The sequence below is a fragment of the Sinohyriopsis cumingii genome, chromosome 4 (genome assembly GCF_028554795.1).
Source record: "Sinohyriopsis cumingii isolate HCF-2022 chromosome 4, ASM2855479v2, whole genome shotgun sequence".
In the NCBI taxonomy this organism is placed as follows: Eukaryota; Metazoa; Mollusca; class Bivalvia; order Unionida; family Unionidae; genus Sinohyriopsis; species Sinohyriopsis cumingii.
Genome location: NC_142964.1, coordinates 51,349,607 through 51,413,625, shown reverse-complemented (window position 1 = coordinate 51,413,625; position 64,019 = coordinate 51,349,607). Strand labels below are relative to the sequence as shown.

The window sequence follows — 64,019 nt, the reverse complement described above, 5'->3', positions numbered from 1 at the left end:
AATGAAAACTCATCAAACAATGACGATAGGAACAAAGCCATACCGAATGCCAAATCCGACAGTCCCCTCACCTTCCATACCATAATGGGGCATTTTTCATCTAGCCCCACCTCCTGTGTTCTCCTCAAACGCTCTTTGGATTTGATCTCACACATCCTAGCGATAATCTTTCAGTTTGATTTTCAGGCCAAGTAAAACTTTTGGAATCAGAAGGGATTAACGAAACCCTCCAAATGCCCTCTCCCAAACAAATCACTCTAGGAATGAACCGGAGTGAATCAGCAATTATCACATCCAAAACAACCATGCCAACTTTAAGTGGCCTGGAAACATTAAACTTATCCCCGAATAGGAAAATTCTCATCCAAATTGCTTTCAACTACAATTCAATGACAGCCATGGAGGTGGTTGCCTCAGAACTTTCCACTCCTCCTACCACAGACGTTGAGATTTTAACCACTGCAGAAGAGAATAAAACACTCCCAGTACTACTTGAAAACCAAACCATACGATCTCCACTTTCCCATTTAACTGAACCACCCACCCCTTATCCGTCTCCCAACCCAATCTCTCCATCATATTCAATTCATAGCCCGATTGTATACCCACCCCAATGCTTATCCTCGTTACCGCCTTAACCTACAATCCCTCCTCTTCCACTTTTCCAAAATCAGCAAGTAAATAATGTGACAGACAGTCAAGGTCTGTCCGTTATCGGCACTGAGCGTGGCAGGAATAACGAGAAAAAGCAAATGTCTCCCATACCACCAAAGCTTCAAGCCAAAATCCACAAGAGCATGAATGATATAACTCGAGAACAAAGAGCAAGGCTAATGACTAGACATCATTCAAGGCAAATTCCACATCTAAGGTAATTCATTCTTTTCAAACACAAGGACCCTCAAAGGAAACAGAAGAACTATTAGGACTGCTAGGAACAGAAGAAGAACAAATCAGTTTTCTCATGCATGGCGTATCACCCCCAAGAAAGGAATACTCACCGGATCAGAAAACATATCAAGGAAAAGGGAAAACATCTCTGAATGGAATACCGAAAGACAAAATGACGAAGACAGAAGAAACCTAGAAGACAAACCAAAAGATGCATGCACACACCTAAAAATGCCCAACACTCAAACTTCAGATACTAATCCTACGAAAGAGGGAAAAAGCCAAAAGATGGAAAAGAACACCCCGACTACTCAAAAAACAATCCCAGAGCAAGAGAACACACCACAGCAAAGAACACACCACAGCAAAGAACACACCCTCTTCATCACCTGTGGTAAGTCTAAAACCATCAACCTCAGCATAAAATGCATTGCATCTACCCTGACGAAAACCCACTCAGCCGCCTTTCAAATCATCAGACCAAAAACCAATTATTTTTTAGTAAGATATAGCACCCTCAGGCAGGTGGCAAAAAATACATAGAAATCCAGAACATCGGTCCTATCAGAATATACGTAAACAGGCATAGCGCACTAAAATCAAGTTCCCCGAACAAGCCCTAACAAGACGCTGAAAAGAAGAAGGACGAGGAAACAAGTACTAAGACAAACCAAGATTATGCCAAACCAAACAAAACAATCCAAACATAATGTAGCCTACAAAAAAGTTTTAAAGCTCAATGTGAAGCACAACACTTTAAGCAAAGATGAGATCCCCCGAGAGTTGATAACTCAAGGAGCTGATATCTCCAAGGCATTTAGACTATGGACTAAACGTGGTCTTGTGTCCCCAGCAATATTATTGAAGTTTAACTACTCAATACCCCCATTGCTTGTCTTTTTTGGTGATTATTCCTACCCCGTTCATGAGTACATAAACATGCCACGTTTTTCGAAAATGCCCACACACCAAGAAAGAAAATGAAATTGTTCGAATCATGACGGAACAGCATTTAACATATCCAAAAGTTAAAGCCCTAACACGACTGCAAAACACTCAGCAGGAAGGGGAAACAGTATCTGTTCGTCCAATTAACCCTAACCCAAACCTCACTCCTCCAAATCAGCTAACAGAGGGACCTTTTCCCCCGCCCTCGAATGGGAACGGTAAACAGGTGTTAAAAAAATCAATGTAAATGCTCGCAAAATAACACACTCAGGCGTACCGATCTCCCATCAGGATGTATGCACTCAATTAAAATACGAACCTACATACCAAAAAAAAATAAAAAAAATACAGAAAATAATAAGCAATGCAAGTGACACCGGTACAGGCAATGCAAGTAAACCAACGATACCAAGCCCGGAAGTCTTCTCACATACCGCCATTATATCTTACCTAAAAGACTTTTTGGCAGGTATCACTCAAAGTAACCACATACCATGTATTCCCTTTTAAATCTGCTACTAGACGTGCTGGAGAAACACCTTGTTTCTATTCACTAAATATAACGAATAGAATATATATATATATATATATATATATATATATATATATATATATATATATATATATATATATATATATATATTGTTGTTGTTCTTGTTGTTGTTATAGGGTTTAACGCCATTTTTCAGCACAAGATAGACTATACATGGCGGCCAAGTATTAATGGTGGAGGAAGAACCGGGAAAACCCCGGAAAGAACCACCGACCCACGAGAAGCTACCGGCAAGCTTTCTCACATATCCACATTTGCCGAGCCTTGGACTCGAACCCACGCAGACAGAGGTGAGATGACAGTGATCCGTGATATATATATATATATATATATATATATATATATATATATATATATATATATATATATATATATATATATAATACGCAAATGTAATGGTGACTTAAATCTCCTCCAAAACATCAAAGGCTTAAAGTGGGGAGCCGACCAAAATACGCTCGTAACGATTTATAGAGCCCTAATTAGGTCCAGACTGGACTATGGATGACAGATCTACACCTCAGCCAAACCCTCCCTTCTCAAACGGCTTGATATAGTCCAAGCCAAAGCGTTGCGTATATGTACAGGTTAGCTTAACAACACTTCTAAAGAAGGATTACAGATTCTCACAGGCGAAAAATCACTAACACTGAGAGGAGAAGAACTGACCCTAAGATACGAGGCCAGAAGCTCATTACATGACCCTAGTCACCCCACAAGAGACATCATCAGTAGATGCAATATCCCATTTAGCCAGAGACTCGCTCCCTTCCCACCATAGGGGAAAAGATTCACTCATTAAGGAAAGAACTCAAAATTGACAGCCTTCAAGCGGAGCCCATCCAACACCCCGATCTTATACCATGGGCAAGCAAAAAGCCAAATATAAACTTTCTAACAACAACAACCAAACAAGACCAACCGCTAGAGATACGATCCAAAATCTTAAGAATAATTGATAACTCCTATAAAGAATTTGTCAAAATCTACACAGATGGATCAAACTCAAAAGACCCAGACAGAACTGCTTTAGCCTTAAATATCCCGAAATTAGACAAAGTATTAGGAAATAGGCTCCCGGATAATTGTTCTATATACACAGCAGTAGTTAAGTGGGACGATTCAGGGACAATGGGACTTATCATTAAAAACACCCCTGGGACGATATAGGGACTATGTAAATTTAACATGGAGAAAAATCGTGGGACTGTATAGGGACAATGGGAATTAACATGGGGGAATAGTTCGTGGGACTGTCTGGGGACAAGGGGAATTTAACATGGGGAATAAATCGTGGGACTGTCTAGGGACAATGGGAAATTTAACATTACGGAAACCCCTGGGTGGATATAGCCTCAAGGGAATTTAACATGGGAAAAAGTCTTGGGCAACTCTAGCCTCAAGGGGACTTTAACATATGGAAATTGAACATGGTGGGTCTGTATAGCGTCAAGGGGAATTGAACATGGTGGGACTGTTTAGGGACAATGATGGTAGAGGGTCAAACACAACAGAGACAGAGACATACATACACTAGTACAAGCGTGAGATTTATATATAAAGCATTACCAAGACCTGAAATCTTGCTGGGGTGTTCAAAAATTTGCATAATTGTAATGATGCTATAAATAGCTATAATCAAGGAAATGCTCAATGACAAAATGGATGTGACTAAAAGTAACGCTAAAATGACGAAATTGTCCCAGAATTTAAAGGAAAATAAACATATCCCCGAAAGTAAGTTACAATGGTTTCGACTAAAATCGATAAAATTAGTAACTACTTACAATATCAACTTGTGTGACGATCGTGGATAAACACCCATGTATCTATTTATAGCTATAATCAGCTGAAATTCCTATGAAATCTCACTATCTATTTTATAGCTACAACTTGTGGGTTATTCCTTTGGAAAATCCCACTATCTTTTTATAGCCTCAGCTTGAGTGACGTTCCTGTTTATGAACTCTAATACACATGTATAGCTACAACCTGTGGAAATCCCCAAGTCCATATTTATAGTCTCAAAATTTCCAGCGTCAGTGACGTCACTGTACTGAACACTAGGGGATAAATGGCAACAGTGTTGCAAGTGGCTGACCTGAATGCGCGCTACTGTAGGTAGCTAGAGTGTATTTGACAGGGATAAAGTGAGTTTTATAGGAACAAACAGAGACCAATACACACACACACATACAACGTACGCGCGCAGACATACGTGCACACACACACACACACTCACACACTATAAAATGGATAAAATTAGTAACTACTTACAATATCAATTTGTGTGACGATCGTGAGATAAATACCTATGTATCTATAATCAACTGAAATTCCTATGAAATCTCACTATCTATTTTATAGCTACAACTTGTGGGTTATTCCTTTGGAAAACCCCACTATCTTTTTATAGCCTCAGCTTCAGTGACGTTCCTGTTTATGAACTCTAGTATATATGTATAGCTACAACCTGTGGAAAACCCTAAGTCCATATTTATAGTCTCAAAACTTCCAGCGTCAGTGACGTCACTGTACTGGAAACTAGGGGATAAATGGCAACAGTGTTGCAAGTGGCTGACCTGAATACGCGCTACTGTAGGTAGGCAGGTAGAATGTATTTGATAGGGATAAAGGGAGTTTTATAGGGACAGAGACCAACACACACACACACACACACACACACCACAGAGGGAAGAAGAAAAAACAAACCCAAAATATACTATTCACACAGGGAAGAGGAAAAAACCAACAAATATACTATCCAGACGTTCTTACACTAACACACACACACACACACACACACACACACACACACACACACACACAGAGGGAAGAGGAAAAAACAAACCCCAAATATACTATCAACACAGAAGGGAGATAATACAAACCCCAAATAAACTATCCATACGAACGTACGCGAACGCATACAAACCCCAAATATACTATCCACACAAACGTACGCAAACGCATACAAACCCCAAAATATACTATCCATACAAACGTACGCGAACGCATACAAACCCCAAATATACTTTCCATACAAACGTAACCGAACGCATACAATTCCCAAATATACTATCCACACAACGTCGCTAACGCGGAAAAACCCCAAATATACGATCTACACTCGGGAGGAAGAAGAAAAAAACAACCAAATATACGATCTACACAACGTACGCGAATACACACACACACACACACACACACACATACACACACACACAGGGAAGAGAACAAATCAAACCCCAAATATACTATCCACACAGAAGGGAGATAATACAAACCCCAGATATACTATCTACACATGGAAGAGGAAGAATACAAATCCCATACCTACTATCCACACGGAGGTGAGATGTAAATAAAATAAACCCCATATCTACAATCTACGCAGAGAAAAGAAATAAATAACCCAATATGCACTATCCTCAAAGAGGGAAGAGGAAAAAGCCATAATATACTAACCACACAGAGGGAAGAAGAAAACCATTATACACTATCCACACGGAGTGAAGAAATAACCCTTTATATATACTATCAACATGGAATGAAGAAAACAACCCATTATATTCCATCAACACTGTGAAGAAGAAAACGTTTTTTGAAAGCACCTATGCCCTCACCTGCAATGACCAACTCTGCCAAGCACCTACACCCCACCCCACCCCAACACTACAAAACCCATTTAAACCGTTATTTTATGGCATCAGTGTGTGATTTAGGAAACATTAAGACACAAAATGATGGATGAATAGACTGACTATTGTTTACCGACTTGCATGCCTAAAGAGGGTGCGTGAAGGAAAACATCCTTTCATTTCAATTCTAACTAAAACATGTTCCAGAGGGATAGAGATAGGTGAAAGAGCACAATTTCATAAAGTGTGAGTAAAAAACAAATCACGCCATCCTTATTATAGAATGTCAAGACTAAGAGACACTTACGTTTTCTTTCTGGTCTATTCTCTTTTAGAAGGTAGTATGAAATTTCACATCAGGGCAAACGCATCGGCTCACATTGTCAATGTTTCCATTTCCATGTCTTTACTGGCACAAGTTCTTCATCATCTTCAATTTCTTCTTCTTCTGAATCCCTCTTCTCTGTTTCGTTTTGTTTCTGTTTCTTCTCTTTTCTCGTAGGGCACTCTGAATCCCAGTGTCCTTTCTCCCGACAACGATATTAGGTATCTTGACTTCTGTCTCTCTTTCTTAGACGAAGCAGGTATTCTGGAGACAAATACCCATTTACCTTTGCAGATATAGCAAACTTCATTAACACTTACACACTTTCGTATGACTCTCATCAAATCAACGACCAAAAGAGTAAGTTTTGTTGCCACTTTCGCATGTGAATTATGCTTTCGTATGACTTTTAGCCAATATTTGACCGGCAGGTCGATCTGTGCTGACTCTTCCATCTTCTTGATCGTTTGAGAGTGGAATGAATACTCTGACGCTAAGACACTCTCCTTATATACAGGGACCTGCTGCGTATGAAACCTGGTCAAATGTAATTTTGCAATAAGATGAAACGATTTCATTGAGAAAGTAAAAGGCAATGATGTACCGTATCGCCTCACACAATACCTGAAGTGTTAGTTCAAATCTGTGTCAGCGATTTCGAAGACGACATAACTGAGCTTTAATCAATGCTCTCCAATTATGCCACAAAACCACGAGTCCTGATTCACGCCAAAAGAAATTTCGTTCGGTCCATAAAAAATAGTATCACATCTGAAAAACGCAAAAACGAACTTCCAGAAAACTGAGAACGACGGCTTACACCTACAACGTAAATTTATGAGTTCAAGTAGTGCGTAAAACTTAGTCAAATTAAATTTTTATAGTCAAGACGAAACGATCTCTTTTCGAACAAGAAAGCAGACACCAAGCGACAATGGCGATCCGTGTCACACAACACTTTTCAAAATGTATATTATCAGAGGTTTGTTCTAGCGATCTGCACGGTTAAATTAAATGTTGATGTATTTTGCAATAAGACGGACACAATTTCCATGGGATCGCCCATGGTACGATTGTTCGTGCATTAGTTTAATTTTTTAAAATATTTTTTTATATAAATCGCCCATAGGATAGACCCAGTAAAGCATGGCCATTCTCGTCACTGTCTGAATAGCTACTCAAGTCAATTCGAAGTGAACGCGGTAAGAAAATAAGTATAGCCAATGAAATGGCTTACAATGGGTGATGCATTGTTTTGTTCTAGGACTGTGTGGCATAATAATCCCTATGTTCTTGCGTTGTTACCATTACAGTGCAGACAGACTGAAATGTGAACTTACAAGCCCTCTTTGTGTGTGTGTGTTGTACCATTTCTTCTTACCACATCAAAATACTGAGCGTCACAGTATTGGTTCGCGTTTTCAAGCTGACCATTTTTTTATATCTCACTTAAACATTTTAACATAAACACTCACTCACATAGGTAGAGTCAGAACAGACGTGTTACAGTATTGAGGGGCATGTTATCTTTTTTTTCCTTCAAACTAATAAATTTGGGGTTTGCATGAAGTAAAGAACCGAAAGTACAGTGAATCTCTAGGATGATGACCCAATCTGTCTGTCTATTGATGCGTGTATTTACTTAAGAAGAAATATGACCTCTAAAACACAAAGAGATACGGCAAGCATGATTAGAATGAACACAACGATGTTTTCCTTCACGCCCGTGTAATTTAGAGTTTCAATCGTCTTTGAAGACAAACTTGGTCTCCTTTTGTAGGGCTTGAAATAATAAAAAAACTGAAAAATCTTAAGCACTTTGGTATAGATAATTTCATCAACAGACTAAACAACATAAATACCGTTACGACAATAGAAAACCTTAAATCTTCTATCAAAAAGAAATGCATGAAAAAAATTAAAGATTAACGATAACTAACCAATGAAACCGAATTTAACAAAGGCAATGACATGTGAAGAAATGCCTCTCACTTTGGAAAGGTAGGCGAATGTACTCTGTCATGCACCATCAACTTGAAAAAAATTATAAACAGAGAGAAACCTGAATTCAAAATTCAGTTGTTTTTTTCTTTAAAATTATTTCGTTTCTTTTTTCTTTTTTTGGAACAAATCTAAGCACTAATATAGAGTGGAAAAGGGAAAATGCACATACAAGCTTTGATATTTCTGAAAAAATGAGGGGATATTCCTAACGTTCATAACCACCTATATATGCTTGGACTTGTCTGTGAGTTATCCACAAAACAAGATGTACATATTTCTGGTCAAGCTGCAAGTGTGTGCGTGTTTTTGAAAATGGTAAAAATTGGATATACAGTTTTCTCGTGACACTTATAAAGTGAAGAGTCTGTGCAAGTGTCAAAAGCCAAAGTCATATAAGTTTTGTATTTTGTACGGCTTGTAAAGATTTCCACTTTAGAAAATGTGAAGTATCACAAGTTATTATCAAAAACAGAAGTGGAACATAGTGGCTTGCAAGAAAGAAAATAACCCAGACAGTTGGTGTCATCAAGAGTGCTAGAGACGGTACCCGAACTTGCTTGCTTGCTTACTTGAATTAAAGTGATTTTCGCTCTAATGGAGCATGTATCACTGGTTTAATAACGCACCGCGTGATTTTTAATTACTCCTGGGGAAGGAAAGAGAGCCTCATCCCCCAGGCTTTTATGTACTCACAGACTATTTTTAAATTTAGCCACTCAGGTGTAGGACTAACTAGTCCTTAACAACCTGACTGAAAGGCTTTAAACATGAGTGGGAATTGTCTCACCACACACTCATTTTTCTGTCCGAGCGTGGTAAAGGAGGAAAAAGGTGCTCAGCAAGACAGCCATGGATGTTAAGTACTCACCAAAACGCTAGCCCGTACTTATTTCAAATCAAGTCCCGTTTTTTCTAATGGACAATAAAAAGTACCAATAATGTGTTAACCACCTGTGCAATTAGTTCAAATCTAACGAGTCTGTTAAATTTCCTACTTCCTAACATATCTGTCTAATATTAGTACTTAGTGTACATAAAAATAGCCATACTGATCTTATTGAAATTATTATGTCTAAGCGACATATACCAGTTTGGTCACTGTTAGGTTTAAAAAGTTAAGTTTGTTGTGGTGTTCCAATGGGTCAAGTTTGTTTCGAGAATAGTTTAGTCAAGGAGGGATACCAAACCAAATATGGTTCCCTATTTAATAAAAAGCAATCTTTTGGAGCCCTAAAAAAGGCTATTTTTTCTGTTAGAAGGTAACACGTCTCTCTTTTGCTTTCACGTTCTTTCCCGCACTCCTAGTCTCATGATTCTTGATATCAGGAAATGCGTAGCCATGATGGGCGGCAATGTAAGCAGCGGCTTCTACCAGTTGACTGAGGGGGTATCCAGTGTAGGCTTGTCTGTAGAATTGGGGAAGAACTCTGACCCCTAATCCACATTGAGAAGGTCTTGGTTTAAAGGTGTCTAGAGATTTGTAGGCAACGTATTGTATGGCTCTAATAAACTGCCCTGCTTTGTTGACGTCATACAATGCTTGATCTAGCTCCATTTCGGTGTACTTCTCAACGAGGGTCAGCGTCCCCCTCCTCCTCCTCAACCGCCTCAGTTTCCTCTTCTGGTTCTGATACCAATTCTTCAGTTGAGGTAGATAGTTTCAAATCCGCTGCTATGGTGTCTGTCGCTATTATTGTTGTTGTGGTTGTTCTTTCAGCTGAGATTGCTTGTAGTATCGGAGTGAGAAAAGAACGTAGTGCCTCCGATAATTACATTTGAGTTTGCCATACCGTTTGTCTAACATAATTTGCCCTTTGTTTTGCCACCACTGTTTCCGGGGCGAGTTGTTTGTTAGGTATAGTCGGCTGTTGACTAGATGTTATTTGTGTTCTCGAGGTGAGTGGAGTGCTAACTGGCTAGGTCTGTATTTCTTGCTCCCGCTGCTGTTGCGTACATTTCTTCCCTCCACACCGAGTTCTGGGCCTAATTCTTTTAATTTCGTTGTACCCGAACTTACATTATCCATATTATCACCAACAAAAAAAAAAACGCACAGACCTAAAAGAAACACTCACTCACTTTTTACAGAACATTACTAATTTTAAAATTTTGATAAGCGACGGAAACGAAGGACTTAGAGTCACACATTCTAACCAAGATAAAGAAATCATGTACTTATAGACTCACTTCTGTATTTTTTCTTCTAACTGACTAACATATCATAGGCAATGGAATGTTATTTCTTTTCGAGAGTATGGGGTAGCCCTGAAATTTTTTTTGGAACTTGAAGCTATGGCGATCGCTTAGTTTATAAGATGGCGGCCTCCTCTGACGACAGGCTTTCTCACAGGATAAGGTCTGCTTCTTCGGAAAGAGAAAAAGAACTCTTTCGTGTCGATACAGCTGTTGACAAAGCCTCTGTCAGGTTCATGCTGCTGCTGCTGTTGCTGCTCTCTCTGCTGTTTCTGAAGTCTGTACTTCTCCGTCCATTCTTCTTTCTCCTTCTTGAATTCCTCCTTGAAGAGCTCTTCCTTCAGGTCTTCAGTGACTTTCAACATTATGATATTGTCTATCTCTTGAGGTCTCGGTATCAGACTTGTCATGACCCTATGCAAATTCACATAGGCTTCGTTCAACTTGGCTAATATTGAGCACATCTTCGTAGGAAGATGAGTCGACAATGGATGGGCAGACTGGAGACTGCCCCGTTTTTATGGTCAAAGCGCGGACGTGAAGGAAAACATTACTACACGGTTTTCGAGTCGAACCGTTCAAATAGTGTTATGGGAGGGATAGAGAGAAGTCAAAGAGCATGAATCAGGATACCTATAGTTAAACAAACCACAAAGGCATTTTTTCTTCAAAACACAACATTTTTTATTCAAAATCACTTAACACTAACAAACAACTCTAAGATTTTTTAACAATAATCCAACAATATAACATCAAACATTTTTTTCTAATCACAAACATTTTTTTCAAATAACAAACATTTTTTTCAACCAACATATTATTTTGGACAGGGTTGACAACGTTGTGAATGAAATTGTGATTTCCACTGTTGGAAGTCATTAGGCCATTGCTGGACACTACGTTTCCTTGCTTGAGACAAAAGATAAGCATAATGGTCACAAAACCATCGATCTACTTTCACATCGTTTCTAGAAGAATGACGATCAAAATAAGTCACTAAATGTTCTAAAGAATAGCCCAGACTACGATGATGCAGAAAATGCACACAATATTGTCCACACACCAAGGAATATGTGCCTTGTTATTTCACATTATTGAATTGGGTGGTCTGAGCATTTCTTCTCATAAAGTCGATGATATCGTCTTCCAAAGGGGGCAATCCATACGAATCGAAATATTCCACACATCCTTCTTGAGGAAAGTAGACGGCTGCCCAGTGGGTTCCTGGGAGATGAGTGTCGTCCGTGTTGATTACATAAACTTGATGGTTTTGAGGTGTGTGATGAGGGAGTTCATCTTTAGCACAGACGACAGGATTCCATGAAGCAGTGTACGAACTGTGGTTCAAAAGGTAATAAAGTTCCCAGGAATCCCTGTTTTGTGTGGGTTTTTTCTTCACAGGTAATGATAAGTGATCAATTCGATCCTGACCTTTTGCTTGAAAATGTCTGACAAGTAACCGTTTCTTCGCCTTGTCTCCCAACTCTGATCCAAGAGAGCTTCGATGGGATGGATCTCTTGAGTGGTTAATGGAAGACAATAATGTTCACACAAGCCTTTATACCACTGTTGTAACACGTCTTCTTCCGAGATGAGACTCCAAGCTTCGTCCAGATATTCGTCCAATTTTTCTTCTTGACTCAGCATCAGGCATTTATCGTGTTGAATTTGACTGGGACGATCGTTATGACATCCATAGCAATCTCTCTTGATCAATTCCTTAATTTTTTTCTGTCAAGACTATAGCATAACAGGAAACTAAATGTGATTCTTGTTCTGGCCAACTAGACTTCATCATGACTTCTTCGTCTTTGTCTTGGGGTTCTCCTTCCTCAGGATCTTCACATTCCATGTCCAAAGAATCCCTACTATATAAACATTGATAAAAGTCTTCCATGACTTCTAATAGTCTAGAATGACTTCTCTCAAACTGTTGGTTTATATCGTATTGTCAAATTCAGCATACAGGATGACGTTCACCGTATTATCTGCGCGTAGATTTTCTGCGAACTGAAATTCCACACGCATCTGGCCGGATTTTATAGGGTGAAAATGTCCCTCTTCGCTGTCTTGACTATTAATTCATTAGAGAACCGTTTTCGAAAATGGAGTTTCACTGTAACTTTCCCTTTGGAGAATGGAATATTTTGTCCCAGATCTCCTTTTATAGCAATGTTGACAGTGTCTAAATACGACTTACCGACGGACAAATAGTGAGGATGTACAAATTCACGGTGTACGTGATAGGTGTTTGCACCTTCCTGGTCATTGTTTGTGGTACTATCCACTTTGAAAGGAATGACACGCAGTAACGGCACAGAGGTGTGTCCCACCACGTTGTACTCCACCACATCGGAATACACAAAGATCAAATTAAGTCCTTGGTTCAGTTCTACCGGGTTTCCAAAAGCTCTGTAAAAGTCCATATTACTGTTGATCTTGGGGCTCAAATTGTTTGCGACCATTTCTGCATGTCCACCCAAAATTTCAAACAAACTACCATTGAACCTGAGAGACAATGTGTCCGTATCTTGAAATTTGATCATGAGACGATGAGCCACTTTATGGTACTCAATCTTCACACTTCTTTTGGCTCTGTTCAGTGCTTTGCCAAAGGCTAAGTTGAACCTGTCCGCAATAGCGTCCACCAAATGTTCACCACTAAAATAATAACCTGAAGGAATTTTTAAGGTGTAGATAATGAAGGCTGGATTGTTGGCTGGTCTTGTGTCCCCTAAAAACCCGATTTTATTGATTTCTTCCTCCAATTGGGCATTCAGGATTTCCAGCTCGAAAGTGTTTTGCTTTTAGGTGACGTTTCTGATTTGTGTTGGGTGAATGATTTCCACTAAAGCCACTTCCCAATGGGCTTCGTGATCTAACTGGATGGTCTGAGGTAATTTGACCGTGTAACAGCACAACGTGTTCTTGGGAAACACCTCCATGGAACTGTCACTGGGTAAGGTTAAGTAAAATTGGTTGTTATTACTCATAATTCAAGAGTTTTGTGGCTCTCCGAGGTGTTACTGGAAGTCAGAGGAGTGTCTCCGCCCAAAATGGGGTTGTTGTTGGAGTGGTGACTGGCACTGACACTGGACACAAGGTTCCCGTTGTTCCCGTTCGAGGAGAATTTCAGGGAGGGATTAGAAAGCAGGTAACTGATGCAACTGCTCAATACAATGGTCCACAATTGTTTGTCTCCTTGTTGCAAACTCAGATTGGCGATGGCTGCCCCGATGACACAGTACACCACGAAGATTTGGCAGAAAAAGACGATTTGCGTTTTAGGCACACGTTCTCCGTACCACACCCACAAGGGTTGTTTCTGTAAATCTTGCAGAGAAGAACTCGGTGAAGGAGTGGTCGACGTAGCTGCGTCTGTTTGAAAGGGCTTGATGGTCACTTCTTTTTATAGTCGATGACTTGCGAAGCGTCGATCCAAGAATCAAAACTGGGTGGATATCCTTTCCAACGTACTTTGACTTCTTTGACACGTCGTTTGCCCACTTTACGGTTTCTGCGTTTGACAATACTTTCGATGTCGTACACGTCGTCTTTCTTGGTGACACGACTTGATTTGAAATAAGTACGGGCTAGCGTTTTGGTGAGTACTTAACATCCATGGCTGTCTTGCTGAGCACCTTTTTTCTCCTTTACCACGCTCGGACAAAAAAATGAGTGTGTGTGGAGACAATTTCCACTCATGTTTAAAGTCTTTCAGTCAGGTTGTTAAGGACTAGTTAGTCCTACACCTGAGTGGCTAAATTTAAAAATAGTCTGTGAGTACATAAAAGCCTGGGGGATGAGGCTCTCTTTCCTTCCCCAGGAGTAATTAAAAATCACGCGGTGCGTTATTAAACCAGTGATACATGCTCCATTAGAGCGAAAATCACTTTAATTCAAGTAAGCAAGCAAGCAAGTTCGGGTACCGTCTCTAGCACTCTTGATGACACCAACTGTCTGGGTTATTTTCTTTCTTGCAAGCCACTATGTTCCACTTCTGTTTTTGATAATAACTTGTGATACTTCACATTTTCTAAAGTGGAAATCTTTACAAGCCGTACAAAATACAAAACTTATATGACTTTGGCTTTTGACACTTGCACAGACTCTTCACTTTATAAGTGTCACGACAAAATTGTATATCCAATTTTTACCATTTTCAAAAACACGCACACACTTGCAGCTTGACCAGAAATATGTACATCTTGTTTTGTGGATAACTCACAGACAAGTCCAAGCATATATAGGTGGTTATGAACGTTAGGAATATCCCCTCATTTTTTCAGAAATATCAAAGCTTGTATGTGCATTTTCCCTTTTCCACTCTATATTAGTGCTTAGATTTGTTCCAAAAAAAGAAAAAAGAAACGAAATAATTTTAAAGAAAAAAACAACTGAATTTTGAATTCAGGTTTCTCTCTGTTTATAATTTTTTTCAAGTTGATGGTGCATGACAGAGTACATTCGCCTACCTTTCCAAAGTGAGAGGCATTTCTTCACATGTCATTGCCTTTGTTAAATTCGGTTTCATTGGTTAGTTATCGTTAATCTTTAATTTTTTTCATGCATTTCTTTTTGATAGAAGATTTAAAGTTTTCTATTGTCGTAACGGTATTTATGTTGTTTAGTCTGTTGATGAAATTATCTATACCAAAGTGCTTAAGATTTTTCAGTTTTTTTATTATTTCAAGCCCTACAAAAGGAGACCAAGTTTGTCTTCAAAGACGATTGAAACTCTAAATTACACGGGCGTGAAGGAAAACATCGTTGTGTTCATTCTAATCATGCTTGCCGTATCTCTTTGTGTTTTATAGGTCATATTTCTTCTTAAGTAAATACACGCATCAATAGACAGACAGATTGAGTCATCATCCTAGAGATTCACTGTACTTTCGGTTCTTTACTTCATGCAAACCCCAAATTTATTAGTTTGAAGGAAAAAAAAGATAACATGCCCCTCAATACTGTAACACGTCTGTTCTGACTCTACCGATGTGAGTGAGTGTTTATGTTAAAATGTTTAAGTGAGATATAAAAAAATGGTCAACTTGAAAACGCGAACCAATACTGTGACGCTCAGTATTTTGATGTGGTAAGAAGAAATGGTACAACACACACATACAAAGAGAGCTTGTAAGTTCACATTTCAGTCTGTCTGCACTGTAATGGTAACAACGCAAGAACATAGGGATTATTATGCCACACAGTCCCAGAACAAAACAATGCATCACCCATTGTAAGCCATTTCATTGGCTATACTTATTTTCTTACCGCGTTCACTTCGAATTGACTTGAGTAGCTATTCAGACAGTGACGAGAATGGCCATGCTTTACTGGGTCTATCCTATGGGCGATTTATATAAAAAAATATTTTAAAAAATTAAACTAATGCACGAACAATCGTACCATGGGCGATCCCATGGAAATTGTGTCCGTCTTATTGCAAAATACATCAACATTTAATTTAACCGTGCAGATCGCTAGAACAAACCTCTGATAATATACATTTTGAAAAGTGTTGTGTGACACGGATCGCCATTGTCGCTTGGTGTCTGCTTTCTTGTTCGAAAAGAGATCGTTTCGTCTTGACTATAAAAATTTAATTTGACTAAGTTTTACGCACTACTTGAACTCATAAATTTACGTTGTAGGTGTAAGCCGTCGTTCTCAGTTTTCTGGAAGTTCGTTTTTGCGTTTCTCAGATGTGATACTATTTTTTATGGACCGAACGAAATTTCTTTTGGCGTGAATCAGGACTCGTGGTTTTGTGGCATAATTGGAGAGCATTGATTAAAGCTCAGTTGTGTCGTCTTCGAAATCGCTGACACGGATTTGAACTAACACTTCAGGTTTTGTGTGAGGCGATACGGTACATCATTGCCTTTTACTTTCTCAATGAAATCGTTTCATCTTATTGCAAAATTACATTTGACCAGGTTTCATACGCAGCAGGTCCCTGTATATAAGGAGAGTGTCTTAGCGTCAGAGTATTCATTCCACTCTCAAACGATCAAGAAGATGGAAGAGTCAGCACAGATCGACCTGCCGGTCAAATATTGGCTAAAAGTCATACGAAAGCATAATTCACATGCGAAAGTGGCAACAAAACTTACTCTTTTGGTCGTTGATTTGATGAGAGTCATACGAAAGTGTGTAAGTGTTAATGAAGTTTGCTATATCTGCAAAGGTAAATGGGTATTTGTCTCCAGAATACCTGCTTCGTCTAAGAAAGAGAGACAGAAGTCAAGATACCTAATATCGTTGTCGGGAGAAAGGACACTGGGATTCAGAGTGCCCTACGAGAAAAGAGAAGAAACAGAAACAAAACGAAACAGAGAAGAGGGATTCAGAAGAAGAAGAAATTGAAGATGATGAAGAACTTGTGCCAGTAAAGACATGGAAATGGAAACATTGACAATGTGAGCCGATGCGTTTGCCCTGATGTGAAATTTCATACTACCTTCTAAAAGAGAATAGACCAGAAAGAAAACGTAAGTGTCTCTTAGTCTTGACATTCTATAATAAGGATGGCGTGATTTGTTTTTTACTCACACTTTATGAAATTGTGCTCTTTCACCTATCTCTATCCCTCTGGAACATGTTTTAGTTAGAATTGAAATGAAAGGATGTTTTCCTTCACGCACCCTCTTTAGGCATGCAAGTCGGTAAACAATAGTCAGTCTATTCATCCATCATTTTGTGTCTTGATGTTTCCTAAATCACACACTGATGCCATAAAATAACGGTTTAAATGGGTTTTGTAGTGTTGGGGTGGGGTGGGGTGTAGGTGCTTGGCAGAGTTGGTCATTGCAGGTGAGGGCATAGGTGCTTTCAGAAAACTTTTTCTTCTTCACTGTGTTGATGGAATATAATGGGTTATTTTCTTCATTCCATGTTGATAGTATATATAAAGGGTTATTTCTTCACTCCGTGTGGATAGTGTATAATGGTTTTCTTCTTCCCTCTGTGTGGTTAGTATATTATGGCTTTTTCCTCTTCCCTCTTTGAGGATAGTGTATATTAGGTTATTTATTTCTTCCCTCTGCGTAGATTGTAGATATGGGGTTTATTTTATTTACATCTCACCTCCGTGTGGATAGTAGGTATGGGATTTGTATTCTTCCTCTTCCATGTGTAGATAGTATATTTGGGGTTTGTATTATCTCCCTTCTGTGTGGATAGTATATTTGGGGTTTGATTTTTCCTCTTCCCTGTGTGTGTGTGTGTGTGTGTGTGTGTGTGTGTGTGTGTGTGTGTGTGTGTGTGCGTGTGTGTCTGTGTGTGTGTATTCGCGTACGTTGTGTAGATCGTATATTTGGTTGTTTTTCTTTCTTCTTCCTCCCGAGTGTAGATCGTATATTTGGGGTTTGTCCGCGTTAGCGATGTTGTGTGGATAGTATATTTGGGAATTGTATGCGTTCGGGTACGTTTGTATGGAAAGTATATTTGGGGTTTGTATGCGTTCGCGTACGTTTGTATGGATAGAATATTTGGGGGTTGTATGCGTTCGCGTACGTTTGTATGGATAGTATATTTTGGGGTTTGTATGCGTTTGCGTACGTTTGTGTGGATAGTATATTTGGGGTTTGTATGCGTTCGCGTACGTTTGTATGAATAGTTTATTTGGGGTTTGTATTATCTCCCTTCTGTGTTGATAGTATATTTGGGGTTTGTTTTTTCCTCTTCCCTCTGTGTGTGTGTGTGTGTGTGTGTGTGTGTGTGTGTGTGTGTGTGTGTTAGTGTAAGAACGTCTGGATAGTATATTTGTTGGATTTTTCCTCTTCCCTGTGTGAATAGTATATTTTGGGTTTGTTTTTTTTCTTCTTCCCTCTGTGGTGTGTGTGTGTGTGTGTGTGTGTGTGTTGGTCTCTGTCCCTATAAAACTCCCTTTATCCCTATCAAATACATTCTACCTGCCTACCTACAGTAGCGCGTATTCAGGTCAGCCACTTGCAACACTGTTGCCATTTATCCCCTAGTTTCCAGTACAGTGACGTCACTGACGCTGGAAATTTTGAGACTATAAATATGGACTTAGGGTTTTCCACAGGTTGTAGCTATACATATGTACTAGAGTTCATAAACAGGAACGTCACTGAAGCTGAGGCTATAAAAAGATAGTGGGGTTTTCCAAAGGAATAACCCACAAGTTGTAGCTATAAAATAGATAGTGAGATTTCATAGGAATTTCAGCTGATTATAGATACATAGGTATTTATCCACGATCGTCACACAAGTTGATATCGTAAGTAGTTACTAATTTTATCCATTTTATGGTGTGTGTGTGTGTGTGTGTGTGTGTGTGTGTGTGTGTGTGTGCACGTATGTCTGCGCGCGTACGTTGTATATGTGTGTGTGTGTGTATTGGTCTCTGTTTGTTCCTATAAAACTCACTTTATCCCTGTCAAATACACTCTAGCTACCTACAGTAGCGCGCATTCAGGTCAGCCACTTGCAACACTGTTGCCATTTATCCCCTAGTGTTCAGTACAGTGACGTCACTGACGCTGGAAATTTTGAGACTATAAATATGGACTTGGGGATTTCCACAGGTTGTAGCTATACATATGTATTAGAGTTCATAAATAGGAACGTCACTCAAGCTGAGGCTATAAAAAGATAGTGGGATTTTCCAAAGGAATAACCCACAAGTTGTAGCTATAAAATAGATAGTGAGATTTCATAGGAATTTCAGCTGATTATAGCTATAAATAGATACATGGGTGTTTATCCACGATCGTCACACAAGCTGATATTGTAAGTAGTTACTAATTTTATCGATTTTAGTCGAAACCATTGTAACTTACTTTTCGGGGATATGTTTATTTTCCTTTAAATTCTGGGACAATTTCGTCATTTTAGCGTTACTTTTAGTCACATCCATTTTGTCGTTGAGCATTTCCTTGATTATAGCTATTTATAGCATCGTTACAATTATGCAAATTTTTGAACACCCCAGCAAGATTTCAGGTCTTGGTAATGCTTTATATATAAATCTCACGCTTGTACTAGTGTATGTATGTCTCTGTCTCTGTTGTGTTTGACCCTCTACCATCATTGTCCCTAAACAGTCCCACCATGTTCAATTCCCCTTGACGCTATACAGACCCACCATGTTCAATTTCCATGTGTTAAATTCCCCTTGAGGCTAGAGTTGCCCAAGACTTTTTCCCATGTTAAATTCCCTTGAGGCTATATCCACCCAGGGGTTTCCGTAATGTTAAATTTCCCATTGTCCCTAGACAGTCCCACGATTTATTCCCCATGTTAAATTCCCCTTGTCCCCAGACAGTCCCACGAACTATTCCCCCATGTTGATTCCCATTGTCCCTATACAGTCCCACGATTTTTCTCCATGTTAAATTTACATAGTCCCTATATCGTCCCAGGGGTGTTTTTAATGATAAGTCCCATTGTCCCTGAATCGTCCCACTGAACTACTCACAGCAGAATTCTGGGCCACATTTAAAGCGCTAAAATTGGCAAACAACCAAAAACTCCACAAAACGCTAAAAATCAGCGACTCACTTAGCATTTAAAAATCCTTAGAAACCGGAAATTCAAAGGGGCAAGAAAACCTCCCAAAGGAAACAAAATTGCTTCTTAGAAACATGATGAAACAATATCAAATTGTGGAATTCATGTGGGTGCCATCCCATATTAAGGTTCCCGGCAATGACAACGCTGACTTGGAGGCAAGGAACAAACTCAATGACCCAAACACTACCCATAATGATTACAGCATCCCAGAGATATCAGCATGATATTCAAAAAATCACATAAAAATGACAAACTGAATGGGATTCATGCCCCAAAGGTCATACGCTGTACTCGATAATAACAAAAAAACAGCGAGTCGCAAAATCTAACCCCCAATAACAACCAACAAGCCATAAATAGGGTCAAAACTGGCAACACCCTGCTAGCAGGTAGTATGGGGAAATATATACAAATTAATAAAGACAGAGGAGCGAACTGTCCGTACTGCCCCACCACTGAGGATCTCCGGCACGTATTCAATACATGCCCTAGATACAAAATACCAAGGGAAAAACTAATCAGTTCTATTAAGAATATTGGCACTTCCTACTCCTATCCTGAATTATTATACCAGAACAACCCTAACCCCAAGATAACTAACGAATCCAAATTAATTTGCCTAAAATAGATAGATAAAATAGGAAAATTATAATTATATACAAGTAATCAATTTAGTATGGCAATTCAATGAGCAATACAGAAAGTAATAAGCAGTAAGCAGTAAGTAACTAAGCAATGCGGTATAACAATTGGCCCCAACACATCCCTGTTCGTTTCAATAATAACTTTAAAATTGAAACCAAAACCTCACCCAAAGCGAATCATAAAATGATGCCGCTTCCATACAGACGGCTACAGATTTACTTGACGCCTTTATGAATTTTGACTGGGTGGTGAAGTGGGTGCTGAGGTGGCATACGGTATATTTCTTAAGTAGGGGTGGCTCAGCCTGTGCGCGGGCCTATGCTGTATTTCCACATATCACCCACTACGACAATGCAGGCGGCGTTAGAAGTGTGATTCGTTAAGCAATGCAATACGACTGCAGGTACACAAATGTAGTCGGCAGCCAAACCATCCCTATTTATCCAAAATACAACTACTAACAATTTTTCCTTCTTTCTTCTACAACTCATGATATGGTGGATCCCTAAAATATAAGGAATGAAAACTGGCCTTTAAAATTATTTATTATAAGGTGGCTTAAATCCCAGCCATCACACCAGCTGTTCAATGCGCCAACGATTTGACTAACTAAATTATTGAGTATAGCGTAAGATCCCAAGTTATATTTATAAGGTGGCTACAAACCCAAAGCCATCAGACCCACCCGCACAATGTGGCAATTAAAATTAGTCAATTAAGACATAGGACCCGAAACAATTAGACTTATAAGGTGGCTAAACCCAGCCGTCAGGTCCCCCGCACTATGCAGAAAACTTTATATTCTAAGTAAGGTTCACTAACTATTAACGTTTTAAATAAATTCCCTATAAAATATCTTTGGCAGATCCACTATGCCACCTCTACTACTACAAACAGCACAAATGTTTTTCTAAATTATAATTACGGCATGATGACACCATTTGACATTCGGTAAAATTGGGAGCTAAAAGAAAACCAAATGCTCCTGGTTTTAAGGCGCTTTCCTACTATACAGTCCGACATTCCTTTTCTCCACCGGACATCTCGTACACAAGTGAGTGCGTGTGGGTCGACTCCTACTCACCACACGTCCCATGAGACAACAATGTCTCGAAAACGGACAAATCAATCAGCAAACGGTGTGCATTAAAGCGTTGAGGTGCGCGGCACTATTCCGTCCCCCTCGAAAAAAATTAATCAGCTCATGTGGGGACATTAAACGGTCACGCATGCCCTAGTGGGCGAATGCGACCTTAATCTAACGAACGAACGAACCTGTCTGACCATCCATTGTTGACTCATCCACCTATCAAGATGTTTTCAAGACTAGCAAAGCTGAACGAAGCGCACATGAATTTACATCGTGTCAGGCAAAACCTGATACCCAAGCCTGATGAGACAGATAATGTCAGGATGTTGAAAGTGGTCCAAGACCTGATAGAAGAGGTGTTTGAAGAGGAAATCAAGAAGGAGCAGGACGAACGGACAGAGAAGTATAGACTTCAGAAATAGCAGAGAGAACAGGGACAACAACAGCAGGAGCCAGACAGAGGCTTTGTGGACTGCCGTGTGGACACGAAAGCGTTCTCATTCTCTTTCTGCAGAAGCAGACCATATCTTGTCGGAAAGCCTGCAGCCAAACGAGGATCACGAAAACATCGTCAGAGCGAACAACAATAACAACAGCTCTCGGACCTCCCGCTACAACAACAACATCAGCAGCAATATCTACATCTACATTGTCAACAAGCAATGAAAACAAGGACGTAGAAAAAGAAATAACATTAAAAACAAAATCAACTGAGACAACGAGTAATATACTAAAACAACAATTACTCCAACTATAACAGCAAAGTCGCTGATAGCGATGCCAACGGCTACCACCACAACAACAGGACCATCAATCACATTAGTGAAACAAATATTACTGAACTATTATGCTAAAGAGGATCAAACCAGAACCAGTAAAGGACAAAACAAGAAAAACATAGATGTTTAAAAAAACGGGAGTATATAATCAACTACATCGTTGAACAAATTGAACTATGTGGTATAACACGTCTGCTCGAAAACAATGAGACAACATAAAAACACGTTCAAACACTGGGAATCATCTTGCAAGGATACCATGTCTATTATAACGAAGGTAGCCTACCCAAAACAATTTGAACAGAAATATCAGCAAACTAGGACGGAAGTTCATTGACTTACCTTATTATGCTGTCTTAGCCCTATGCGTCAACAAGCTGTACACGATCTACGACATGAGATTACACCAATCGAAATGCATTATCACTGGGACAGATTGGCGGTAGGAGACATGGTAGCGTTTCGCAAATACAAGGGGAGACCAAAGGAGAGATTCCAAGCTCCAGAATGCATCTATCAGCTGATAACCACCCCCCGGTAAACCCAGCCCTTTTCAGGGCTAAACCAATTGCCTCATATTAATAGGGTTCAATTTGGCATGAAACCTTCACTTTAGAAAACTTCTACAACTACCATGACCCTTTGAACACCGTTCTAAATTAAAAACTAATATATACTTAACTTGATATACAAATAAAAAGGGTCACGCTGATCCCTTTTTAAAAATGCAATTTGGAGGTACACTTGTACACCAAATACAAATTATGATAGGAAAATGTATAATTAAATAGCTGACTCTAACTACAATTGTGGCTTACACAAAATTGGTAGTAGGATCTACCCACAATGTAGACAACTGTGTCGAATTTGACAGTTTTATTCTTGGCGTTTCAGGTGCGATATGGCTGACGTTTGGTCACCACTTCCGGGTCCTTCTCCTCCCTGCCTACTCGGACATTAAAAGACGCGTGTGTGAGCCGATTCTCACTCGTCAATAAATCAGGTGCCCCGAACAGCGTGTAAGAATGGAACCGGAGTGACGTCATAAGAGCAATGCCCAACCCAGCGAGATGTCTTATCCAGTAGTATACAGACATTATTTATAAGAGTGGGTGTTGGGTCCATTCCAACTCATATTAGACTATCATACAGGTCGAGTGGAACTTATTGTCTCGCGACCTGTCTGCTAAATCAAACAGCACTCTGAGTACGTTAATGCATTCGGGTATGGGTATTATCCCGTTCCACTCCAAAACATCTACCAGTCGAGAATTGATGTTTTGTGTTTATGTATTTGTTTCTTTGTCTATGTCTACACAGTTATATGTCCCGCCCGGCCAGGCATTATATAAAGCTATATGTCCCGCCCTGCCAAACGTTATAGCTTTTTTGCCCGTTTTCCGTTTTGCCCGATTGAGGTCAGCCACTTGCAACATTGTTCCCAGTGTCCATTCCTACTGTCCCTATACAAACACAACCTACGTTACTCTTTCCATTGTCTGTATACAGGTCCAAACTTTTGTCCGTATAAATCTTGTCCGTAAACGTGCCCAGGGAGTTTTGTCCATTTAATTCCCATTGTTCGTAAAATGCCCCCACTTACTACTCACAGTCAACAACGAATTGTGTGCAAACTAATTTTTTGGAAACAAAGCTAAACGCTCTCAATGAGATTTTGTTAACGGGAAAATAACAAAAACAAAACAAGACGTATAATAGACACAACGGAAACGTTGAATTACAAATCTTGTATATGACTATTTACCTAAGCATTATTTACGAATATTGTATATATTACTTGACTAAGTATTATTTAAAAACTATGGATATCCCACCCTATTTGCTCGAACTCCCAAGATAAATTGGCGGCGTATTCAGTAAGATTTTTCTTTCCTTATTTCAGAACTCAAGATGTCGTTGTAGACAATTGCAAATTGTATAAAGTCTCTGAAAGTATGGCCAAGGGAAGAGAAGTATTCTGTAACTGGGCTTCTAACTTCTTTGTCATCCAATCAGATCTCAGAGGACAGATCTTTTTGTGTAGCTGTTATATTCCTCTGATGGCCGCAAATCTTACAAGTGATGAGATGAATTACATTCTGTTTTGCACATTTTGTTTAGATATATATGTTCAATCTTTCATTCGTCATTGTGCTAGATAAGGTGTTTGTCTCTATCATATGTTGACATGTTTTACACCTTCTATCAACACTGTGCCCAGATATACAAGAATGTTCTTGGTTTGTGATCATTTTTCGATCTGTGTTATGTATATTTGATTTAATTATATCTGATTTAATATATATTTCAATTTAATTGTCAGTTTTATATATTAAAATTTTTTTCTTCATTACATGATATTGTAATGTAAATTTATTCGCGAGATATTTTTTTTGGAAACTATTTTGACCTTGACTGTTAGTTTATAAACACCAGGTGTTGATCTAAATCCTGACCTTGTTTCAGAATTTGTAGCAACCTTCGTAAACAAGTTCAATTTTATTTTAAAATGATTGGTTGTTTCCAAGGTCATGATGGGACCTTGTCTTTAAGATATAAAGTTTTTTAAATTTTTTTATTTCTTAGGGTAAAAATGATTGGTTTGTGGTTTTCATCAGGGTAACACTGGGTAAACGTGATCTGTTACAAGTATTTGCTTCTACAAACTTCTAGATGATCATGTGACCCTTGTTTACGTTTTAAAAACTCCATATAACCCATGTTTTGGAGAATTAATCTCAGTAGAAGTTGGGCCATTAAACTGTTTGTTGTATGTTGTGCTGTTTGGAGTTATTTCAAATTACTTGGATTCAAAATAATTAATTCTGTTATTTTTCTGGAAAATGTGTGCTCATGTAATATTGTGGAACAAGGACAGTTTTTTTTATAAATATTTATTCAGCTATCAGAAACCGTTATGATAATTCTTACTTCTACAAGGAACTGTAGACTTCAACACGACAGGTTGTAGCATACGTCGTCTTCCATCTTGGATTCTTCGTCGAGATCTGAACGTGAAATCAGTAGAACATTTTGTTATTAGGACTACTAAATTTTATTCTTGGATAATTCTCGGATTACTTTTGGATTTGATTCTATAAAACTGTAAGTTCGTATTTTCGTTCTCATTTTTATAGAATTTTTCCAGGGAAATAAATTATTGTATTTTTCAAAGCTTTTTGTTTTCAGTCTTTCTTGTGTTACTGTTTATTCCAGCCTAAACAAGTGACATAAGATCTGATATAGGCTACCACTGGTCTTTTCAGGAGGATTAACCATAGAATGTCACACAATCCCACAAATGGGTCAATATATCTTGATCTGACCTTCTTTTGGTTTCTCTGTACTGTATGTTAGGAAGAATGGAAACAAATGTCTTCCTTTTTCCTATATTTTAGGATGTTAGTGCATTTTTTTTATTTTATGTTTTTTGTTTGTTTGGCTTTCCTTGCTGCCTTTCCTATCAGATCTTTATCATAGCTATCAAATGCTCATATAATTCTGATGATCCTTTTGGAATGCTTCATCCAAAGCAAATTCTGATGACCCTTTTGGAATGCTTCATCAAATTCTGCATATTCACTGTGCAGATAGCCTAGTACAAAAAAACCCAAAAAACAACTAGTTTTGTACTGTTCATTGTCAGCTTGACAGAAGACTGGAATGTGGATAGAAAGCATGAGAGACATTTGGATTTATTAACTGCTAAGAGGGATGCGGAACAAGACTCTAATTCTGGAAAGAGGCCCAAATCTGCTTGAAGAAAACAAGGACAACCTGTATAGATATCTACAGTTTTGAAAGCTACGCCACTGACCGAAGTAGAGAAAGGATGATTGGACGTTCCATCTCAGCGCTTTATTAAAAGGTAAATCAGAGAGAGGAGAAACATTCACACAATTTGTCAGTAGGACACGAATTTAATTTCACCTTTCTGAAATTTGAATATACAGGAAACAGAACTAGTCCAATAATGTTTGTTTTGGCACATTGAAAGACGTTTTGAGTGCAAGTTTGTTCATAAAGTCACAGTACAAATTAAATCTAGACTCCCCATTTTTCAAATCATGCATTAATAAGATTTCGCTTAATTTCATATAAAGTAAGGCGCCAGCGTATATGATAATGTCGCTTCATTTGTCCAGATGTGTCTAACAGAAAGCTAAATGTTGAAAATAATCAATAGCCTCAAGGAAAAAAATAATACCAAGTGACAAATGCTTCTCAAATTACTCCTATGATACGTTCTAACAACAGACCCTGTCATACATACCATTAATCGATGAGTGTAACTTTGTTGGGGCATGCAAAATTTGCCTAATTCTTACGTTTCAGGGCTAGCAACTTCAGTTTGGTGCAACTTAGCAATGCAAACTATGGCTTGATGAATAGGAAAATATATAATTAGTACATTTACCAAAGAATATGGATGAGTGCCTTTTTGGACAGGAATAGCAGCCTAAGATCGAGGGTCGGGTGTGTAACTGTCCTGCAAACTGAATTCACATTCCACCCATGTTTCCCAGTTATCCAAGTTTGAAATGTTCTTGCCCAATTGCATTTAAGTAGAAGTACACTTATGATTTAGTGTTCATGAGTGGACATCATATTATATTGAAAAGAAACCTGGAAAGGGCCACTCATCATGTTTTGTATTCAATCCTGTCAATCCCAATTGCATTCAGTAAAAGTAGTTCTTTGTCATTCTATATACGCATGCCATGATCAGCTTGTGCAAGCAGACAGCACCTTCACTAAAGATCTGTGTCTGTCATTATTTTCTTTACTGTATGGTGCTAAATTTCCACACATGTTAGCAAAGAGCACTTTCTAAACAATCCACTCCAATCTCCAGTCCATATTTCAAACAAAATATCAGGTTCCAGACAACATGTTCTAAGTACAATTTCATTGCTAACTATAATCAAATCATAGGAACATGCCACTTTCATGATTATCTTTTTGTTCTTTATTCTTCAGCCAGTGGACATCAGTGGATTCACCACTTCCTTTTGTCCAAACAAAGTTTATTATCATCTGCCATCACCACCACTACCACCCCATCCCAAGAAATGTGTTACATGCTTGTAAAAATCAGTTTGAATTGAAGGGACATAACTCCTTTCTCACACTGACATTGAAAAAATGTACAATCATGTACTTTTTGAAAATAAGGGATTTTTTTTCCATAAAAAGAACTTAATTTCACATGAAAGCATGTCTTGTAATAAAGTAAAGGTGATCTAAATAGGTTTCCTGGCCATTACATGAATTGTTCCCATTTATACACATTTAGTAACATTTTGAATTTGGCTTTGTTTTCAAACTCCAAAAGTAATCTCAGTTAGGGAAAAACTACTTGATGCAGACAGTAAATGTTGACATGCATATGTGGATGACTTCATTAGATTTCATGTTATTTTAACTTCATTAGATTTCATGTTATTTTAACTTCACTAGATTTCATATAATTTGAACTTCATTAGATTTCATATTATTTTAACTTGGTTAGAGTTCATGTTATTTTAACTTAGTTAGATTTCATGTTATTTTAACTTCATTAGATTTCATATTATTTTAACTTCCTTAGATTTCATGTTATTTTAACTTGGTTAGAGTTCATGTTATTTTAACTTCATTAGAGTTCATGTTATTTTAACTTCATTAGATTTCATATAATTTGAACTTCATTAGATTTCATATATTTTAACTTCATTAGATTTCATATAATTTGAACTTCATTAGAGTTCATGTTATTTTAACTTCATTAGAGTTCATGTTATTTTAACTTCATTAGATTTCATAGTTTTAACTTCAGTAGATTTCATGTTATTTTAACTTCATTAGATTTCATATAATTTTAACTTCATTAGATTTCATATTATTTTAACTTGGTTAGAGTTCATGTTATTTTAACTTAGTTAGATTTCATGTTATTTTAACTTCATTAGATTTCATGTTATTTTAACTTAGTTAGATTTTCTGTTATTTTAACTTCATTAGATTTCATGTTTTTTTAACTTAGTTAGATTTTCTGTTATTTTAACTTCATTAGACTTCATGTTTTTTGAACTTCATTAGATTTCATGTTATTTTATCTTCATTAGATTTCATGTTATTTAAGCAGTTTTTCATTCTTTACTTCAAGGCAAAAGATTTCTTTTGACCTGTAAAATCATGTTTGAATGCTCACTACTAACATTCCCTTTACTTCACCAGGCACATAGCTATACCATTTTTCATACACAAGAATAGAATGACAAAGGCATTCCCACTGTGAACAAAAAAGAAAGCAATTGCATATACTCAATGTAAACACCGGTCATGAAATCATGGAATGATTTTTCTTAAATCAAGGTTGATTGCAATGCTAACAAATCATTAAATAATTGGACTGAAACATATTTTATGTTTTCTTCCTTGTCCAAATTTTGATATGCAGCTGCATATCTGCATATAGACAGCTATGTGACTGTTCACCTTGATAGATTTTCCTTTCCGTGTTTCACATACCAGTATTACAGAATAACTTTATCATGTTGGGGAGGGCAGATATGTGTTCTGTCTTTCAAAACCAAATTCCTTCACTTTCACCAACTATGCAATGAATGTTCTGCCAGATGAATGCATTCCAAAACATCCTATGTTTAGGAGTGGTTAATTTCAAAATCTTTGTTTCACATCCATAAATGTTTCTGCATCTAGCTAGCCTGTACATGTTGTTACTATGCAAATATATACATGTAGTTACTATGCAAATATGTACATGTAGTTACTATGCAAATATGTACATATAGTTACTATGCAAATATGTACATGTAGTTACTATGCAAATATGCATTGTATCCATCCAATTTTTCTATACCCTAAGTATATGACAGTAACACAGAGTTCATAGGCCTTGGGCATGCTTAATTATTTGGTGGTTAACTCTTTTATATAACTTTTTTTCAACAGTTAAGCTTTTGCATAAACTTTTCATGCCCCTGTGACTTTTACAAAGTTTTATTTGAGTGACAATTCGTTGTCATGTGATCCCCCTTCCCAATGAATAAAAGCTGTTTCCTAAACTGAAGCTTGCAGTGACTTCTCATGCTCCTGCAACTGTGTAAAGTTTAAACAGTACTGTTGGATTTTAATATACGCCCCATTCACAGAGAATAGAACTGCACCGTCACTAGGGTCTACATTTCTGGTACCTTATGTTTTTATATATTTTGCAGCTAGCTACATCTCATTAAGGAATGTCTGCTTAGAGTCTGGGATGTCTATAAAGACAACGTAATCACTTGGACCTACTGTTCCTAATCTGAGATTATTTAAAGCTTCCATTTTTGTTAGTTTAATTTTGCACATGCCAACTCTGAAATATAATATTTAGGTTTCATTTTGAAATCAACATCACAATAATTTGTGCAAATTACTTTTAATAACTTGTACTGCTCAAACCAATATTTTAGATCAATGAAGTTTGCATTTGAAGAAACTTGATGAGAGGAATCATCTAGAGAAGCAAACATGATGATGTCCAGAATAGGTCACTGTGCCATACTTTGTCCAATTGACAGCATTATTATCAAGGTTTGTTTTTACATCTGTCAATCAGCACAATTAGACTGACACTTAATAATGTATGAAATGAAAAAGAGATAATTTTGCTTTTGCCTCCAGAGGCAAAAAAATATTTCTTTTTCAATTTCTTACAACCAAAAAAAATGTGCAAAGAATCCATTCTTTTTTACCTTGATCTATTTGTGTCCACATGATTGTAGACAGTATGATGTTCCTTTGTAAAAAATCAACATTGTGTACAGTTTGGGTAGGGATGGTGATGGATGCATAAAACGAAAGAAAATTACTGTAAAGTAAACCATTATATGTGCTACAATAAAGAATAGCTGAAACGTACCACATTCAAAATGTGAACAAGCTAGTGTCAGTAGATAAATATAACAGAAACAATTCTTTTTCATCCTGAACACCCATTTTATCAATTGTTTCAGAGTTACGTGCCCTTTCTAATGCATTACCTCAGTAAATCAGTCAAAACAAAATAATGCAACATCAGATTTTAAGTTTCACTTATCAATTTCTTGAATAAATATTCTCTAATAAATTTGTTTTATATCAGTACAAAGAAATTCCTAAATCATCCACACATCAGCCATTTTGTTTACATCAGATTGTGTCCATAGACATGTTTTTTTTTTTAGGATAGGTCAAGGTTGACAAATGCTTGTAACAGTCATAACTTTATGTGAAAGTATGGCAGGGGACCAGTCTAGCAGTTACCTTAGCCAAAAGAATGATGGGGGACCAAGCTATGCGCATCCTAGCACTATGAACTATGGTTGTGATTTATGTCTCTTATTAATAAATAAAAATGTAACTCTGTACAATTTCAACAATCGCAGTAACAGTCCTGTACAAAAAAAAAAACGATAAAGCCAATGAAATGTACATGAGATCTTTGGAAATCTTTAGCAATTACAATCTGCTGGGAATTGATAGTGCAGGCTTTATCTTCTGGAAACCCAATATAATCTCAATAATTGTCATAATGAAAAATAATCTCTCACCAACATACACTTTTCTTTGCGTAGTTGACAAGAGGAATCTATGACCTTCAATCTGTGCAAACTTTATGACTTTTAAATACCCACTGCTCTATTAATTTATGACAGTTATGGGTAAGGTACATTTCTTACTTGGGGATAGGTGTTCAACTAGAAATAGTACAAGAAAATTTGTACCAACCTATAAATTCATAAGTGAATTTGGATGATTTTAGACCATTAATATAAATATCATTTTTAATTATTTTTTTTAAAAAAAAGAGTTAAATACTACAACATTCCACAAGCTATCATTTATAAGCACTGTCAACAGTAGTAGTGCGGTGTTGGGCAAATAAATCTCTTAAGGGTTTTACCATGCACTGGGATGTATCTTAAAACATGGAGAAAGTGCAACGGGTGTGCTGGCTTGGATAAGCTCAAGTGGAAGAGCGCCCATCTGGGAAATACTCTTTTTTTTCCTTTGCACACTTTCTTTTCATCTTTGTCCATCTTACATGAATAGTTTTGATCTTTTCTTTTGACATACAAAAATCACTAACTGGTTTTATTTTACTTGTGAAATACCAAACATAGCCTTTGCAGTCATAAACACAGTGTTCTCTTTCAAACTACTGTAAGTGTTTTCTGTCTCAACATATATTAATAATTAACAGATATTAGTCATGTGTGATCTCAATCTATCACCGTATTTATTTTGCTGTTGTTGTTGTTGCTGTGGGGTTTAACGCCATTAATCAGCACATGATAGGCTATGCATGGCGGCCAGTATTACTGGTGGAGGAAGAACCCGGAAAGAATGACCGACCCACGAGAAACTACTGGAAAGCTTTCTCACATACCCACATTAGCCGAATCCTAGACTCGAACCTACACAGAGGTAGATGACAGTAATCCGTAATGGAGAGTGCTTTAGACCACTTGACCACTCGGGGCCCCTAATTATTTTGTAATTTTGTAGTTGTTGTTGTAGGGTTTAACGCCATTTTTCAGCACACGATAGGCTATACATGGTGGCCAGTATTAATGGTGGAGGAAGAACCCGGGAAATCCCCGGAAAGAACCACCGACCCTTGAGAAGCTACTGGCAAGCTTTCCCACATATCCACATTGGCCGAATCCGAGACTCGAACCCATGCAGACAGAGGTGAGATGGCAATGATCCGTAACGGAGAGCACTTTAGACCACCTGACCACTCGAGGCCCCTATTTATTTTGTAATTTTGTAAATATAATTTGTACATCATCCACTTGCTTAGTTTAAATAGTAAATCCACAATATACTGGCTGGGATGAAAAAAAATCAGACTGACTAGTACAATGTGATCAATAAATTTTCTCCTTGGAAATTATACATCTTTCTGGAATTTAAAAGTTTTGTTTTTATTTGTAAATATTTGTTACAATTTTTCTTTTTCTCAATTCTCCATAAATTTACAGAGAAGACTGTTATTCATTAAATGAGATTAAAACCATAATTAGCTTTAGACTACTTGGGGCCCCACACTGGGAAATGAAAGACAATAAAAGATGATCACAATGCTCAACCACTACATGTCCTTTCCCAAAACAATTTTCATTGGTGGGGAGCAGAAAACAAAAACAACTGATGCCTTAAGTACATGTACTGATGTATAAAGCTGAGAAGAGTTACACCCCTTTTCTGCCAACATTAGCCTAACATTCACCCAAAGTTTAGCTACATGTAAAACCAATACACTGTGGAGTGTACAATACAGCAGTTCAAGACTGTCTGGAATTATATGTTTTGCACATTTCACATATTATAAAGTGTTGGCAATTATTGATTTAAATATGTGGATCATTACTCCCCCACTACTATGTAAAGTATACTTCAATTTTGGTAACTATTTTATGTTTGTTTAATAAAATCACTTGTAATTCAGACTAATTTGCAAATTATTCTCATATTATCAACCATATACTGATACCATACATCACCTGGAAGAAATGGCACATGTAGAGAGTTCACATGTGATTTTGTCAACTCAGTTTCTCAATTTTCAAAAGTGAGTTTTGCCACAATTTCATATGTATCTTTTAGGACCAAGGAAGTGATTATCTTCCATGCTGGCAAAAGCAGAGACTATTGTACTGTGTCAGGACAATGTTGGGCTAACATAACTAGTCTTCTGTGGCATTTTTATTTAGTGTTAGATCAACATTAGACCAACTCTGTAAATCCATCTGAAATTTTGCCAACTTTTCTGAATTGTCTTAAAGCCAGTTTTGACAAACTTTTACATGTGCTTCTGCTGCAAAACTTATGTTTATCTTTCATGCTTGGAAAGATAGAGACAATTTGCCAACATTAGGCAAATGCTGAGCTAAATAGAGCAACCTTCATTAAAGTGACTTTATTCTGAAATATATTAGTTAACACATATAAATATTCTATGTATAATTTAAATGTACACATGCTAAACAAACTAGATTCATGCCGAAAAATGTAACATTTACGCAACAGCATGATTTCCAATAGAAATCCAATTCTAGAAAGTTTGGGTTTAAAATTGGTTTGGTTTAAATGCAATAAATCCAAAATTGCAGGATTTTAGTTTTCACAAAATCTACTTGGATGCTGACAGGCTGATCCCCTGTTTTAAGTAAACCTAAAGTGAGGTCAGAAATCTTATCATGAAACAAAAAGACTGGTTGATGATACACATCTATAAAAACAGAACGCTGCTGGGGAGGGGGGGGTTTGCATTAAAGTATGAAATTAATGTATTAAACGCTATACATTTAAACTGATAAAAAAGAACTGAATGAATTTCATCTGAATTTTTGAGCAAGAGTATTTAATTCTCACAGAAATCCAAGGTGCTAAATGACAGCAATAATCATACAATCACACCATTGTCCGTCCTTCTGAAGGAGAGCTGTCCAGGACCGGGATTTTAATGTCATAATCAAAATGCAGTCCAGAGTTGTGGAACCTGAAGGAGATCATCTTGTTGATCTGCTCATTGGTGTCCTGATTGAAATGTGACCTCCAGTCTCCTACTTCACCTTTAAAAAAAACATAAAAATTTCAGAATTTAATTCTTGACTCGATGCATGCATTCAGATTTGGTAATCCTTTTTGTCATTGATATTCAACACTGCAATGGACTGACGCCCAGTCTCAAGCTGAGCTCTGTTTGATTTATTAAATGGACCAATGCCCAGTCTCAAGCTGAGCTGTTTGAATGAGTAAATGAAATGGTGCCCAGTCTCAAGCTGAGCTCTGTTTGATTTATTAAATGGACTGATGTTCAGTCTCAAGCTCAGCTCTGTTTGATTTATTAAATGGACTGATGTCCAGTCTCAAGCTGAGCTCTGTTTGATTTATTAAATGGACCGATGCCCAGTCTCAAGCTGAGCTCTGTTTGATTTATTAAATGGATCGATGCCCAGTCTCAAGCTGAGATCTGTTTGATTTATTAAATGGACTGATGCCCAGTCTCAAGCTGAGCTCTGTTTGATTTATTAAATGGATCAATGCCCAGTCTCAAGCTGAGCTCTGTTTGATTTATTAAATGGATCAATGCCCAGTCTCAAGCTGAGCTCTGTTTGATTTATTAAATGGACTGATGCCTAGTCTCAAGCTGAGCTCTGTTTGATTTATTAAATGGACCAATGTCCAGTCTCAGGCTGAGCTCTGTTTGATTTATTAAATGGACTGATGTCCAGTCTCAAGCTGAGCTCTGTTTGATTTATTAAATGGACCGATGCCCAGTCTCAAGCTGAGCTCTGTTTGATTTATTAAATGAATCAATGCCCAGTCTCAATCTGAGCTCTTTTTGATTGATTAAATGGACCGATGCCCAGTCTCAAGCTGAGCTCTGTTTGATTTATTAAATGGATTGATGCCCAGTCTGAAGCCGAGCTCTGTTTGATTTATTACATGGACTGATGCACAGTCTCAAGCTGAGCTCTTTTTGATTGATTAAATGGACCGATGCCCAGTCTCAAGCTGAGCTCTGTTTGATTTATTAAATGGACTGATGCCTGTCTCAAGCTGAACTCTGTTTGATTGATTAAATGGACTGATGCCCAGTCTCAAGCTGAGCTCTGTTTGATTTATTAAATGGACTGATGCCCAGTCTCAAGCTGAGCTCTTTTTGATTTATTAAATGGACCAATGCCCAGTCTCAAGCTGAGCTCTGTTTGATTTATTAAATGGACTGATGCCCAGTCTCAAGCTGAGCTCTGTTTGATTTATTAAATGGATCGATGCCCAGTCTCAAGCTGAGATCTGTTTGATTTATTAAATGGACTGATGCCCAGTCTCAAGCTGAGCTCTGTTTGATTTATTAAATGGATCAATGCCAATCTCAAGCTGAGCTCTGTTTGATTTATTAAATGGACTGATGCCCAGTCTCAAGCTGAGCTCTGTTTGATTTATTAAATGGACCAATGTCCAGTCTCAGGCTGAGCTCTGTTTGATTTATTAAATGGACTGATGCCCAGTCTCAAGCTGAGCTCTGTTTGATTTATTAAATGGACCGATGCCCAGTCTCAAGCTGAGCTCTGTTTGATTTATTAAATGGATCAACGCCCAGTCTGAAGCTTAGCTCTGTTTGATTTATTAAATTTACTGATGCCTAGTCTCAAGCTGAGCTCTGTTTGATTTATTAAATGGATTGAAGCCCAGTCGGAAGCCGAGCTCTGTTTGATTTATTAAATGGACTGATGCACAGTCTCAATCTGAGCTCTTTTTGACTGATTAAATGGACCGATGCCCAGTCTCAAGCTGAGCTCTGCTTGATTTATTAAATGGACTGATGCCTGTCTCAAGCTGAACTCTGTTTGATTGATTAAATGGACTGATGCCCAGTCTCAAGCTGAGCTCTGTTTGATTTATTAAATGGATTGATGCCCAGTCTCAAGCTGAGCTCTGTTTGATTTATTAAATGGACTGATGCCCAGTCTCAACCTGAGCTCTTTTTGATTGATTAAATGGACCGATGCCCAGTCTCAAGCTGAGCTCTGTTTGATTTATTAAATGGACCAATGTCCAGTCTCAGGCTGAGCTCTGTTTGATTTATTAAATGGACTGATGTCCAGTCTCAAGCTGAGCTCTGTTTGATTTATTAAATGGACCGATGCCCAGTCTCAAGCTGAGCTCTGTTTGATTTATTAAATGAATCAATGCCCAGTCTCAATCTGAGCTCTTTTTGATTGATTAAATGGACCGATGCCCAGTCTCAAGCTGAGCTCTGTTTGATTTATTAAATGGATTGATGCCCAGTCTGAAGCCGAGCTCTGTTTGATTTATTACATGGACTGATGCACAGTCTCAAGCTGAGCTCTTTTTGATTGATTAAATGGACCGATGCCCAGTCTCAAGCTGAGCTCTGTTTGATTTATTAAATGGACTGATGCCTGTCTCAAGCTGAACTCTGTTTGATTGATTAAATGGACTGATGCCCAGTCTCAAGCTGAGCTCTGTTTGATTTATTAAATGGACTGATGCCCAGTCTCAAGCTGAGCTCTTTTTGATTTATTAAATGGACCAATGCCCAGTCTCAAGCTGAGCTCTGTTTGATTTATTAAATGGACTGATGCCCAGTCTCAAGCTGAGCTCTGTTTGATTTATTAAATGGATCGATGCCCAGTCTCAAGCTGAGATCTGTTTGATTTATTAAATGGACTGATGCCCAGTCTCAAGCTGAGCTCTGTTTGATTTATTAAATGGATCAATGCCAATCTCAAGCTGAGCTCTGTTTGATTTATTAAATGGACTGATGCCCAGTCTCAAGCTGAGCTCTGTTTGATTTATTAAATGGACCAATGTCCAGTCTCAGGCTGAGCTCTGTTTGATTTATTAAATGGACTGATGCCCAGTCTCAAGCTGAGCTCTGTTTGATTTATTAAATGGACCGATGCCCAGTCTCAAGCTGAGCTCTGTTTGATTTATTAAATGGATCAACGCCCAGTCTGAAGCTGAGCTCTGTTTGATTTATTAAATTTACTGATGCCTAGTCTCAAGCTGAGCTCTGTTTGATTTATTAAATGGATTGAAGCCCAGTCGGAAGCCGAGCTCAGTTTGATTTATTAAATGGACTGATGCACAGTCTCAATCTGAGCTCTTTTTGATTGATTAAATGGACCGATGCCCAGTCTCAAGCTGAGCTCTGCTTGATTTATTAAATGGACTGATGCCTGTCTCAAGCTGAACTCTGTTTGATTGATTAAATGGACTGATGCCCAGTCTCAAGCTGAGCTCTGTTTGATTTATTAAATGGATTGATGCCCAGTCTCAAGCTGAGCTCTGTTTGATTTATTAAATGGACTGATGCCCAGTCTCAACCTGAGCTCTTTTTGATTGATTAAATGGACCGATGCCCAGTCTCAACCTGAGCTCTGTTTGATTTATTAAATGGACCGATGCCCAGTCTCAAGCTGAGCTCTGTTTGAGTTATTAAATGGACTGATGCCCAGTCTCAAGCTGAGCTCTGTTTGATTGATTAAATGGATCAATGCCCAGTCTCAAGCTGAGCTCTGTTTGATTTATTAAATGGACTGAGGTCTAGTCTCAAGCTGAGCTCTGTTTGATTTATTAAATGGGCTAATGCCCAATTTCAAGCTCTGTTTGATTTATTAAATGGACCGATGCCCAGTCTCAAGCTGAGCTCTGTTTGATTTATTAAATGGACTGATGGCCAGTCTCAAGCTGAGCTGTTTGATTTATTAAATGGACCAATGCCCAGTCTCAAGCTGAGCTCTGTTTGATTTATTAAATGGACCGATGCCCAGTCTCAAGCTGAGCTCTGTTTGATTTATTAAATGGACTGATGCCCAGTCTCAAGCTGAGCTCTGTTTGATTTATTAAATGGACCGATGCCCAGTCTCAAGCTGAGCTCTGTTTGATTTATTATGTAACAATGTCTGTGGTATGTTGCATGCTATGAATCGGCTTTTTACTGGTTACCATATAACTACAATGAAGTTGATTAAAATGCAAAGTGCACAAATCCTAATCTGTCATTGCATAATATGCTGGCTGATCTATGTCTATGATGTCTGCAGTTCTACCCAACTTCTAAGTGATTCTATAAGGTAACTAAGTCTGTCACCTTGGTTACGCTACAGAAAACATACAAATTGACACTCTCTAAACTTCATTATCTTTCACCAAATCTTCCTGAAATATGAACCAAATATTATTCTTTCATTATGTGGTACAATTTTTAAAGAAAATGCTACGCTAATATCGTTAGTTATCTATTATTTCAAGACCTGTCACTGAATGGCAAACACACTAATCAAGACAAAGAGTCACATGTTAAACACTAAAGGTAAATGTTAAAAGATGTCAAACTTGGAAGAAAATGCTTGCACACGATTTCATTAACAGGAACAATTTTAAATTTACTGTCTTTAATTAACCAAAATAATGAAACAATGAAACACTCACAAAGATGGATGCATTTTCTGCACTGAAAAAATTTCACATACCTTGATTTCTGTTTAAACCATACCATGTGTTTTATTAGGTGTAACATGGGTGTTTCTCATGTCTGTATTTATTAGGTCTGATATGGGTGTTTGTCATGTCTGTGTTTTATTAGATCTACAATGGGTGTTTGTTATGTCTGTGTTATATTAGATCTAAAATGCATGTTTGTCATGTCTGTGTTTTATTAGATCTTAAATGGGTATATGTCATGTCTTTGTTTTTTTAGATCTAAACTGTAATTTAATTGATTAAATATAATTTGAGTAACACAGTGCATCCTTCTCTGGCCCCTTGTTGGGCCCCTCTTTGTCTACAATGGTTGCTCTGCCAGACATGATGTCCTTGCAACCAGCATTTGTTAATAAGCTAGTAACTAAATTTAGATATGTTGTCTTGTTGAACCAATCAGATGACCGAGTTGGAGCACGTGATCAAACATTATGACAGTTGTTTGAGGCATTCATACAATAATCCAGATGCCTGTAGAGATGCATGCTTTTCAATGTCGGAGCTGCATTTACCTTAAAATTATCTGCGGAAAGAAAAACCTGCATCCCCTTATTCCACCATGTCATTTATTTGGGGCATTACCTGCATAGCATACTGTTCCAGTTCTGTTCTCTGGCGCCATTGCCCAAATCCGTGCATTCACAACTTTGCTTGAACCCCAAGTTTGTCAGTACTTGAATATACTCAACTACTAGGCCAAGTATACTTCATACAAGGTGGATGTATGGAGTATCGGCGGAATAGACTTATCAAGTTTCGGTTCTCGTTGTCGCCATATACCTCGTATCATCCCCTTGCAGCTCCACATACAGGTGTCAGACACTGTTCACAACCCAACAAACTCCCCAGAGTCTCTCTTCCTGAGGTATTCCTATGGAACATGGGCCATTGCCAAGTTTCATGCATTCACAACTTTGCTTTTGAACCCCAATTTGTGTCAGTACTTAAATGTACTCAATTATTATGCCCATATACTTCATACCCACTTCCTACAGTGAATGTATGGAGTATCGGCTGATGTTTGTTATCATGGCATCCTCAGGATCAGACTTGTTGAGTTTTGGTTATCAGTGTCCCTATATACCTTGTATCAGCCCCTTGTGGCTCCACATACAGGTGTTGGACACTCTTCACAACCCTACAGACTCCAACAAGTCTCTCTCCCTGAGGCATTCCTACAGAACAAAAAATTCAGAGTTTGGCTGGTGCAGTGTGCTGTGACAGGACTTGCCCCCGTTATACCAAAGAATATATTATGTGTACAATAAAGTGTCTATTGAACCTATGTATTGTGTGTTATTTAAAATGGGTGTTTGTCATGTCTGTGTTTTATTAGATCTAAAATGGTTGTTTGTCATGTCTGTGTTTTATTAGATCTACAATGGATGTTTGTTATATCTGTGTTTTATTAGATCTACAATGGATGTTTGTTACGTCTGTGTTTTATTAGATCTACAACTTGTGTTTGTTATGTCTAAGAATAGATAATGCTAAGATTACTTATAGCCAGTCTCCACTGTATATCACTGTTCTTTCAATCAAGGGTATGACACCCCATATATAAAAAACAAAAGACTATAAATTAGGATGAGGTGGAGGAAACCAGACCCAGTTAATGAAACATTTTTTAAGCAACTCAAAATCGATAATGCATTGTACTGAAGTGACTTGTTCCAGTGGAAAAAAACTTGAAGGATTTCATCATACTGAAAGTTGACTGTCTTGGAGATAAATACAAAAAAGATAACAAAACTAGGAAACAAACACATGGTATGTTTTACACTGTCATTTGGTATGTCAATAACTGTGAGTAAAAGTAAAGAAAGGCTGAGATCTTTATGGCATATATCACTTTAATTCATTAAACTAGGTCAAAGTGAAAATATTTTGGAATTAGATTGCTTAAATCAATACTATTTATTGCTAAACAGATGAAACACAAAACCTTGGCAATGGCAATATCAGTACAGGAATATATTAACTGACACCTTTTAAGTTAACAGCTACACAACAGAAAGATTAAATAGAAAGTTCAGTCATACCTTTTCTCATGAACTGTGATTCTGTCAGGTCCAGTATTCCAAGTTTTGTGCCCCAGGAGAAATTGGTACTGTCATTTTTTTTCATATTTTCAAACTGACAGTGGTAAGCTATCTTCTTTACATCCAAATTGGACAAAGGCTTGTCCAGAAAGTCTGCAATCTGGCGAATAGAACCCTCTAAATCCTGCAACAAGAAGATGCCAGATTCTCTGAATATTTTAGGTACAGCCTAAAGTTTGGGTTCAGACTTCCAGTTTCTTAACTAGAATCTGGGACGGATTTTAAGATAACATCGAAAAGTGAAATTTCATATTTAAGTGATTCAACATTTATCCAGTGACAATTGTGAAATAAGGGCCATCGGTTGATGAGTGGTCTAAAGCACTCACCTTTACCACTCACTGCCAACTAACCTTCGTCAGTGTGGGTTGGAGTTTCAGGCTTGGTCAATGTGGACATGTAAGAAAGCTTGCCAGTACCTTCCCATGGGTTAATGGTTCTACTAGGATTTTCCGATGTTCTTCTTCCACTAGTTATAATAGCCACCATGCATGACCTATTTTTGCTGTAAAATGGCATTACATCCAAATCAACAAACAACAAGAGAACAATAGTTGATGAAATGCAAATTTAAGTTCTAATCATCAGTGTAAATGAAGACTACTGTCTGAATACATTTTCAAGCCCTTAATATCAATTGCTATTAAAAATAATAAAATGTTTACCACACTTTAAATCTTAACCTCAAGATGAGTCCTGAGAGTGCAAATTTGAATGTTTCAGCATATATGGTCAAAAGATAAGGAATGGCTGGATTAAGATGAGAACATTACACAGTGTAATTACAGTATGGAGTTTGCAAACAATTGGTAGGGAGGCCAGAACAAACACTATATGGAACACAAGTGCAAGAGGAGAAAGGAAACATGGATTCGTTTTTGGAATTGCACCCAGATTATCTTGAGAAGCATGGGATGTGAATCTGTGAATTGACTGATGATTGATGATCTAAAGCAGTAGTTCCTAAACTTTTAAAGGTCACCATCCCCTTGGTAATCCTCAGCACCCCTCCTTCCTTACCCCGTAAAATGCATTATTCAGCGTTAGAGCATCCCTCGGTAATCCCACCACCCACTTTGGGAACCGCTAATCTAAAGCAAAATCTGTACTTGTACAAGATCTCCGTAAGATGACGCTAGTTAACAATAAAAGTTGTGTTTCATATGATGATGCTAGCTAACAAATAAAGGTTGTGTTTTGTATGATGACGTTAGTTAACAAATAAAAGTGTGTTTTGTATGATGACGTTAATTAACAAATAAAAGTGTGTTTTGTATGATGATGTTAGTTAACAAATAAAAGTTGTGTTTTGCATGATGCTGCTTCTTAACAAATAAATGTTGTGTATTTCATAAGATGACGTTACTTAACAAAGAAAAGTTAATGTAATCTATATATATATATATCCACCATGTTGTTTTTGTGTGTGATTTTATCACTTTTATAACAAACCTTTTATAGTATTCTTTGCCTCATATAACTTTTTGTGATGCTATATAGTGTTATAGTGCAGGTGCACCAAAAAATCCACAATCAATCAATCAACCTTACTGTAACATTTATGTACATGATGCAAAAAGTTTATATTGGACAGACATGGGCATGGATGATCTACATCAACTAAGAAACTATGCAATAGCTTACGAACTTGAAATTACAATTTTTTTAAACATAAAAACTTACTATTCAATGGTCAAACTTCAAACTGATAAACATGTTGCTGAAAGGTGAATGCTTCAGTTTAAAGAAATTTCTTTAAGAATTATCAGCAAACTTGCTGTGCAATGTGCTATAATCAATTCTCATCAACTTCTGCTTTTTCTAAGTGATGCCACGTTCCATGTGAAAATTACACCTAAATAAAAACATAATTAACAGTGTTGTGTATATTTAATTTGTATTATTTGCTGGCTTTTCTTAATGATTATGTGTTATGTATATTTAATTTGTATTATTTGCTGGCTTTTCTTAATGATTATGAGTTATGTACATCTGTAGTTTGTACTAAATCTTGTCCACGATCAAGTTAATGGTGCACCTCACCTGTGACATTTATTTAATAAACAACATAATACATAGCTAATAGTTCTCTACAAGTATGGGTTAATAATTCCTATCATTACAACTGGAGGTAGACAGGTTTATTTGAATCCAGGACAAAGGATTTCACTTGGAAATTAGAGAACTTGTTGACAACTCTGAATGTTTTATAAAGGAGACTGACCTACATTCTGGCTCTATTATTGTGTCTTACCTTTTTATGTAATGCTGTTTAGCTGAAAAATTACCCATTCTTGCTTTAACATCTGATGCAGAATCAATGCTATTGTTGTGTAGAGGTTTTAGTCGGGGGGGAATTCTTTATTCAAATTATTATTCACTAGAATAACAAAGTGCTAAATAATATTCTTGGACTAATACACTGATTTGGTATTATAGTGAATTCAGACAAGAACATTTTGGATTGTATTATTATGATACATCAGTATATATGATTGTGATAAATCAAAAGACTGTTAACTCACCACAACATTCCAGGCCATTAGCACATCAGCACATCTGAGACTACGGGCACATAAACACATTCAATACTGGACTTTATTTGGAGCACCAATGGATTTCAACTGGAACTTCTTAAATTTGGAATCGCAACAGAACTTTTTAGAACTATTTTGGATTTAATTTGCAATTCTGTAAGTAATTTTTTAAAACTTCAATTTATATTCTTGGGAAATAAATTATTTGTTGAATTTTACAATATTTTTGGTTTTAGCTATTTTCAGTTACTTCAAGACCATAGACTCACAACAAAAGAAAATATCCTACTACACTATACTCTATCACAGAAATGGTGACATGTATAATTTAATTTTTACGTGTAGTTCCTGCCTCAATATCTGCCACTTGCATTTATGTTTACGTATTAACCAATTCTGTCAACATTTCCAGGCAGTGAAATAAACTAAGTCATTAAACATTGCAGTCTTAGTTGAGGGTATGCAAGAAAGCTTGCCAATAACTTCCTATGGGTCGTGTGTTCTTACTGGAAAAATCCCAGGTTCTTCCTCTACCAGTTATGCTTGCTGCCATCTATAGCCTATTGTGTGTTGAAAAACGGCATTGAACCCACAACAACAGTCTTACTCTAAAGACTATTTTTAATTTCATCTAAAACGTTACCTTCTTCAGATCTTCATATTTTAAAAACAGGACGTTTTCTTCATCTTTCTTCTGCCAGAATTCTAAGACATGTTTCCACCAGGGACTGTAGGGAACTGCATTGAGATTAAAATAATGGTCAGCTAAAGACGAAATCATACACAGTTATTTCCCTTTGTTTCTGTTGCTATGAAGCTTTATAACCCTCATAACGACTGATGTTAAGGTGAAAATTTTTAAAGATGAACTTACTGGTTCACAAACTATATTTTTTTTATTACAAAATTTAGTGCAAAATTTTCAAATGAAACTCTGTTCTGAAAAGTGGAAATGTCATTTCACCCACAAGATGCAATTAAAAATGTGATGTAAATAGAAAGTCAAACGATATCACAACAGTGAAATATGATGTATTATCCCATATCATGTGAAGTCTTGTCATTCAATCAAGAAACATCTCTTATAAGAATTATGTAATAATACAGTTTATTTCATCTGCCACACCTGCTTGGAACATTATAATATGCTGCAAAATACTGAATTAAAACCAATTCCAACTAAAGGAAAATGATAATCAAAATTATGATGACTTTATTATTCCTCATTCAACTCTAAGATACATGACCAACTGTTAAAACCAATGGCTAAATCAGATTAAAATACAGGATGAAACTAAATTACAAATGGGTAGAGACAAATTGGCTCTTTACTGCAAACTTAACGAACACCCTTTCACTTCCAATAATGTCACTATGGCACATCTTGCTGGCAATAACGACCGGGTCATAAGCATTTCAGTTCAAATTCCTCTGACTGCTTTTGTATTTCTGTATCTACTAAATGTGTACATTATATTCATTAAGACTTATTTGTATATCTTGTAAGAATAATATATTCTTCTATGATAAACTGGTTCTTCCTCACAAATAATTTACATAAAGTCCATACAATATCTATTTTTATACATCTTGCAAACATGATCAACACATTATTCAAAGATAGGACATGTCATGACATGGTTAACTCATCCTTCAGCACATCACACATTTTATTTTATAACTATCACAGGCATCATGAATTTGGTCAAATTTATTGATAACAGATGCATCATATTTGTCATTAATAAAATTACATATCCAGTAAACTGTGACAAAATTAAATGCGGTGTGCTCATTTATTCACAAATGGCAATGTTAGAGATGTGATCTATCTTACTCTTTCACACATGCACATGATGATCAGGTTGAGTTCAATAGACACATACACACGACAATCAGGTTGAGTTTAATAGATACACACACACACACACACGACAATCAGGTTGAGTTTAATAGAAACACACACACACACGACAATCAGGTTGAGTTTAATAGACACACACACACGACAATCAGGTTGAGTTCAATAGACACACACACACATGACAATCAGGTTGAGTTTAATACACACACACACACGACAATCAGGTTGAGTTCAATAGACACACACACACGACAATCAGGTTGAGTTCAACAGACACACACACATGACAATCAGGTTGAGTTCAATAGACACACACACACGACAATCAGGTTGAGTTCAACAGACACACACACACACGACAATCAGGTTGAGTTTAATAGACACACACACACATGACAATCAGGTTGAGTTCAATAGACACACAATATTTATTTTTTAAGTGAGAAATTAAAACTTAAAATTACTCTTATCCAAAAATATTCAATGTCATAATCGATTCTGAACACATATTGAATCTATTTGTTACGCTAACAAGCCATAGTATAATTGTTGGAGTTATCTCCCTTTGATCATTCCCTGCATTAATTTGACTAGTCACAAGTTTTGAATGACATTTATCTCACTAAAGAACCTATAACATAATGGAGATAATAAGAGAACATTCATTTTTTTCTCCAATGTTTCTTACCTTTGTCTTGCATAAAAAGCTTGAAGAAGTCATCAAAGCTGCCATTGTATCTGGTTACAGGCTTCATCATGCGAGTGAAGTAGTAGTATGAGACGACAATGTCTTTAGGATTTCTGCACACATAGATAATCTGCAGAGAGATAAGAAAAATCTAAACATCAAACTCGTTTTCCTTTTTCAATTTGATGCTGCATCTTTGTTTAAATCACTATATATAACAAGGGGGCAACAAGTCCAATTGTTTTACCAACTAGTCCAGCAAGAATTGTGCTCATAAATGGGACACAAAATTTAAATATATTTGACTTTTAGTTGACCTGGCTAGATGGGCCATGGAATTATCATCCATGATTCTAATTTGTGATGTTCATAGATGTAAATAATTTCTAACATCTTGCCTGAAAATCCTTGAAAAAATATGCATATGCCAAATGTGTTTAGCAATTGAACTAGAAAATTATATTCATACAAGCCTGAATGAATATATAATGTGACAAGGATGTTTGGCAAATCACAAAGGAAATTACTGATCCTGCTATTTTTTATGTCTTCATGTCCATATTTAATGTAACATAAAAATAGTTGATCTCCTTTTCTATTTAAGATAATGCTTAAAATTTTTTCCAGGTGTTTAGAAAAATATATCATCATTTGCAGATTGCAATAAAAAAAGTAATCAATTAACAGCTTGTTGTGTATATATGATAGCCTAAATCCCTTTACCTGACCATGCATCACTGCAGTGGTTGTGGTGACTACTGGAACAGTTCTGGTACTCACCAGACAGGTATTGGCTGGTTTTTGTAAGGCTCATAAATATTTAAAACAGTAATTTGCCATACCTCAAGTAAAATCAAAAGTATGTTAAAACCAGGTGACCGCTAATTATTGTTACCCAGGCAATCTGCTCCCCATTTATAGGTCACATACTACACTTTGTACATTAAGTTTACAGCTTTAGATTTATTGTTGTTGCTGGGTATAATGTCATTTTTCAGCATACAATAGGCTACACATGGCAGCCAATTTAACTAGCGGCCGAAGAGCCAAGGAAAACCCAGGGAAGAATCACTGACCTAGAGAAGCTACTGGCAAGCTTTCTCACATACACTGGCCATGTCTGAAACTCGAATCCGTGTGGAGTGAAATGGCAGTGATCTGCAAATGTGAGTTCCTTAGACCACTTGACAGAGTACAAGTAGACATGCTCCATAGGTGTAAGGGGCATGGAGATAAATATTAATAATTTACTATTTTTTCAAAAATCTTGAAAATAAATTAAATTTGCATTTCATCATTGTCAAAGTTTTCTCAGGTACATTGGATGTTTTTTACAAGTTCAATTTGCACCTCACTTAGAATACAGGAGGAGCCTGATTGGAAATTACAGGGGCGGGGGTCATCAGGCTATCAGACTTTTGAGCAATGAATTGTTATATTTATGCTGAACTGTATATTTATATGCATTTTCCTTTGTGGAGACATTTCAGAATACCTTTGGTTTCTTCTCATGAATTTCTTTGGGTAGCAGTCCCAGTGGAAGATGTGTCTTTATTAATCTTGGGGAAGACATGCTCCCAACATTCTGTATCCCTGGGTACATGAACTCCAGGAATGGAAACCGATCATCTATGATTTGCGAATTTGCAGCCTCAAAGTTCAGACCAGATTTAATCAGGTATACAATCTCCTGAGTCCAGGTTGTACCTAAAACAAAAAAGTGTAATTAAAAGAGAATGTTTTCATTCAAAGGTAGTTGCAGAAATTCCTTAATCTAATGGATGTAAACTGAATATAAAAAAGTTGTTGATGTTGTTGTTGTAGGGTTTAACGCCATTTATCAGCACACGATAGGCTATACATGGGGGCCAGTATTAATGGTGGAGGAAGAACCCGGTAAACCCCCGGAAAGAACCACCAACCCACGAGAAGCTACTGGCAAGCTTTCTCACATACCCACACTGGCAGAATCCGAGACTCGAACCCATGCAGGCAGAGGTGAGATGGCAGTGATCCATAATGGATAGTGCTTTAGACCACTCAGGGCCCCCAATATAAAAAAGAGGAAGAAAAAGGAACTATACAAGAAGACGTTCCTCTAATCTTTGCTTCATTTTTACTGATTCTTGAATATGAAGTGTGCTGACAAATTCTCATTAACTCAGATATGAGCTTCTGGAAAATGTCTACTCCACATCATATAATATTAGCGAGAACAAAGCTATTGTGAATTTAGCAAAGCAACTCAATTTTGCTACCGTTTTAATCATATTAAAATTCTGAGAGAAAGGCAGGGATTGAACTTAATGCACACAAACTTACAAAATTTGAGATAAATGTGGAAAATGGAAATTTAGATTCAAAGCGCTTGCTTCTTTTTGTGAGTGCTAAGTTTCCAGCCATACACAGCAGATAAGTAAATTCATTGAAGCATGTCAGTTTTAATCCAGCAAAAATAGACGTGCATAATTTTGTCTGTTTGACTGATTACTCCCAGGGATGCAATAATGATGAACATTAAAACTGATACTGCCAGGTAAAAGTGGAAAACAAAAGTTGAGATTTCACTGTATATTTTTTGCAAGTTCTACATATTCAGCAATATACGGCAAATTAGTAAATCTCCTTGAAGTGTAAATTCAGCAAAATATATGTGCATAATTCCAAAACATCAAATAAAGTTTTCTTTGTTAATGATTCTATTACTGTGACCTGTTAAGCAAGTAGCCAAATAATGCAGCCATACATGTATCAACTAATAATACACAGTGGACTATGGCACATCCATTCCATCTGAAGGGAAGCAGGCTATCTCCTTTGCATCCAAACATTTTATTCAAAAATATGGAAATATTTCTCTCATATTATCTTCAGTTAGGACAAATCTGTTACTTTGTCTCCAGTGATGAATTGCAGTGCTGGTAGTTTTGTAAGACAGCTGATTTGTGCTGCATATTATCCTAACTCCATAATATCAAAATGTCACTTGTATGCCACCGTACCCCCGACTGCTAGCTATCCCGCAGCTCAGCAGCGAGTCTGGCAGCCTGCTCCATGGATTACACATCCTTCAATCTGGCTTCATTGCGGACTGCCCCTGGCTCAAGACTGTAGCTGCTGCAGTGCTCAAGTGTACATATGCACAGTTTTTAAAAAAAAGTATGCATGTGTACGAGGGGCAGGGGTCAAGCTTTGCCACATTTTTGCGCATGTACTAAATGGATGGCCCCGTATTATTTTGTTTTCCAAAATCTACTCTGATTAAGGGCATTCAAGACAACTTATTATTTAGTTTTCCAATCTACTCTGATTAAGGGTATTCAAGACAACTTATTATTTTGTTTTCCAATCTACTCTGATTAAGGGCATTCAAGACAACTTATCATTTTGTTTTCCAATCTACTCTGATTAAGGGCATTCAAGACAACTTATTATTTTGTTTTCCAATCTACTCTGATTAAGGGTATTCAAGACAACTTATTACTTTGGTTTCCAATCTACTCTGATTAAGGGCATTCAAGACAACTTATCATTTTGTTTTCCAATCTACTCTGATTAAGGGCATTCAAGACAACTTATTATTTTGTTTTCCAATCTACTCTGATTAAGGGTATTCAAGACAACTTATTACTTTGGTTTCCAATCTACTATGAATAAGGGCACTCAAGGCAACTAATTACTTTGTTTTCCGATCTACTCTGAATAAGGGCACTCAAGACAACTAATTACTTTGTTTTCCAATCTACTCTGATTAAGGGCATTCAAGACAACTTATTATTTTGTTTTCCAATCTACATGTACTTTGATTAAGGGTATTCAAGACAATTTATTACTTTGGTTTCCGATCTACTCTGATTAAGGGCACTCAAGACAACTTATTACTTTGTTTTCCGATCTACTATGAATAAGGGCACTCAAGGCAACTAATTACTTTGTTTTCCAATCTACTCTGATTAAGGGCACTCGAGACAACTTATTATTTTGTTTTCCAATCTACTTTGATTAAGGGTATTCAAGACAACTTATTACTTTGGTTTCCGATCTACTCTGATTAAGGGCACTCAAGACAACTTATTATTTTGTTTTCCAATTTACTCTGATTAAGGGCATTCAAGACAACTTATTATTTTCTTTTCCAATCTACTCTGATTAAGGGCATTCAAGACAACTTATTACTTTGTTTTCCAATCTACTCTGATTAAAGGGCATTCAAGACAACTTATTACTTTGTTTTCCAATCTACTCTGATTAAGGGTATTCAAGACAACTTATTACATTGGTTTCTGATCTACTCTGATTAATGGCACTCAAGACAACTTATTACTTTGTTTTCCAATCTACTTTGATTAAGGGTATTCAAGACAACTTATTACTTTGGTTTCCAATCTACTCTGATTAAGGGCACTCAAGACAACTTATTATTTTGTTTTCCAATCTACTCTGATTAAGGGCATTCAAGACAACTTATTACTTTGTTTTCCAATCTACTCTGATTAAGGGCATTCAAGACAACTTATTACTTTGTTTTCCGATCTACTATGAATAAGGGCACTCAAGGCAACTAATTACTTTGTTTTCCAATCTACTCTGATTAAGGGCACTCGAGACAAATTATTATTTTGTTTTCCAATCTACTTTGATTAAGGGTATTCAAGACAACTTATTACTTTGATTTCCAATCTACTCTGATTAAGGGCACTCAAGACAACTTATTATTTTGTTTTCCAATCTACTCTGATTAAGGGCATTCAAGACAACTTATTATTTTCTTTTCCAATCTACTCTGATTAAGGGCATTCAAGACAACTTATTACTTTGTTTTCCAATCTACTCTGATTAAAGGGCATTCAAGACAACTTATTACTTTGTTTTCCAATCTACTCTGTATAAGGGCATTCAAGACAACTTATTACTTTGTTTTCCAATATACTCTGATTAAGGGTATTCAAGACAACTTATTACATTGGTTTCTGATCTACTCTGATTAAGGGCACTCAAGACAACTTATTACTTTGTTTTCCAATCTACTTTGATTAAGGGTATTCAAGACAACTTATTACTTTGGTTTCCAATCTACTCTGATTAAGGGCACTCAAGACAACTTATTATTTTGTTTTCCAATCTACTCTGATTAAGGGCATTCAAGACAACTTATTATTTTGTTTTCCAATCTACTCTGATTAAGGGCATTCAAGACAACTTAATATTTTGTTTTCCAATCTACATGTACTTTGATTAAGGGTATTCAAGACAATTTATTACTTTGGTTTCCGATCTACTCTGATTAAGGGTGCTCAAGACAACTTATTACTTTGTTTTCCGATCTACTATGAATAAGGGCACTCAAGGCAACTAATTACTTTGTTTTCCAATCTACTCTGATTAAGGGCACTCGAGACAACTTATTATTTTGTTTTCCAATCTACTTTGATTAAGGGTATTCAAGACAACTTATTACTTTGGTTTCCGATCTACTCTGATTAAGGGCACTCAAGACAACTTATTATTTTGTTTTCCAATTTACTCTGATTAAGGGCATTCAAGACAACTTATTATTTTCTTTTCCAATCTACTCTGATTAAGGGCATTCAAGACAACTTATTACTTTGTTTTCCAATCTACTCTGATTAAAGGGCATTCAAGACAACTTATTACTTTGTTTTCCAATCTACTCTGATTAAGGGTATTCAAGACAACTTATTACATTGGTTTCTGATCTACTCTGATTAATGGCACTCAAGACAACTTATTACTTTGTTTTCCAATCTACTTTGATTAAGGGTATTCAAGACAACTTATTACTTTGGTTTCCAATCTACTCTGATTAAGGGCACTCAAGACAACTTATTATTTTGTTTTCCAATCTACTCTGATTAAGGGCATTCAAGACAACTTATTACTTTGTTTTCCAATCTACTCTGATTAAGGGCATTCAAGACAACTTATTACTTTGTTTTCCGATCTACTATGAATAAGGGCACTCAAGGCAACTAATTACTTTGTTTTCCAATCTACTCTGATTAAGGGCACTCGAGACAAATTATTATTTTGTTTTCCAATCTACTTTGATTAAGGGTATTCAAGACAACTTATTACTTTGATTTCCAATCTACTCTGATTAAGGGCACTCAAGACAACTTATTATTTTGTTTTCCAATCTACTCTGATTAAGGGCATTCAAGACAACTTATTATTTTCTTTTCCAATCTACTCTGATTAAGGGCATTCAAGACAACTTATTACTTTGTTTTCCAATCTACTCTGATTAAAGGGCATTCAAGACAACTTATTACTTTGTTTTCCAATCTACTCTGTATAAGGGCATTCAAGACAACTTATTACTTTGTTTTCCAATATACTCTGATTAAGGGTATTCAAGACAACTTATTACATTGGTTTCTGATCTACTCTGATTAAGGGCACTCAAGACAACTTATTACTTTGTTTTCCAATCTACTTTGATTAAGGGTATTCAAGACAACTTATTACTTTGGTTTCCAATCTACTCTGATTAAGGGCACTCAAGACAACTTATTATTTTGTTTTCCAATCTACTCTGATTAAGGGCATTCAAGACAACTTATTACTTTGTTTTCCAATCTACTCTGATTAAGGGCATTCAAGACAACTTATTGCTTTGTTTTCCAATCTACTCTGATTAAGGGCACTCAAGACAACTTATTACTTTGTTTTCCAATCTACTCTGATTAAGGGCACTCAAGACAACTTATTACTTTGTTTTCCAATCTACTTTGATTAAGGGTATTCAAGACAACTTATTACTTTGGTTTCCGATCTACTCTGATTAAGGGCACTCAAGACAACTTATTACTTTGTTTTCCAATCTACTCTGATTAAGGGCATTCAAGACAACTTATTATTTTGTTTTCCAATCTACTCTGATTAAGGGCATTCAAGACAACTTATTACTTTGTTTTCCAATCTACTCTGATTAAGGGCACTCAAGACAACTTATTACTTTGTTTTCCAATCTACTCTGATTAAGGGCACTCAAGACAACTTATTACTTTGTTTTCCAATCTACTCTGATTAAGGGCACTCAAGACAACTTATTACTTTGTTTTCCAATCTACTCTGATTAAGGGTATTCAAGACAACTTATTACTTTGGTTTCCGATCTACTCTGATTAAGGGCACTCAAGACAACTTATTACTTTGTTTTCCGATCTACTCTGATTAAGGGCACTCAAGACAACTTATTATTTTGTTTTCCAATCTACTCTGATTAAGGGCATTCAAGACAACTTATTATTTTGTTTTCCAATCTACTCTGATTAAGGGCATTCAAGACAACTTATTACTTTGTTTTCCAATCTACTCTGATTAAGGGCACTCAAGACAACTTATTACTTTGTTTTCCAATCTACTCTGATTAAGGGCATTCAAGACAACTTATTACTTTGTTTTCCAATCTACTCTGATTAAGGGCATTCAAGACAACTTATTACTTTGTTTTCCAATCTACTCTGATTAAGGGCACTCAAGACAACTTATTACTTTGTTTTCCAATCTACTCTGATTAAGGGCACTCAAGACAACTTATTACTTTGTTTTCCAATCTACTCTGATTAAGGGCACTCAAGACAACTTATTACTTTGTTTTCCAATCTACTCTGATTAAGGGCACTCAAGACAACTTATTACTTTGTTTTCCAATCTACTCTGATTAAGGGCACTCAAGACAACTTATTACTTTGTTTTCCAATCTACTCTGATTAAGGGCACTCAAGACAACTTATTACTTTGTTTTCCAATCTACTCTGATTAAGGGCACTCAAGACAACTTATTACTTTGTTTTCCAATCTACTCTGATTAAGGGCATTCAAGACAACTTATTATTTTGTTTTCCAATCTACTCTGATTAAGGGCATTCAAGACAACTTATTATTTTGTTTTCCAATCTACTCTGATTAAGGGCATTCAAGACAACTTATTACTTTGTTTTCCAATCTACTCTGATTAAGGGCATTCAAGACAACTTATTATTTTGTTTTCCAATCTACTCTGATTAAGGGCATTCAAGACAACTTATTACTTTGTTTTCCAATCTACTCTGATTAAGGGCATTCAAGGCAACTTATTCAATAATGAGGGCATGCTTCCTGGTGTGGTAATAATTGGATGTGACATTAAAAAAAAAGAGCTTACTTCTGAATTTTATCAGGTTCATCCATCAATGCTTGGGTGTGGGAGACTCAAACAGTACAAGTATATTTTACAATAGGTCTAACTAAATCTTTGAAAGCTAATTCCTGTTCACATTTTGTGGGCAAGATGATACGTTACGTCTTAACAGGCTTAAAGTATGATTTGCCTGGATTTCTTGAATGTGAATGTTCTCAATAATAATTTCTGATGCCTAAATAATTTTGCTGGTTAGGATTTTCTAAAGAAGTTACTTCTAAGGAATATGACTTTGTAATTTTATGATTTTTTTTATTATTATTTGCATTATACAGTTACTATATTATAGGCTGCAATCACATACTCCATTTTCAAGCCCATTAGAAATAAGGGTTCAGTTATAAACAAGAAAAAAAGTTCAGCTGTTCATAATAATACAAATTAGCTTCTTGCATTACAGGTTAATAAAAATAACCAGTAGAAGAAAAAAAAATTGTGCAAAATCTGAAATAAGATTTTTTGCAAGTTTATATTTTCCCTACTCACAAAACATTCAAGTAATAAAATAAAGTTCAATTTGAGCCCTTGAATTTGCATGTTTATATGCTTTCACAACAGATGTCAAAAGACTATCACAAATAATATCAACAGTCACCATTCTCTAAGCATTGTGATTTATTTGCGACAGGTGAACCTACCGATTGTGCTTCGATGAAATATTGCTTTATTTTATTTATAACTTTATCTTAACATTCATCACAACAGTGTCATTTTAAGTTTTATAATTCCTTGTGTGTGAATAAAGTAATCACACTTCATATCATGTGTTTACACAGCACAGCATGCAAATACCTTTTGCTTTTGTTTTGACAGTGTAATATCATCACCAACAACAAACATATATTTTTGGCACATAATTGATTTGCATAATTTGTACAGAGCAGCCAATCCAAGCAAGACCTTCTCAGCAAGGCACATTTTTGCTAGTCAAGGTTCCAATGTGACAGCCTCATCTACATCTTGGCATATCAAGCAGATATTTCTGTGTTTTGGGTCTGTGAATTTCACTGGATGTAGGTCACTGAATCTGATCAAAATCAAGTTGTTCCAATTGGAACACTTCCTACATGATCAAGAAAAAGGGAGAACACAACTTGAATGGACTGATAAATAAGCAATTTCACCCAAATAGACCTCTAATGGCTACTCACTGGTACCTAGTCATACTTTCAATGTTAAACTTAAAATTTATCCTTTTTAGGTCAATTGCCTCCACAATTTTTGACCAATGTACAATGCATTATGCTATTGGTTAGTTGGCATCACAAACTAATGGAGGCAACTCATGAAATCCAATAGATTTAACTAGGACAAAGCACCAATATATCTGTTCATTCTGCCAAGATGTAGGTAGGGAATCATTTCAGAACCCTGGCTAGCGAAGATGAGTAAGGCAGTAAACTTATTTTTCCATAAGTTAAACCAGTTTTCAGCATGGTGTAACAAAAATATCATGTACTGCTATTGTCAAGTTAGAAAACATACATTCTGAATATGCAGAACTATAATTCGAGACTGATGCAGCGACAGAAAACATAATGTTCAACTAAAAAGTTTGTGAAGTATATTTAGGCCTTAATTACCTCCAGCAGAGTTTCAGAAACTGTATTTCCATACCCTACTGAGCTCAATGGCTTCTTGCTATTTCTCAACTTGAAGTAATTCTTGGCATTTTTTCAATTTCACATGGGGACGGCAATCATGTCTCCTGCCAAGAGACAAACTCAAATCAACACATGATGTCCAATAAATATACATATCTCCCTCGATAGCTCATGCACAATGGTAACCACGAACATAAGTGAGGTGCCAGTTACCAAGGGACCTCCAAAAACAAAAAAAAATCACTTTAACATCGAAAAAACCTTGGGGAGGGGGCCGCATTAAGGAACTGGGCTGTTTATTGACTAAATTCTCATTTTACAATCACGTCGATAATAATTTTTAATGACGCACTTTTTCTAATGAAGTTCATTATTCTGTTTGAATAACAGTTATTTTCAAAATGTCCAACATATGAAAGATGGTTCCAACTGGTTTCAACAACCATCACATGTACGCAAAAAAAAACTGAGTATTATGCCACTGCTTTTTGTTTTCTTGATGAGTCTGGTTCCCATAGTGGTGTTTAATATTACCCTGCCAAATCAGGATCCCACAGAGCAGGGAACTAGACTAACTGTTGATACACCCCCAAACAAGATTCCTTTATTTCAAAAACATGCGAGCTATATTTCGTGAGACAATCGTCTACGTTGAAACTCAATTTTTGTATTGCTTATTTAGTACAATACTGATATGACTTCATTGGCATTATTAAACTTCTTATCAATCTTGAGGATATCTCAAAGTGCCAGTTCAAGAATTCTCTGAAACTTGCTTGCCCACAATGGTCCATATCTGTGAAAAAAGCTCTTTATTTTACGAAGTATTCGTTTCGCTTGGCTGCCTTGTTATTTTTTATCACAGTTATGAAAGAGTCGGTTAATTTAAGGTAGTTTATGTTACATACACAATAACATTTATAAGTGCTGGATTGATCAAATGAAGTGAGTTCGCCCAACATATGACCAGGACTGCTATATTTTAAGTTTATAGGATCTTCATGCCTTTTAACTTCTCTTTTATTCCACCTCCTTTATTTTGATTCAAAAGACACAATTAACATCATAATACAAAGGAGGCCAGCTTTTAATTCAATGCAACAATACAACAAATACTTCCGCAAGTCAGTTATCAAAACACGGTCGGCACTTAATTAGGTTCTCAGAGAAACGCTTACGGACATAGCTGTTATGGTAGATTGATGGATTTTACGTTTAATTACAAGAGGACACGCTGCATTTATGATGATTACACTTAAAAGAAACTAAAAGAAAGAACTAGACCACAAATTTTAATTTATAAAAGATTATTTAATTTGTATTTATTTATTGAAGTAGTGTCTCCACTCAGCGTGAGTGACATTTTCATGGATCAAAATTTCATTACATATTGTTAATTGCGGTGTACTAGGAATGTCCTTTGGAAAGAAAATGGAAAAAACTGTATGACCTATTCTTAAATTTGATAATTCATAGTGTTGATTAAAATTTCCAGGTCCTATCTACCGTTTTTGACAATAAAGCAAGTGATACAGCAAAGTTTCCATTACCAATTTTGATCGCGATTTTCTTCAAGTTCAACAAAAAGAGATCAATTTTGGGGGTATTTTCTGGTTTTAAAAAAATGGGATCCACGCCTGACCCCACATTATAAGCGGGTTTGTGAGTTATCAGGGTGCGAGTTATCAAGGGAATGGTGTAATTGTTTCCCTTTCTGCTTTTATTCTTAAAGAATCTTAATATTTCTATTTATTCTTTTGTACTATTAAAACCTTTTATGAGGCTTCTTGTCCCACTTGTCTTGAACACATATGGGTGGCAAGGGATAATTTTGTAAATTGGCCGGTCAGATTATTTTCTTATGGCCATGATGTGACCATTTCACCTATTATTGTTAAATAGTTAAAGATATTGATATATTTGACAATTACCATGGGTATTTTGGACTTGTATTTCTATTTAAATTGATGTAAATTGCGTAAAACTTCCATAGACTACTTCACAACACATGTATGTATACAGTGAAATATAATAGTCAACTAGGAAGAAGTGCTAGCCACCCATAGTAGTAGACACCTGGGTTCAATGCAAGTAGAGTATCTCAAAAATGGCATGGATGACAACTATTTTGAATTGGATCAAGCAATTCAGTACTCAATACTTTTCAGAATTATCACCTAGGGAAAAGGCTTGTGTTTGCACTGTGAGCATAGCTTGATGTCAAAATATGCTGGTGTAAATTTGGAGTTGGGGTGCATAAACCCCTTTTCCTATGAAATACCATTGACTTGTCAGGTCTAGTGAATAATATTATGGGTTTTTTATTATAGCTATAAAAGAAGATGAACCATTTTGACCTCTTCTGTGTATTTTATTTTTTATACTAATTTTTATATTTGGCAGGTGGATGCAGCATTAAGTGCATAAAAAATGAAACTAGAAACTGTCTCTTGCACCCATAGCTCTTTGGATGCCATTTTTAGAAAAAATGTTTTAAGCAACAGCTTAATCAAGCAGATGTCTTGCATGAAAAAATAAAGCATCTCAGGTACTCTTGTAAAGTTATTCTGGCTCCCTGACCAACTGCACTGATTCTGATATGAAACCCAACTACAAATCTAGCTTTATTCTGTTAGTCTACATTTTTAGGGTCATTTCCATAAGAGTTGGTTTGCATGATGCCATAATGTACTTTAATTAATGAAATGCTAGAATTAAATGATTCTATAATGTTGTGAATTTACAGTACCAGTATATTGTTTGTAAAGGGAGATGAAAATAACCTCTTTCTTACCTACAACAAACTTTTTTCTTTCTTCTCCATTAATAATATGAACTTTTGTTCTCTTTAAAATCTTCATTAATAATATGAACATGTACATGCATAGCTGCCAACACCCTCCCAGTACAAAAATACTGACTGCTTATGACAAAAATACTGATTTTCAGAAACAAACACTGATTTTTAAAATTTGAATGCACATGTAACTTTGTACAGAATCTACAACCATCAATGTGTGTGTGTGTGATTTGGATTTTTAACGTAGCTTTAACAATTTTTCAGTCATATCGCTACAATGTCTGCAGTGTGACGGTTTATAGTGATGTCTAGCACTGTGGCATCATGCTGCAGACATGTAGCACAATGTCCCACCCAGTCACATTATCCTGACACTAGGCCAACCAATCCTAACACTAACCTCTTAATGCTAAGCGCCAAGCAAGGGAGCTGTAAGTACCATTTTTGTAAGTCTTTGGTATAACTCAGCCGGGGATGGAACCCATGACCTCCCACATCCGAGGCACAACCATCAGTAAAGTAGAACAACAGCATACTTAATAATTTAATGTCAAACATGCATGTGTTACACTTCTGCACCTTCTGAATGGGTACCCTGTTCCATTCGGGTGCCAATTTAGAAGGTGCTTGAGTGCAACACATCTTACACTAAGACACAGGCTGTTTATAGGAGCCTTTTCCACATTATTTTTCTTTCTCAATCACTACTGATTCCAATGTATCATCTTTCACTAATGATCTGAATTCTGTGTGATTATCTTAATGAACTGTTTTAATTATAGCATGCAAGCAAACCTTTGTGATTTTACTATCTGGAATATGTGTGCGAAATAAATTGCCAGAAACACTAATAAATGAAAGAGGAAGGTTTTTTTCTAAAAGACATTTAATAAACAAAAATTTTTGATCGAATTACATCAAGGTTCTCTCTGGTATTTATATTTCACAAATCTAAACAAGATGGCACAATTATCCTTCCAATAGTTTTCTTGTCTTTCTTGGAGAAAATTTTGAATGTTCTGCTTTCCTTTTTGACATGATTAGAAGCTGGATATTACGAAGATAAGAAACAGTGATAGCAGCAACTGTTTGCGCAATCCAGTATGGCAGTTAATGACAGTCATGGTAACCTCGATTTCAAAGAACCAATAATATTTTAGAACTTGATTCCCATATACATCTGATTGTAACAAGATAACCAGGTGGGATTTTGGATTTACAACAGAACACTTTTGATGGTGATACAAATACAAGTTTAATGATAAATAACTTGAATGAACAATTAATTATAACTAATATGTGCGTATATATGATCCAAATATTAGATCAATTAACATAAAACGCACAGATTTAATAATGAAAATACAAATAAATGACCTTACACAGTACAAGAACAAGGGGTGAATGATTCACAGTGATTTCACAATGAAAAGATTGATGTGTTTTACTCAAATGGTAAAACAAATGTAGTATTTTACTCATATAGTAAAATATATTCACTCAAATAGTGAAATTATGTAAACAAAAGGGACAGATATACAAGTTATCTTTACAGTCCCAAAATCACACTGGGTTTTACAAACCCCCAAAATTAGCCTATGGCTAAAAGATTACATGTAAATGATTGTAAATTACAGTTTTTCTGATCAGAACTCCAGTATGTGGCCACCTTGAAAATCTTGTTTTCGATACTTCTCTTAAATAAAAGTCATTCTGACATGGTATTTTCACGGAAGAGTTCTTATGGTGTCTACTCGGCCCTAAGTGAAAATGACTAACCCTCAATAGGGCCACTATCGTTGTAATAAGATAACCGGATGGGATTTCAGATTTACAACAGAACACTTTTGATGGTGACACAAATACAATGTTTAATAACGAGCGACTTGAATGAGCAATTCATTATGATTGATATGTTCATGTATATGATCCAAATATTGGATCAGTTAACATAAAACGCACTGACTTAATATTGAAAATACAAATAAATGACCTTACACAGTACAAAGACAAGGAGTGAATGATTCACAGTGATTTCACAATGGCTAAAAGATTACATGTATGGAATTACACACTCTGTCTGCAGCACACTCGGCTACCAGTCACACTGGCCAATCAAGCCGTCAGTATTCCAGGTTGGTCAGTTAAGCAATCAGCTCCCACCAACCTTATTCAGCAACACCCAATCACCTGCTATTCGACCAACAACACAGTTTATTCAGCTCTACGGCTGCTATGGTTCAGCTTAACAGCTGCTATGGTCGACTTCTATGGTTAGCTCTGCAGCTGGTGCTACGTCGACTCCAAGCACTCCGATAACTCAGATCACTCCAGTCACTCGGGTGAGCTGAAAATACATCTAACACCATGTACTATGCATGACACAGGCATATACGATAAAACGTAATGACTTTGTATATGGTAAGTTATACAGATTACATTATCGGCACAATAATTACAAAACAACAAACGGGTTCAGAAGTAAACTTAACTGTGCCTGACAAGAATCCTACAGTACTAAATGTATCTTAAAAATTCAGGTTTATATTGCATATATAAATCCCTTGCTAAGTCACAAACCAGAATAGAAAATATCAGCATTAAACTACCTAAACCGAAACTACATAGCAAACATACAAAAATAAACGTGGTAGTACAATAGTTGTAACATATACACAAGAAATTAAAAATTCACATACCTCTACGGCTGAAGATGTGCAAGTCCTTCAAGTAGACCACTCACTGACAAGATGTTCCGTAATGTGAAGATTTAATCTTACGGTGAGGCATTTATACACAGACAAAGTCGTCATACATTGTCTGTGCACTGGAAGCATTCAGTTTCTCCTATTGAAAGCACTTCGCATGTGCGGCATAGGATGAACTATTTTTAAATACTGTACAATATACATAAATCACACTCGGGTATCATTGTATACAAAAAACAAAACCAGAGTACATGTATTTAATAAATAAAAGGATTTATACAATTTCATAACAGTGATACATTTTTGTCAGAATGGAACCGAGTGCCCATTCTAAACAGAAATTGCAAGGAGATTTTTTAGTATTTTTTATAAATATTAACAAACATATTTTAAGCAAGAAAAATGTACACCCCCAATCATGTCCAAAATACAGGAAAAATGGGACACCCGGCAGCTATGGTACATGTATAACAGCTAGAAGTAAACGTAGAGAGTTACACATGTAACTGCATCAGTCTAATGGATATGACCAGCGATGTCTGCGTGTGAATTACCAGAACTGAATATTCTAAGAATATTAACACAATTTAAGTGACACCAACAGTCAATGTTGTTAAAAGAATTTATGAGCATGAATATAGATAGAAGAAAGAAAAAACAGTTTCTCATGGCAAATTTTGTTTTTTTGCTAAATAAAAGTTTAATTCTGTAAAGGTTTATCATAAAGAGTTTCTTGTCTCCCTTAAAAGAAATTTTGTATTTATCATGGTGAATGACTCATTCTTAACTGCATAAATTTGACTTAAGTACAAAAATGTGCATAATTTATGATCAAACTGTCATCACAGCCAAATGAGGATCACTTTAAAATACAGAGCTAACAGTACCCCTGTAGACCATGTTGGCTCTTCCACATGCTCCACACTGCAAATAACATAAATATTAAAATAAATGAACCACATTCATTGGATTATTAGCAAACATTTCATAGGAGCCACTTTAATGTCTGGAACTCACTATTAAAACAATTCAGATTCTTAATTCCAACACACCTGATCTTGGGTATGACACTACCCAGATGTCATCTTCTCGGACTTGGAATTTTTCAATATTATCGAGAATTTTCACCACATGGCCTGGTATAGAAACATCTTTATACTTGTATAACTTAACCCTTCTCCATGCGCTGTCATCAACTTCAACGATTCCATGGAAACGGAGCCGAGCCTTGTTTATCTCTCGACCTATAATGGCTAATGTGAGAATTCCACCGATACCAAATGAAACGTAGGTGGCGAGTAGTAATTTTTGTCTACGGGATTCATTCTTGCCGCTTCCACCCGAGTTCCAGCGAATTGGAACCTTTATGAAATCTGTCCGTAAGCCATGCCGCAGGCCTGAAGTAGGCTTTAGCTTCTGCCGACAACTACAGAATTTTGTGGGAAGTTGGACAGTTTTTGAATAAAAATTAGTAAGAATTATTTGACTGCATTTTTTAAAATTTAAAGCGGTTGAAACCCTGCTATGTGTAACAGTTAAATTATACAGTATCATTTCCAGACCCTCAAACAAAAACAATGCTACAGTCAAATGATGTGTCTCCTTGGTGGATGGCTAACAAAAAAAATTACTGCGAAACCCTATGCAACTGGTGGAACTCTATTAAATACATTTGGTGTATTTAATACAGTATCATTTTTCAGTTATTGGGAACAATAGCATAAGTCAAAGTTTCTCATTTCCCCCGTCTCAAAGTCGAGCGTTGACCTCTCGAAAACACGTTTTGTGTTGGTGACAATTGAAGAACTTTCAAGGGGTTTAACACAGCGGGAAAGTGAGTAGTGTCCCTTAAGAGCCTCCCTAAATACAACAATGTATATGAAATTACAGGAATGTATAGAAATTAATATAATGGAGCATGAAATTAAAATTATTTTGCACATACGGTAATGATTGTGAGTCTTGTTGAATAATAAAAAATTATTTTTATTTACTGTGTGTCGTTGCTGTTAATCATCCATTGACATTAATGCTGTATGGTTGCTCTGTTGCGGTACATTAATGGATCACAACTTGAATATACGGGCAAGGTAGGCAATACCTCTGTAATGTATGTATGGATGGATGGATGGATGGTTGTGTGTGTGTGTGTGTCTGTGCGCGCGCGCGTGTGTGTTTATATTGTCGTTGTTTATATGTGACTGGTGATATTCTCTAGAGAATACATTTTTCTTTCGTGGGGGTTGGGGGGGACAAAACTTGACGGGCTTGGTCAATTTTCGTATATAGGCTACGGCAAATTTACAGCACATGCAAATTCAAGGGGTTGCATTACGTCCCTGCCGGGAACGCGGACCCTACTTTGTGAGTCCGATCTTTTTTGAATTTATAATGGAATTACATGCTTGATTTGCATCTATTCTGTTAAAACTCTAAAATTAGTAAAGAAACAAACGTATAATCCCTCGATCTCAAGAGCCGAAAATAAAATTTCATGGTGCTATTAAATCCATCTTTTTCATTTTTAATATTATCATTATGATCAGATTATTTACTGTGTGGATGCGCTATACTGTTGATAGACCTTCGTTCATAATAAATCGTCGCCCACACAGCCATAACTCAGCCACTTAAGAAGGCTAATCCGATGCTGAGAACCTGTTGGAAAAAAGTAATAAAAGTTAATCAGTGTGTTATATTTAAAACATGTTTTAATGAAAATTAGTACTAAACTGAATACCTTTTGTTGTTCTTGCTGTTTTTATTTTTTATATAAAAGATTAAAAATTGACAAAATTTTATTGTTTTAAATGATTGTCTTCTTTTTAAATTATATAATTTGTTA

General features: G+C 36.5%; 1 protein-coding gene across 1 annotated transcript; it reads right to left on the bottom strand.

Annotated features, from left to right (window-relative positions):
• Positions 1-33,991: 33,991 nt before the first annotated feature.
• Positions 33,992-62,963, bottom strand: LOC149801151 (sulfotransferase 1E1-like). The gene is made up of 6 exons (XM_089955171.1): positions 62,227-62,963; positions 47,352-47,563; positions 45,857-45,986; positions 43,948-44,042; positions 40,708-40,891; positions 33,992-34,221 (listed from the first exon to the last, which is right to left on the bottom strand). Exons 1-6 carry the CDS (start codon positions 62,726-62,728, stop codon positions 34,061-34,063), a joined length of 1,284 nt encoding a protein of 427 aa, XP_089811297.1. The 5' UTR covers positions 62,729-62,963; the 3' UTR covers positions 33,992-34,060.
• Between the last annotated feature and the right edge of the window lie 1,056 nt (positions 62,964-64,019).

Excerpts from the sequence above, each read along its gene's own strand:
- LOC149801151 (XM_089955171.1), bottom strand. The coding sequence starts at position 62,728 with ATGATACTGTATAATTTAACTGTTACACATAGCAGGGTTTCAACCGCT. Across the intron at positions 45,987-47,351 it reads TTCATGAGAAGAAACCAAAG|ATTATCTATGTGTGCAGAAA; the intron begins GTATTCTGAAAT and ends ATCTCTCTGCAG. Across the intron at positions 40,892-43,947 it reads AATATGAAGATCTGAAGAAG|GATTTAGAGGGTTCTATTCG; the intron begins GTAACGTTTTAG and ends TTCTTGTTGCAG.